The following is a 72,089-nucleotide window of genomic DNA, read 5'->3' as shown; positions in this document are numbered from 1 at the left end:
CAGATTGGAGGAGTCCTTAACTGAAGAGAAAACACAAAGACACTGAGCAGGGAGAAGACCATCAAGGTAGAGGAAAGTCCTAATGAATTTTAGGAAAAAGCACAGTCAATCACTAAGAGAGATGGGTTAGAATATGAGATCAAGAAGAACAGTAATTTTGTTTCATGTGTTTCCTTTTTTTACTGCTGAAATGGCAAGAGGAAAATGAACAAGTGATTTATTTTAAAAATAAATGGGGAAAACTGTGGAAATTGATAGGCTGAGTCAGAGATCTCTGGGAATAAAAAAGGGTGAAGAAGTGAAAGAAAGGGGACAACATGCAAGAAATTACTTTTCTAGTGGCAAAATTGTTTGCCTGTATGCCCAACTACTTGTTGACATTCCAGGAGTGTTCTGCATCTCTGGATGCATTGTGGGGGAGCTGAAAGAAACCTTTCCTGTGCACAGAAGGTATTTTGCATTAATAGACTAACTACTCTGTGTAATGAATAGAAAGCTTTTGGAAGAAAAAATGGGAGAAGAAAGAAGAATTGGGCTAAAATTAATAAAAAGCCATATTGAAAATTCAGATGTTTGCAGGACCATACTGCATATACACTTGTAAACAAATGTAACAGATCAACATGGTTCATCTACCCAAAATGACCTGTGAGGGGCTGAGTATATAGGACCTCATGCAACATAAAAATTGTTTGCAAATAGACCAAATGAACAGAATTATGACGTTTTAGTGGAACAAAACAAACACTGCAATATCACATATTAGCATTATCTTAATATACACCCTATTCTGTACAGTAAACTAAAACTACTACTGTTCATTCTATACAGCTAAGCAATGTTCTTCATGTCAATACACAGTATAAAACTTATCCCAAACTAAATAACATTTCTAAGGGGAAATTTTGCTCACAAACCTGGGAGACTGAACATAAACAAAAAATGAACAGCAGAAATCTTGCATTACTTTCAGGCTGTTAATTCTACTGTAGCATCTTTATCTCAGAATCATAGAATGGTTGAGGCTGGAAGGGACCTCTGGAGGTCATCTGGTCCAATCCCCCTGCACCAGCAGGGCCACCTAAAGCAGGTTGCCCAGGACCATGTCCAGATGGCTTTTGAAGATCTTCAAGCATGGAGACGCCACAACCTCCCTGGATAACCTGTGCCACTACTCCCTCACCCTCACAGTGAAAAAAGTGTTTCCTGATGTTCATAGGGAATCTCCTGTGTTTCAGTTTGTGCCCATCGCCTCTGGTCCTGTCACTGGACACCACTGGAAAGAGACTGGCTTTATCTTCTTTACACTGGTCCCATTCTTGTCTTATTCTTTGTTTCCAGATTTGAATAATAGTTTTCAAAAATTTATATTTGCTGTTCTTTCTATCTTTGTATCTTGTTCACTTTGATTTTCGAGCTTTTTTTTGCCCTGAAACTGTTTTTTTGAAGAGCCATATTTTGCTAGATGCTTCTTGCATCATGGTCAGTATACTCTACATGGTTATGATATTCCTAACCTAATATTTTCAAGAGTTTTTTTAAAAAGCTCTATCGAGATTGTACAATCTTCTAAACGTTCTGTGGATGCAATTTTGCTGTTGCTTAATTGTGACCACCTATTAGTAATGAATGCTGAGCACACTGTATTTTAATAAAACCCATTCTTATCAAGCAAATCAAAGTTCTCTCCAAGTGAATTCTGTAGTTTTCTTTCTGTTGCATGAAGATCGAAGTGAATCACTGTGAGTAGGGAGAAGGAGGAGGAGGAGAAGGGAGAGAAGTTGAAAGTAATCAGACTAATTCTGATTAGACTTGCAGTTGAAATAATAGAAAATTACCATGCCAACATTTTTGTTGTTTTTAGAAATAAACATTGCAGTACTGGAGTCTGTCATTAACATTACTGTGTATTGCTTCAAAGCAGTGTATTTAACTGTGGTCTTAAATAGGAAAATGTGCAAAATATGGAGCAACAGAGCCTAACATGAATAGATGTGTTATATCCACAGAGATGCATGCTAGCATTTGGTATAGGCACCGTTTCTCTGATCTCCAGCATGACCCTTCCAGAACTGTTGGAGTTATTGGTCTCAGTTTATTAAAACAAGGAAATGGATGTGGCGACCTGAAAGGCCTTTTCATTTTTGTTTAAAACTGTACCTATTTGGACAGCTTCCTGCTCACGTCTCCCTCCAACTGGAAAGAGGGCTCATGCTCTTCTCCATTATCTGTCATTTAGTACTTTAGTCTTTCCTAGTAAATCACTCCTTCTAGCTATTTTCCCTTCAAATTCTTTCCGTTTGTCTCTCAAATAATTATGTATCCAGAATTCTCAATATAAGATGCTTATTTTAAGGATTACATACCGAGATTCATAAATCCAAAGTGTAGATAGTGAGAACAGAAAGGGTGTACCTTCCAAAAATGGGCAAGTACTCTTCCTTCCTATTTTACAGCAGTAGATGATAAATAACTGTTTAGATCAAAGGCAAACAAATAAGCTATTGGAGAACTTCAGCACCTCTGAAATACTCTGAAATGCAGGAGTCCTAGTAAAAAGTCTTAAATAAGCCTGTGAGCAACAGGACAGATGTTGGCAAAGTTACATTACCTAGACAGGCTGAAAACTGAGAAACACACTGTTCAAATTCTGATTTATCTGAAGAAAACCAGCGTGTTTTAAACTAGAGACACCAATGTAAGAATAATAACTATTGAACAATTCATTAGTAATTGATGCTGCAGAGAGAAAACATTTCTGGTCCTTACATCAACTAAATTCTGTGCCAAGCCATAACATTTGAAAAGTCATCCACTACTAATTTCACAGACAGTGGATTGACAGACTTTTTTTGATTTATTGATTACACACACATTTAAAAATAGGCATTTAACCTTAATAAGTTTAACTACATTTTCCACTGCTAGATGCCAGTAGGTCTTTTCCTTTTAAAGAGTTTCTTCTCCTGCTGGCAAATACATAAAAACTGTGATGAGATCACCTCAACTTTTTCTTCCATTTGCTTTAAAATGGTTTATTTAATCTTTTCCTCGGATGCATGTGTCGGTACTTGTTTGTAGCTCCCTGTTATTCAAAAAGTAAGAGAGACAAACACCTGTATTTTTGAAGGACTGTGAAAAGCTTTGCTAGATAAAGGAGCAAAAAGGCAGAGAAGGAATCTGTGTCTTTCAAGAGGTTCAGAATGAAGAATTGATAGCTAGAGGTTAAAAATAATAAATCAAGAGATAACTCCAACCTCAAATAAGTAAAACCAATGTATTACAGCAGCTGCCAGATCTTGTCACCTCCATGTGAGCTATATGCTAGAAAGAAAAAAGCCAAAGCACAGCAGTTTGGACAAACACTGGCCACAAAAAATTATTCTATTTTCAAGAATATGGGTAAGAAAAAGGTTCATAAGCTAGTCTGAAAGTAAAATCAGACACATGCATTTGTTGTAGACATTAGAAAAACTCCAGATGGGTAACATTTGCACCAGTCCTCAGAAAGGCAATGCAGAAAGAATAAAATACTCAATTACTTGAAAAGTGAAGAGGTCCTCATTATCCGTGATCTTATTGTGCCTGGCAGCAAAAGTTTAATGAGGCCTAACCAGGCATTTCCTTCTCTCAATTTTTTTTCTCAGGGAGTAAAAGTTCAAGAGTTGATTTGCTACACAAGGGATCAACAAGGAGATGAGTTGCCTTTGCTCAGTGAAACCTACAGTCCATCTGGTGTTGATCCCAAGGAAGAAAACAGGTGTTAGTTGTGACACATTTTAGCACAGTTACACAAGTTTTGTGCAAAACACCCACTGCACAGACACTTTTGTTGTCTTCACACCCACTCGGAGCCAGAAGTCAGGAGATCTCCACTGGTTAGGTCTGTTAGCTGTAGTGGAAAACTGAGGAGGCTGTAAAGAGTATGTTCCTGGCTTATTCTTTGTTTTCAGTATTCATCTGGTATCAGATGGGCAAAAAAAATCAACGATGTTAGTGATGGTTCAAAACAGGACAGGCATGGCCCAACTGTTGATGCAAATCAAACCAGTAAGTTTTGAGTTCTTCTATCAGGTGCCTGTGCTGAACTATTAATTGCTTACATGTTCCCCACATGCACCAGTAAAGCTAAAATTTGCATTGTCAAAATGCAGCTCTGCTGCATGCCAAGTGGAAATAAGTCAGAGACTGAACTTCAAACTTGGGTGTGGGGATGTGAGGTTTTTTTATCCCTGGATTTGCCATTGGTTTCCTTTGTGATGCCCGCAACTTCTTCCTCAAACTTTTCAGAAAACTCCACCTAACACATAAAATTAATCAGCTCACAAGGGGATTTCAATGAACATTAAAAATGCATGTCCATAGGCCTATTGGTGTTCTCAAGCTGGGATCCGAGACATGCCCTTCCACTGACCCTGAATGCTATGACAATGGTGTGCCTTGCTGCTTTACAGCTGAGCAGGGAAACATAGAGCCTCCAACGAAAAGCTGTGTCCAGGTTGTCAATGTTATATTTTTTTCCCGACAGAGGCACTCCGTTTTCTGGGTGGAAAATGGAAGAACAACTCCCTGCCTCCCTCCACAAATAATCAATAACCCAGGGTTAGTGCACCCGTGCAGCCTGGTGGAAATTCAAACCTATATCCTGAATAGATTAACAAGTTTATTGATGTGTCTCTTCTGCTGGAACTGTTTTGTTATGTGGAAATATGTAAACATCATTTGGCTAGACAGAAGGTGTCTTTGGATTTGTGAGGTGGAGGTTGAAGATGGTGCCATGATGAATGTTTGTGCATAATGGTGTGTGTCCAAGGAGTGTCTGAGTGGCTCACTGCTGAAGAGCCATCAGATGAACAGACTAGGTGTCACAGGGATGTGAACCTGAGTTTTTCACTCCTAAACAAATTTACTGTCCTTCATTCTGGTCAGTGTGGGACATCTTTATATGCCTAAGAATTTAATCAGGTGGGATATTAACCAACAGCTCATGCAGTATGGCACTTGATTTACCATGTCAGACTACTGTTAGCAGTGTGTTAGTATCTGTCAGATTTCTAAATACAAATCAAACCCCATGAACAGGCACATAAATACATATTGTACATGCAATATCCAATTGCTCTGTCAGTGAAGGGCAATAGAAGCACTGAGGACTTGTATGTGTCCAGCCGGACTACAGAGAGGTACATTGGTCATACCATTCGTAAACCTTTTCTTTGGCAGGCCTCCAAGGGACACCTCTGAAGAAACAGATAATTGATAACGCCCAAACCCCTTCAACATTCTCAATTTTTTTCTCGTCTTTACATAACCAAAGAACAGACCCACATTATCTGGATCTTTAGGTAAAATAACCAAGACAGTAGGAAGATGAGTTGGCATGCTCAAAGTACATGTAATATTGGTCCTGGAACTGAATGAAAATTCTATATAAGCTGAAATTCATCCAGTACTTTGCTCAAAATAAAAATCAGGTTTGGAATTGGCAAAAAAATTCAAACTGGATTTCTTTCAAACTTGGATGGTGTCAACAATGCATAAAATCAAACTTCACCTCAGGAACAGTATAAGTAAAAGAGGGAATATGAAATAGAGAAAAGACGAAACATATGGGAGTTAAATTTAGGGTACAAGAAGTATCCCCTCATGTGCCTTTCCATTACTGCCATAACAAATTAGGATATGAGGAAATGCACGTACTGAGTAACAATCACAACAATCTTTACTTCCCAGCAGTTCAGCTTCAGCCTTCTCAAACTTTTCAGTGGAGGATAAAATAATTAGATCTTTGCTGCCTGGTTATTACAACCAATTAGTATTTACATCTACCCAGCCTGCAGGGCATCTCTGCAGAGTGCATCCAGAAATGAGGACCAGAGGACCGAAAGGGTATCTCATATACCACTGTTTCAGTTCCTCCATATCTCTGAAGAGCCCTAACTTAGCATCTAGATGGCCAAATGGCAACCTTATCATCCATGGGGCTGTCACTGAGCCTCTGGGTGCCAGATCACACCCACAGCAGGGGGGACTCCTGAGAGCTGCCAACCCTCACCATCCCCATGTGTCTCTGGGAAACTGCTGACACTTACTCAGTTCCAGTCAGCTGCTGTGGAACCCAGGATATATGGCTGTGGAGGGTCTCTGGCAGTATATTTAGAAAAAAGAAAAAAGGAAAAAAAAAAAAAAAAAAAAAAAAAAAAAAGAACAACGACAACAGGGAAAAGATTGTGGTAGCTTCTTTGGAAAGGAAAAGGTTGTTTTTTTCTTGTGGGGGGAAGTAGGAAACCTGTGAATCACAAATCCTCCACTGAAGTCATAGGCTTTTAAAAATGCTCGATACCCTGCCTGTTTTAATCTCTCACTGGAACTGAAAAGTAGAAATATTTTGTTGTGGAAGGTGTAGTTGTGTTAGGATGGAAATTTCAGCTTTTTTTACTTAAATTTACTGTTAAATCCTCATCTAAGGAAATCCATCCTGTAAGAGGCAGAAAATATCGGCTCTAATCCAGCAGGTCACTTGAGCATACTTATTTTTGCTAAGTCAGTGGTGCCACTGGCTTTGATGTGATCCCAGAACTTAATGTTAAGTATATGTTCCAGGGTTTCATGGCGTTGGGACCCAAATTTTCAGCATCTTACTGTTTTTATCTTACCATGCTAGGTGAAGCCCCTTCTGAATACTTCCTTTTTTAAAAGAAAGAGGAAACAAATTTCAACTATATTACTTATGTGAGTTTCCTTATATATGCTGGCCGTGTGCCAAATCTTCTCAAGAATTTTATTATTAAAACCTTTATAACAATAATTAGAATATTTTCCAGTATAGAAAAATTTAGGTAGGGGAAATCAAAGTAAGCTGAGCTCTCATAAAATCTAAAATAATTATCATCTAATTGTGGCCTGTTCCATTTTTAAATTACCGTATTGTAATAAGATATGTTGAGAATACTATCAACTTCAGAAAATATTACAAAGTGAACCTCCCAGGAAGCAAAAAACCCCCAAAGAATCCTGAACACAAAATATCAGAAAGTAGTATTATGAGTACTGAGAGGAAGGATAATAAATCTTGAGATTCAGTAATACAAATATTTTTCCCTTAAGTAATAGAGATGAATATATGATTGGCAAATCTTGTAATATGCTAGTAAACACTGTATGACTTACTATTTGATCAAATTTGCATTCAATATTTAAAAAAGCATTTCTATTTCTGCTTCATGGTAGAGAGTTTGCTTCATTTGTGAAAGTATTATTAGTTTTACAGTACAAAAAAAAATAATTGTTTTATCAGTTGCATGGCTGACCATCTGCCTACTTTTAGTTCAAGGATTAAATGTTTTTCATCAACAGTTTTTGAAGTGTTGAAATGCACTGATTTTTTTTTCTATGCTTTAATTCTTTTCTTTGCTTGGTATGTTTTCTAGCATATATGGAAGGGTTAAATGAAAAGTAAATTTAATACTTTCTTCAGTAACAGTACAAACAAAGTTTGACAATTTTTCATTTTCTAGGTGGTACCAGCAAAACCTTGGGAACTTCTGCTTCATTCTCTTGCTTCATAACAAGAGCAACCTGGCGTGTTGAATCCCTCCACTTGCTCTTTCCCTGGCATTCAGTTTATTGGAAGTTAATCAACTTCTCAGTTGATTAACTAAAAATCCTTATTTGCTCTTCAGTTTCTCCCCTTTTTCTTGGCAGTTGTGGCTTCTCTGTATCATTTAGCCACAACAGATAGGTTGTCTTCTCCTTTGATATCACTGCATCACCACCTGTCATAATGGCTGCCTTTTCAACACATCAGCCCTGTCCTGTATGAAAAGGAAGAGAGATGTGGAGATGGTAATTCTGTAATATTACTCTAAAAGTATTTTTAAAAAAATTATAAAGCCTGACATGAGCTTTCCCCTTCTCATTCCCTGTGTCTGTGGCCTTCAACTTCTAGTGCACCCATGGTACAAACAACTCCCAAATTTCACATTTCTCAGTAAGCCTTTCCTTGGTTTTTTTTTCATACTGTCCCTAATACACAGAAGAATCTTCGGGGGGTGGGGGGCATATTTATTTTATACTTCCTCCTTAAATATTCCTTTGCCAAAATATACAATAAGAATATTGAAAAAGCCCTGATGCCCTGAAGACTGCCTCTTTTGTTGACCAGCATCAGCTCACCATGTCCTCCCTTGCCTGGACCTAGCTGTTGTGTCTTGTATTGGTCCTTCTCAAGTGGGTGTCATGAACTCCCATTACATGAAATGAATGGAGGCTGTGAACCCTCAACTACTGATGGAAATGGGAGCTGACTACAAGAAGAAATTTGGAAGCCACTTGTTTTAAATTGTAAACTTTATGGACAGGTTATCTTCTATGTACATTATCATACAGAGTAGTATCTGTTGCTATTTTCCACCTTCATTTAACTTCAGAGCCATTTTTTAAATGAGTGATTGTGATCACTAATGATGATAACTTTATAGCTGCTGTGAAGAAGCAGGCATAAGCCTAAGGCATCTAGGCCAGAATTGACAAAACATTTTGGGGTCAAGTACCACATGAATTCTAAAAATCACTGTGGATTCATGTTTGTGCCAAGTCTGGGACCTGTGCATCTGGGACCTGGGACCACCACCAGGAATATCCTTAGCAGAAGCAGAACTGCCTGGACAGTTCGATGTCCCATGACCGGGAGCACGTACACAGCACCACATAGTCCTGGTTGCACAAGGAAGGCTAGGACATCCCTTTGATAAATTATGTCCATCAAAGAGATTGGGAGGCTATATAATATGCCTTATCTAACCAACCACTAGCAGAGGAGGTGCAATCGAAGGAAATGGCTCATGGCTTGGATATATCATTACATCCTGATGAGGAAGCTGGGAGCAAACCAGAATGACTCTTGATCTGCTGTGAGGTAGAGAGCAGCCCACGGTCAGTGACTGGTCACCTCAGTTTCCTGAAGCTGTGATGATGGCTGCTCTCCAAGCTTGCACTAAGCATAGCTTGAACACGCAGAGGAAATAGGAGTCCATAGGGAACAACTCTGGTCTACTTAGATCTTATAAATAATCCTGCAGAAATTTCATATACCTTTTCTCATATGTACAAGCAAATGTGGCAGATATCTATCTATCTGGACAGTATTGATATCAGAAAATCCCTGAAATGTCTATTGAACTTTTCACCTATTGCTGGGAGTTATTTTTATCAAATGCTCTTAAATTTTACAGCAAAGGGAGAGCAGAGCTAGTCATTCTGCACTGATGTAAACAAATACAGATCTTACTGGATAAAAATAACACATTTTGAAGTCACTTTGATATCTTTAATTGCTATGTATTTATCAATTTATGTGGCCAAGATTCTGTTCTGTTTGTGGCATAATTCACACAAATTATGTTATAATGTGTTATGAGACCAGACTTTTCCTGTTTACAAAGCTGTGGCCATTACTTCCAATTTTCACATTACATCTAAGCTGGCTGTTCTAAATGAAATTTCCAAATTGCTAAAAATATCCCTTGTGAAATGAACTTAGTAAGCTGACCTTCTGGGAAAGTAACTCTGCTCTAAGTCATTTTGATTTTACTCCATTCAGCTCCTCCCCTGACTTTTTGTTATGTTCTTATTCAAATGTCAAATGTCTTGTCTACCTATGGTGTCAATTTCAGCAATAAAAATTGGTTGAATCAAACACTTAAAACTGCCAGAACTACATGCAAATCTGATACGACAAAATTTTCGAATTAAGTAACTGCTACCTTGATATTTTTATTAACATAGAAAGATCATACATGCTTTATTTGCAGTAGGATCCTGTAAGTAAGACGATTTTGACTGCATTACACCAATAAACTAATTAGACTAGGTTTGAAACTGAATAATCCAGATTTGATACTGAAAATCATTGATACCAAAACCAAATACAAATTCCAGACAGATTCAAACCTTCCTCTATTTGCTCTTACTGAAAATTATAGCCAGGCATGGCACACTATATAAAGAAGTAGTATTATAAACATCATTTTTTGGTATTCATCTTCAAAATAACATAGGCACACAGTTTAGATGGGCGGCTGCTATGACTTCATGTGCAAACACAACAAAAACATCACAACCACTTCTATGTGAAAATTCACAGGGTCTAAAGGTACATTTTGATAGGTTGTGAGACCTCAGCTACACCAACAGGTTACGGTTAAGGACTCCAGCTTTCCTGCATTCTAACTTACTTTATCCTATTTTTGCAACAAGTGCCTTTAAATGCTTCATCAGGGTCATGTGATTTTGCTTTCCTGTAAGCTTCCTTTACTCACACATCCTCCAGGCTAATTACATTTTATCTCTGACAAAAGATGCTGCACGCCGCTTCCTTCCTACCTGGGGTTTCAGTCCAAGACCTTCCAAGGGAATAACACAGTAAGACCAAGGGGAAAGAGGGTCTTGCTGCCAAGGGTCACAGGTCATTGCTTAGCAGGAAACAGACACTCTACATATGACATTTCTGCAGGATTTATTTGGCAGGTGGGGACGCTGAGAGCCCACACTGCAACAGTGCAAATGTAGGGACAAATTTCCTTAAAAAAAAGTGTGCCACACCATTCACAGGCACTTGTTGTGCCCTAAGTCTACTATTGTATCTATCCTCTCCTGAAAGACACAAGTAAGGAGATGTGCTTTAAAATCCAGTAGCTGCCAAATGTGGTCTGGATACCGCACTGCAACCTCCCTCCGCTTCTCTTCCTTCAGGTATTTTGTTTAAACTGCTCTTTGCAGAAGGAGCAGTTTCATTTTTTATGCAGGTTGGTTACAGGGCATGTATTAATGGAAGTCAATACCTGGATAAGTAGGACTGGCACAACTCAGAACAACGCAAATGTCCTGGTCTCATTTATTTCTGAGAACCCTTGTTTGCTGTGTATCTTACACATGGATACCTGCTGACAGTGAGATAACTGACAGGCCAAGATATGTCATCCATCTGAAAGCAGGCTTCTGCTATCTAAATACCTCTTTTACCTGTTTATGGCATGGGAAAGGAGTATGGTGACCCAGTCTCCCGAGGTGGTGAAGCTATTGCTTGCTTTATGATTAGCAGAAGGGACAGAATTGCACTGAACTCATCACAGAGGAATTCCCAATTTCCCTTTTTTTGCTTCATTCACTTTCTTCTGCATTGGGAACTGGCATCTTTTTGAAGAGACTCCACCAAAGAAACCACTACACCTTTTTGATAATTAGAACAAGTGGAGACTTGACTTCTTTCAACTCAACTGGTCCCTGCTACTAGCACCCATCAATGGGGAGTCCAGATCTACTCCTGCCGAAAAGTTATTCCCTTTGCTGCTCTCCAAGCAGTTGTTACTGAAGGGTTAAGGTGGCTGTAGGAGATGAAAATCTTCAGAAATGGGAGCTTCATGGAATACATAGAAGGACATTAAAAGAGAAAAGGGAAAGTTAAGAAAATATTAAAACTTTAAGTCATGAGATGCCACATACAGAAGTGGTTTGCTCAGCCCTCATGTTGTCCCCTTGTGTACACACATTGTGAGATAAGACATAGTACAGAATTCAGAGAAGTACTATACCTACTTTGTAGCTTCCCCGAGTTATCAAGATTTTAGGTCTGCTTTCATCTCTTACAGCAAGTTTTTGAAGCCCACAAGTGCTTTGGCTGCTCAAACATCTCCTTTTAAGGCCAAGAGGAGGGATGGGGAAGAGCTACTGTTAGAAATAACCAAAAGCAGGCGGAACACTCAGATAGATGCTGGACACACAGCCCACATCATTGGTAGAATGTCCCACTGAGGCAAAAAAACCCAGAAATAAAAACTGTCCTGTAAAGTAGTACAATATGATGGCTGCCAAGCAGCTTCTGCCACTTAAGAGTGGTAAGCCATAAAGTGGGGATTGTTTAGTAATGGACAGCTGCACTTCATCCTTAGATAATAGAAATTGGGATAAAACCATTAACTTGAAAATAACTAAACCCATTTGCAGTGGCTTAAATTCTGGCTTGTTACTATTTTCTCTTTTGTCTAAACAAAGTAATATTAGCTGAAGGAAACTAGTTGATTTTTAGCAAAATTACCATAAAAGAACAATGCAAAACTGTTTAATGTCTTTATAAAACCACTTTGAAAAGTCCATTTCTCATAGAGGTTATGTTTAAGATTTTTCAGAGCTTTGCTTTGTAATTTCATGAAAGTAGTGTCATAATGCAGCATCAGCATTGCTCTCAGTGAAAAGATCAGGTGTCTTTTTTAATATGCTATTTAGATATTTGACTTCATTTTTCAGAAAACAAGCCCCTGTCCTAAAAATTAAAATTGTTATTTCATAGGTTTTGTTTTGTTCCAATCTAACAGGAAAGATGAAAATTAAAAAAAAAAAAAAAAAAAAAAAAAGCAAGATTGGCTTTTAATGGAAACTAGAAGACTAAAGTGTTATTTCCATGTTACAAAGTGTTATTATCCTGTCTGGAAAATTTAAGATTCTAGTGTGGAAAATGCCACAGTTGATAATTAGAATCAATCCTGTATTCTAAAATACCTCAATGCTGGTGCAAGTTGCCAGAAAATCATCACTGGGCAGATACTTCTCTTCTGGCACACTTCAAGTTCTCAGAAGTCATGTTTAAAAATTGGCACAGGAAACTGGACAGAAATACGAGCTACACCATAGTGCCCAGCCAACAAGACTATATTATTTTGGAAGGACCTTTTTTAGTGATGAGAAAGGCACTGAGTCATTATGCTAAATAAGCAATCACTAATGAATTTCCAGAACTAGGATTAGCTTATGGTTCAGGAGATTTTTTTAAATACTTAAATTCTTACAGATCTCTTGCAGATGCTGTGCTGTGCTCTGAAGTTCTCCCCTTGAGTGTAAGGGTGGCTGCTGTAAAGATACTTTGTGACCCTTGTGGAGCAATGAAAGAATCCAGATGTTCAGAGTATGCACCCACAAATGAGACATTCAGCATAGAAGTCACCAAGTCAGACATAACAGTGCTCATTTTTGTGCACACAACCACTGTACACATTTTGTATTAATTCATAGATGGGGTGAAAGAAGAATGAGCATAATTTTCCATGCTCTCCCCTATATCACATAACATTAAATTTGTCTCTGTTATCCCTGCTCAGAGCCTGATAACTGGCACTTCAGTGACATATACCTTGTACATGTTAAAATACATGCCAGAAAAGCAGTCTGTGCTTGAAGATAACAAGGAATGGAGCATTTTTCACTTCACTTGAAATGTTGCTCCAGTGATTAAACATTCTCACTGTTTAAAAGATGAGCTCAGTGTTAAAAATCTAACTACAGTTTAGATGGGTTTACCTCCCAGCCACTGGTTTCTCTTATGGCATTCTGCTGGCTGTGTTGGTGGTTGGTGCAGTGCTGGAATGGGTTTGCTTAGAGATTTTGTGGAATTGCCATCACATCTAAAAAGAGCCATGGCTGATCTGACCTGGTGTTGAAGACAACCTTGCTTTGAACTGGAGGCAGGACTAGATGATCTCCAGAGGTCCCTTCCAACCAACATGTTTGTGATTAAGAAGTATTTGGTATCCAGTAGGTCATTAAAAGAACAAATACAGAGCAAATAAATTTCAGTCTCTTTCTCCTCTAACTAAAATTCTCAGTCTTACTTTGATACCTCTTCATAAAGATCTTCCCAGGAGCTCAAACTGAGACATAGCAAGGTATTTCTCAGACACTGTGGACCAATCTATCTACTTAAATTCAAAACACAGAGCTTTTTCCCTCCCCCACCCCGAAACTATAGTACTCATTGACACATTTCCTAACACCGCTAGATTCTTTTTATGGGGCACCTTTACTTAACACCATTTGTATCAACCTTTCTCATGCAAAAAATGACATTTCCCTGCTTCAAACAGTATTTATCCCATTGCAAATATTCATTAGGAGATATGACTGCAAAAATACATTAGCCTGTCAGATTAGTCATGCCAACTCTTCCTTTGTCTTCTTTCCCAGTTTTGTCTTTTTCTTCAAACATTTCTCTTTATCTGAGCTATATGCCGTTTCGCGTTTAGTTTATAAGCTTCTGTAGGTAGCACCTATCTTGCTGGTCACTGGTGCTATAAGAGACAAAGGGTTATGTGTGGTTAGCAGTTCTGGTACTGCTAGACACATAATAATGAAAGGCTGAAGAATGAAAAGGCTGAATTTATGACATGGATATAGTCCTGATTGACAAGTGTTCAAGGCATTGTTGTTCTGGAGGGAGCAACTTTGACTTTCAGATAGGGAAAAGTCTTTTTCATCAGATCCTGACAAAGAAATCAAGAAGAAAATAAATATTTCTCAAGTGACCATTATACGTAATAAACTCATTGTATGTAGGACATTTCAGAACTAGTCAACAAATATTTTTATTCTGTATTCAACAAAGAAATATGCAGCTGTTGAGATTTCTAGGCATGTCTGTGAGAAGCATTGCAATCACTTGAAAATAATTGTTTGACTAAAGAGCAAATGACAGAATGAAAGCTTTTTCAACAAGAGCTTGGGGGACTGTGGGAAGGGGAAAGAAGATGACGTGCAGGTGAAACTGCCCTTGCGACCTCCTAGGAGCAGCACACACAGTCAGACCAAAGCCCAGGTGGCCAAAAGCAGGAGCCTGCCATGGGGCATCACCAGTGGTCCCCCCAGGCCTTGGGGTGAGAGGGAGCTTGGAAACATTTCAGCTCAAGTCCTAGCTCCACCAAAAAGGATAGGAATACTGTCACTGCTTTAGTTGCAGCACTCTAATTCTGCTACACAATGTAGACCTCTTCAATTTACATTAAAAAGATCTGAATATCTGATATTCTATTTGGAAAAGTGTTCCCAGTTTTAAAACTGGTTGGGAAACTGAGCAAGATACTGAGAAACAGAACAAGAAGGTGAGGCTCAGGGGAAGGAATTGCTCTGAAGACTCATTTGGGTCAGTGGTCATTCTGAAGCGGAAGGAATTTTTCATTCCAAAAGACTCAAACTAAAATCTTTAGAAAACTGCAACCTTTAGAAATCCCATGTTTGCATGTCGAAGTTACATCAAACTCAGTTTCTAGGCAAGCTGTGCTGCTTTTCATCCAGATTTATGGGAGAAAAGCAATGGAGTAGCATTATTCATGGAGTTCCTTAGCAGAATCTACACTTCCTTTAGAAAACCCCGTAGACCAAATTCAGTCCTGATGACTTATGTATTTACTAAGGTAACTTTCTCTCTACTAACTTTATTAGTAACTTTCTGCTCTTTTGCTGTCCTTCTCTCAGTACAGCAGAAAAAGCATTTGAACTCTTCAGAGTCTTGTTTCCTTGGAAAACTAAAATAATGTAATAAGAACAAGCTACCTATCTTACCTCTTTCTTTAATCATTTCAGAACCCTGTAGCCAATTTTAACCAAATTTAAAATTTACTGAGACTTTGTAGTAGGAGTCTCAGTGAAAGAACCTACAGATATCATGAGAACTAAATAACAAATATGAGAGATACACTACTAGGAATGTATCCAGGATGAGCTCATCTGCCACTAGATATCAAAGATATTCACAGGCCAAAGCTATTGGAAGCCAGAAAGTCACAACACAACTTGTTTAGCTGAACCTGTCTGGTACTTCTCTTCTCTGGGGAGGAAGGAGAATGGAGAAGTGCTCAATGTGGCATTCAGGGAATGGAGGAGATAAGGATCACTCTAATAGCTGTACTATCAAGCCTGAATAATTTTTAAATATGAGGTAAAGACTAAAATATTTTCATTTTTCATGGTTCTGACCAAAGAGAAGACAAACTGTATATTGTCAGTTGTTCATGTTTATATTTGCATGACCATTACTTTAATGGACCCTAGAACTGATAGCATGGTTCAAAAGAATAAAAAACAAATCATTGTCTGCTATGGTGGTTCTCTTGTGCAGGTAGGAGTCAATTTTGCATTTTACATTGAAGCTAATTGTAGCCCACATACTGTTTAATCAACAGTCACGGCAAGCTTGAGGAAAAAAAAAAGCAATGCAATCATTGTGCTTCATAGTATGAATAGCATTTGATGACACATTGCAGAAACAGGCAGAAATAACATGAAAAAGGATGTTTCACAGAACAGATTGCATCATGAGCTCCAGCTACCAAGCTTATGAGTCTGCAGTTCAACCCCTATCCATGTGCCTATGTTCCCTACACAGATCATGTGGTTTTGCCCTTTCTATTTCTCTGTTTGGAAGATATCAAGACAGCTGGAGGCAAGAAGTAGGTGGAAGTCTCTTGGCACCTGCTGCTCTCAGCAGCAAGAGTATGTGCTAGGGGCAGACTCATGGTGGGGAGCGAGTGGTGAAATTCTTCTGGGAGACATGCTGCTCACCTGGTCGCAGGCACCATCCTTTTTGGGGAGGAAAAGCTCAGCACCTCCCGTGTCTGCTCTCCTGCATCCAAGCAGTAGACTCAATTTGTTTTTCTTTCTAAAAGTTGAATGTATTTTAGTATTTTTTCCTATCCTTTCTTAAAGTGTGTGTGGGGGTGCAGTGCATGGCTTTTTGTTCCCACTCTTTTTATGTGCTTTAAATAGCATAACACATAATGTTGATATTTTTTGAAGTTTTTTTTTTCCCCATTCACTGTCACAACTTTTGTATGAAATACACAGATGGTGGCTGAGTAGAAGTCAGTCTGGAAAGTACCCTCAGCAGACATGTAGGTCATTCTCAGATTTCAATATTCAGCTGAAGAAATGATTGGCCATAGATGGAGGTAAACTCATAAGACAAATTACAAACTCAGTTTGTGGCAGAGGATATTCGATAATTTAAGTTATTCTGCATCCCAGTACCCTAGTAGATTTAACTACTAGAGCTATGTATTTTCCTCTTACATATTTGGAAATGGCAGTCATTTTGGCAGCTATTAACACCTAAAAATTAATACTAAGCATGGTAGAACATAAAACCTTCATTTTACAGTTAAATAAGTGGTAATTTTTTACTGCTTACATACACAGCAATGATCAAGAAAATCAGCTCCTCAGAAAAGGACCTGGTGGTCCTGGTTGACATGAAGATGAACATGAGCCCGCAGTGTACCCTTTGGGCAAAGACAGCCAACAGCATCCTGGGCTGCATTAGGAAGGGCATTGCAAATTGTGGGAGGTGATCATTCCCCTGTACTCAGCATTGGTGAGACACACCTGGAGTGCTGTGTCCAGGTCTGAGCTCACCAGTACAAAAGAGACATGGACTTACTGGAGTGAGTCCAGTGGAGGACCATAAAAAAGATTAAGGCCTTGGACCTTGGTGCATCTGCCATACAGGGACGCTGACAGACAGGGACTTACAGGGACAGAAAGATCTGGGACCGTTTAGCTTGGAGAAGAGAAAGTTCAGGAAGGATCTCATCAGTGTGTATAAATGCCTGGTAGGATGGGAGGGAGGGAGTAAAGAGGGAGTGAGACTCTTCACAGGAGTACCAATGTCAGGACAGGAGGCAATGGGCACAAAGTCAACCAGATGAACATACATGTAGACAAAGGAAGGTGGCCAAACACTGGAACACATTGCCCATGGGGGTTTAGTCTCCATCCTTGGCATGTGGCTCAAAATCTGACTGCATGTGGCCCAGAGCCACATGATTTAGTTGATCCTGCTTTGAGCAGTGGGGTGGGACTACACAATCACCAGAGGTCCCTTCCAATCTCAACTGTTCCGTGATGTGATTCATATGTTTCCCTGTATTCCCCATATGGGAACAGAGCTTCTTTAACAAGCTCACCTGTTCGGGTGTTGGGACTTAAATTGGATAATATAATTTAAATAGATGTTTCATCTGTATGAATACAACTTAGTATTGATTATAAAAGGAGAGAACTATTTGGATTCCAACAACTGGTATAACTTCTTTTGGAAAAGTTACTACAGGATGAACTACACTAGTAGAGTATTGTGGCCAAAACGTGCCTTGCATCTGTGCTGTTCCATTGACCTGATAAGTTAATTAAAGCACAGACTCAGGGCAACATAAGCCTATAAAGCAATGTCTTGACTTCCCAAGATAGCTTAGAAGACATGATTCAAAAATCAGTATAGCCTGATACTGACAAAGATCTGGACTCCTCACCGAATTAACAGATCTAAATAGGGCCCTCAGTGAGACAATGCAACCTAGATTGTATTTTCTATCAGTCAAATGTATCACAGAGTTCTTTTATGGGCATTTTGTGGAAGCAGGTGTGTCATAACTCCCTGAGCAATTAAGAGCAAGGGCTCAAGCCCAGTAGGCCAATTTCTGTTTATTATCTCCAGAACATTATTGTCAGTCACCTTTCCTTTACATGTCAATAGCTCTCAAGAGGGGAGGACTCCTTTGTACTGCTGAAAGTGTGTCTTTCCTCTGCTTTTATGACTTCTCCAAATAAACATCAAATGTATCCTGTAGTACTTTTTTGAATATATTTAAAGAGTTGAGACAATGAACCCTGTTTTATAGATTCAGAGATTTTTGCATTCAGAAACTGAAAGCATAAATCAGAAGAGCCAGATTATGAGGCACATACAGTTTAATATCACAACATTAGACAAAAGCGGTTAGGGACGTCTGCTTGGACAAGTGGTTTGGTATGGAATATTTTGTGCTTGCACTGTGATGCAAATCCTGATTCTTCTCTCTTCTTCCTCCATTTTGTCTAGTAAACTAACCTAACAACATAACTTAAACTCACATGTGATCATGTCTATTGTCACAAACTAATCACTGGAAAGAGCATCAAAGCATGAGATTGGAGATTGCTGGCAGGATGGTGTGACCCCTCTTGATCAGTTGGTTTTGTGGCCATGGATTTTCTTCTAAAAACGGGGAAATACTGCAAGTGTTGTTGCTACATTTGTTCTGTTTCCCATAGTGGAGGGGTAGCTTTGTTTAATACAGAATCCAGTTTCATTCACAGACTCTCAGTAGGAAGTACTGAAATAAAGCACAGGAGATGAACTGTAGCATACATATGCCTCCTCACAGATTTGAAATGACAGCCTGGTATGCTTCCTAAAGCAAAATGGAGCTACTTAACATTCTTGTAAGTCATCTCACAATTACCGTGATCCACAAAAGGACACACCCCAGGTTAGCATTCAGGAAACTCTTGTAACAAGCAGCTGAAGATTCTCAAGAACTTCATTAGAAGAAGACATAAATTAAAAATATGGTAAGAAATAAGTACCAAGAGACACACTGAGCTAGAAATTCTTCCAAACGATGATAGACGAAATCCAACAGAACAAAATAAAGAAGGAACCTCTGATACTGACTCTGTCTCCCTTCCTCGGTGGTAAAAGGAATTGCAGTACACAGAGCTTCTTACTCTTCGGAGTAAGCTCCAAAGAAAAATAAAAAATGAAATTTTGAGACCTTTTTCTATCAAAATATTTTGGTTATTATTAACCCACTGAATAAAAGTGAACTAAGTTTTGATTTTCTTTTCCAGGCCCCTGATTAGCCTGTCTCCCGTGATTAGCTATGGCTACTTACTCCTGCGTTGCACCAGAGCAGATCAAAGAGGTTAAAGCAGCCTAGCATATCACATGGGATATAATCCATCCAGAAAACTCTGTCCTCAAGGAATCTGTGCACCTGTGGGTTTCCAGCCAGGAAGCAGAAAGCTCAAGGAAGTAAGTGCTGAATTAATGCCCCCTTCGTAGCAGCTGGCACATATTCCCAGATCAGGTTTGCATAATCCTAGAGCTTTAGGGTCTCAGTATTTAAAATTAGGCTTCTCTGAAAAATTAAACTAAGTTGACTCAGGTCATCTGAATGGTATCCTCCAACAGCCCACAAATGTGGGTTCCCAACAGCAGAGGCATGAGCAAAGGCTGCTTCACCAAGATTCAGAAGTTCACAAGAGCCTGAGCAAGTACCACAGAGAGTCTAACTCTGCACAGCTAATTCAGACACACAGCATGGCATGGCTTTGTTAATACCATACAGAGCCTCGGCGATCTGGCCCCAAGGAGCCTATACCTCTGTTGTGTTTATTGGTAGCTCCAATATTATTGTGCAGAATGCTTTGTGCATAATCACTTTCATTTCTGTCAAAAGACACACACCAACAACATTGAGAAAGAGACGTGAATGCAGCTAAACTCAATTCTGAGGAAACAGGTTAAAGAGAGTAAAGCCATCTCTGGTATTACTTGAAAATTATATTTTAGGTTTCAAGTAATTGGACCTTTCATTCACAATTTAAGTACGTCTAATATATTGCTTAAAAGAGTTAATAAAAAAGGTTAAGTTATGATCCTCTTATGACATCTTTTGAGAATGTGAATAAAATCCTTGGTCAGTACCTTACCAGATTTAAGGTGACAATGAATAAGGGAGTTTGCAAATATCTAACCCCATTGTCATTCATTTGCTGGGATGGGTTTTGTTACATTTCCTAACACCTGACTAACACTGTTTTGGGAAACTTTGTGGGACACCAGTTAAATACTAAAAAAGAAGAATTTAGAGGAAAAAATAAACAGAAAACTGCAGTAGACTATGATAATACAAAGAATCTAACCCCTTGTCCATTAGACACTGCCAAGACAACAAAATGCTCAGCAAAATGATATTTCATACTGAGAAATGTATGCACTTAAGGATCCATTGATCTGTCATTAAAAAATGATTGCACTTACCCATTTTAACTGTGATCTATTTACATGGCACTTAAGACATTCATACTCTACTTGGCACACTGTTGATCTTATACAAGCAGCAAGTAGTCTAATCAATTGCATTGGTTCCAGTATAGACATGATCTGCTCAATAACTGATAGCTGAGATGTAATTAAGGTTGTGTTAGAATTTTCTAGAGAGATCAAAATTAAAGAGTTAGTTTTCTAATATAGTATTTATGTATCTAATATAAATTAATGAGAGTTAATAGGCATTAATCACCTCCCATCTGCAGGTCTTACACACATTAATGAAATAAGTTAATTCTAGGATAAAGAACGATAACATAACGAACATTTTTATACAGAAGACTAAAATAAGACAAGATAGTCTCTGGACCGGGGAGGGGAAGGTACTACTCAAAAGACTTTCCACGAGAGATGCAGCATAACAAAGACTGAAACCAAGGGACGCTTTACACACTTCTGCCCCAGATAAATTAAGCGCATGCTAGATGGTTTGAGAACCTATCTGAAGTGATGAAAGACTTTCCACCAAAAAAGCTATGAATTGCACTGGAAAAATAAAGAGAAGGCAGAATAGCACCACCTTGCATTTCACTTTTCCTTCACATAAAATCCGGACAATATCAGCATTCTGGATACATGTTCTATTTCCCTATTTGCCTTTAGACATCTACCTGAAGATGCTGTTTCTACCCCTCTAAGGGAGTAATTTTTTTTGTGATTTGGATTGATTTATGTGCTAATGACACTTAAGCCACCTATCAGACATAGATTGTACATTGCCTCACTTGCCTGACCCTTGGTTGTACTAGGAAAAGAATAAGAATGGATTTTAGTCACTTCAGCTCAGACAGAAGAAAGCCAAGACAGTAAGATATGTCAAGGTAACAAAAGCCTCCAAGCAGTTGAAACGCCTGTACAATTTATGTAATTATTTATTTTGCCAAAGGAATTAAGAGTTTTGGGCTACATCTGGACATGATTGCTCTAAGCCAACATTATTATCTCTCTTTGCACCAACTTTTTTCCTTGGAGACCAGACCAGAGTCATCCATCGTTTACAAGCCAGGCCACTGAAAATGTTTCTAATTTGGAGCATGCTGAGAGCCCACTTACTTGGCTGGTTAGGCAGCTTCTACTGAAGACAAACAAACTACCAGGGATGCATGCAATCATGATACACCTGTATGCTACCAACTCCTAGGCCTTTCTGCTTCTGTGTACATCTCCCACATATGGGTTCTGATCAATTACAATAAATAATTTGGTGACTACCAGATTGCCAGTACAGCTGCCAACATTTCTGCTTATGTATTTCCGCTGGATCTTCTCAGATGCATCCTTTGAAGAGCAGAGCAGTGTGTTGGGCAGAGAAAAAAATTCACACTAACTTTCACTTCCCTCCATCGATTTTGTTAGGATCCAAGATTTAAGATACAACTATCCATGTGTTTTTTGGTGAATAAAGGCTATAGAATGAACTGGAATCAGAGCCAAAGGGTTATGGTTGTTCAGTCAGCACTAATTATAAAGCAGCTACAACATGTGATTGCTGTTTGCAATAACCTGCCATGCAAGAAAAACATATTCTTGAGCTGCATGTGAATGTAGCAGTGCGAGTAGGACATTGCAAGTCATTAAGTTCTTTGCTCAGAGGCTAAAAGGGAGCCTGGAAGTTATTTTTATTTTCAGATTAATCTAAAACAGGGAGTGTCTTTCTGAAACAAACTCTTCCTCCCAAAGGTCAAGCAAGGTAAGCTGAGAGACATAATTACATGTGTTAAGTGATGCTATGTAAACGACCAAAAAACCCTTCCACAGCTCTATACCCACAGGTTTTTCATTTTTCTTGGAAGCAAGTGATGACTTCAAGGTAGACTAGGTATAGAGAAAGTTCTATGATGAACAGAAAAACAGCTGAGACTACTCTCTGGTACAGTACACTGTCTATGTGCCATGTAGTCTAGCGCAACAGTGATTGCATCCTTTTCCACAGTTCTGGGGGGATCACACAGCATGGCAATCTGGGAGCCATGTGCTGGGTTCCATCCAGGCTAGGGTTCAGAAACATGGAGATTTTAACTGAATTATTTCCTCAGCTTTTTCAATGGAACCAGTCTGAGAGATGTGAACATGCACAGGCAGGTTTATTTATTTTTTACTGCAACAGATTAGTACCGCAGTAAAGAAAGCAGATCATCGGGTGCATATTCTGCTCTTTCAATGATGTAAGTAGTTCAACTGGAAGAATCATACATAACTGGTGTGAGGGCCAGTTACATTAATATTGGTCTCTTTAGCAGCACCACTTTGTTCTGCATACAAGCTGTACAATAGCTGGCAAAAATCCAGCACATTTATAAGCAAGTTCCCATATACAAAGTTGAGTTTAGCTTACTAGAAAGTGACAGTGCCATGGATTCTGAATTTCTGTGTTAACAACTTCTTTTTCTTAAATGAAATATGCAGGTGAATAACATTCCATATTTGTTATGGTACTTATTTACTATTTTCTTTTAATGTTCAATAGAAGAGCTATTTGTCTTCCAATATTTTTCTTACATAGAATGGGATTAAACCAGGGATTTTAGCATTTGGGTTTAACTGTCACTTTAAGTATCCTGGAAGTAATGTAAAGGCATTTAGTCATACAAGCTCACAGTATTGCTGCCCAGCTAGCAGCTTATTGACATAAACTGGAACACTTCAGGCATTTGAGTAATCGTTTCAGGCTGCCTGCAGAATTGAGACTTTGTAAAGTTCTTAGTATTTGCAGCTGAGAAGAAAAATCTTAAGAGACAAAGCCTAGTTTGAGTTTTCCAGCCCCAGCAGCAGCATTTTGGTGTAGATGCATACAACTTGCACCAGCGCAATTCACTCTGTCTTTTCTCTACAGAAATTCTGCACCAAGAGCTGTTTTCTGCTCTCTGCCAGCTATGAAATAAATTGGTGCTCTATTTATAGGTAAACTTCCTGTGACCCATGGAAAGACATTCTTTCATTTCCCCTTATGTTTTGCCTGTTCAAAATCCCAAGAAATCTATTTCGCTTTTCAGCTGTTAATGTCTTTTTTTAACCCATTATATAGATATGCATTAGCCAGAGATTCTTTTAAAGTGATGACTTAAGATTGTACCAGTTAGTTCAGAACATCTGCTCTCCTGAAAATATCCTATACATTTTTCAACAACTTAATAACTTTTCTTCTTTTTTTGTGAGCGTATCCTTTTGATTCATAGAAGAGCATAGTATGTTTAGCTTGTGAAGAGATACTGAAAACTGAAAAGGAATAAAAGTAAGAAGAAAGTAATATTTCTAAGGAAACTGTTTTGGGTTTTCAGATTATTTTTGTAAATTAATCATGCCATTCTGTTTTCCCAGGTAATACAACCAACTTGCCTGGATTAAATTTTGTCTCCATCTTTCATTATCTCTCTATTCCTAGTCTTTTTGTTGTCCCTCAATGAAAAGCAGCAGACTTTCAATTTCAGACACCTCCTGCATATCTTTTCCTCTGTGTAGAAATTGGTAGTATAAAGGCCCTGGCCAAACGTTCTCAGCATCCTAGCAATAATTATAATATGCAACATGACCTTTATGACAGTCAAAGTTACCAAAGAACAAAGACCATATTTTGTCTTTGCCCAGTCTGTCTTGGTGGTGTTATTTGCACACAGCTATCTACACCCGAGCTACCATTGCAGTGAACAGGGAGAGGTGAATGATCCACACTTTAAGGTTGCTCAACCTACTTCAGATGCCTCTTTCTAAGAATGGCATGAGCCACAAGTCAGAAATGTTAGTATTTCTCATTTCAATAAAAAGTAAACTTAAAGAAACTAGTTCAAAAGTAATGCTTAAAGTTAGGGAAACTAGTCCTAGCATGGTGACTGTCAGAAATTTGCACAATTGTATGCATTTTCCAAAACTACCAAAGCATTTTGGTAGCTGATCTGAAATGCTTTGAAGCATGATTTTAAGGAACACTAAGCATTCCTAATTGCTATCAGTGGTAGGTCAGATTATGAATCTGCTCAGTGTTTGGCTGAGACATTGACAGAAAAGCTTTTGAGACATTTTTTTGGCAAACCTCTCAGAAATTGTGAATTTCCAACTTGCCTTTGGAATCCCAAGAAACTAGTAATAGTGTATGTCTTATGTTCATAACAAATACAAATCCAGGATTCAATGTTCTGAACTGTTTTGCTAGGAGTTTGCTTTCTGAACATTTAAGTCAAGACAAACCTTTTATGGGGCAAACTCATCTGGACTTTGGGACTAGAGGGACAATGTGTTAGCACAGATATGTATATATAAATCCCAGAACATTAGAACAGTGGCAATATGCCCAGGAGGTTTAGGAATAACCTGAAATTCTGAAGAAAAACAAACAAACAAACAAACAAAAAAACCCCAAACAAACCTAGTGAGCTTCTTTTGCTGAAATTACCCATAATACCTGGCAGACATAGACACCTATAACCAGTCTTCTAGGAGGAAAAGCAAAAATTCACCGTCCCTCTTACACAAATATCATGTGAATTCTAGAAAAGCAGTACCCACAGAAGTCAGTAGCAGCAGTCAGTACCTTCAAGTACCATTGGAGAGAACCTAGAACCAAAAATTGCCAAGAATTCCTTAACACCCAGATACTTCTATTAAAAATCGCTATGACATTTCCAAATTCAGAAAAATGTTCTCTACTTCTGCTGATTTCCCAGCCATAGAAAATAATAACATTCTGGAAAAGGTTATATAAGGTCAATTTGTTTTGTTTTGTTTTGTTTTGTTTTCACCATGCTGTTTACTTCAAAAGATAGTAAAATGCCTGTAACACTTTTCCTTTTTATCCCTTACAATAATTTACTTGATAGATAAGACCAATAAATACTTATTGGAAGCTTATTGTACTCAAAATAAGTTTGCATACTGTGAAGGTCAAACAAGCCTTAAAATAGGAGGATTTGCATAAGCCAAACAGCACATGGTTCATTCCACTTACATAAGCAGACAACCTTCCCTCTCTCCCATCCCCCCAAATATCCAGACTCTTCAGATCTTCAGGTACAAACATGGGCCCATATTGGTGCTGGCATATGACCTACTTTTAAGATATTTTTATTGACCTCTGCCTCCATGCAGAATGCCACCTCTGCTAATTGTGGTCTACAGAGGTTTGGACTCTGGTGGCAGTTTCAACTGCTCCCATTGCAGTCTCTCCTCTTCTTTTCCACTGCCATTGTTTTTCACAGAACACCCCATATACTGAATATTTCAGATACTTTTATTTCCCCTGTGCAAGGCTATTATACTGTTTCAGTGAGTGTGGTCTTGCCCTTACTTGTCTCCACATGTCTTTCTTGCTATAAAGGGTAGTTAAACTGCATCCTCTGGTGTTTATTAAGCCCAAATTTGATGCCAAAATTTAATTTGATTATTTTTCTACTTGTTATAGGTTTTATTGACATATTTACCTGACCTTTCTCTCCTGCCTCACCTAAAATTCATTTTTTTAGGACTCCAAAAACTGAAGAGCTGGTCAGTGAGTCCTTCAGTAACATTATAAGGATCTTTTCTTTTTTTGTTACACACATGAGTTTTGTTGCACTACTTCTTTCTGGGGCATTGTTGATACAAGAACTTGACAGATGTTTTGTTTCCTTGGAAATAAAACTGAAACACTGATACGTCTCATAGGAGAGGAACTCCAATATGTCTGTTTGGTGTACATTGAAACACTACTCTGATACTACTTTGCAAAAAAAATGCTTCTTTGGTTCTACTCAGTTCAACCCTTCCCAGAGTCAAGAGCTCAGGACACCCCTCTGGTTTTCTACAGAATTATTTTACAGCTTTTCTCAGAAAACTTTCAACTTTGGTAAATGTTTTATGGAAAAGATACTCTCATTAAGCTAGTGTTATGTATTTTGGACATCTTTTCCCACAATTAGACTTTGTTGGAATGCTTCCTGCACTTTGCCTTGGTTTTGTGTGCTCTGTCTGTGTGAGATTACTTGGGGTTTTCCTTAACTTAAAAAATCTTATCTTTTGTTGATGGGAGTGACCTCACTATTTTTAGAGCATAATGCAAGACCCATCTTCTCACATGAGCCTTTCCTCAGTAACAAAGAATGACATCATGTCCCAGGGATACTTTTAAGAAAATAATCAGACCCTTAGTAACTAGATATCAAAGATTAAATCAAGACAGGGAAATCGAGGCCTTTTACAAGATACATCTGCACAAGCAACTCTTGCTTATAACAGTAACTTTGATTTGCCTAGCCAAGGAACTGACAGCAATAAAGATCCAGCAGCTTAGGTTTCAGCAATCAAGTATACACCAGACACGCTTATAGAGCTACTGGGACTTTTCTAGATTACACACATCAGGGACATGTCTGTGACTGTAACTGTACCCCTTGATTAAAGTGAATCTGAAAGACTGTTCTCACCCACAGCGGCTTGCAAAGGCCAGCACCCAGTGGGGTGAGGGTCACACAGCCAGCACTGCTGCTCCTCTCATCCATCCAGAGGTTGCTAAACACACACCACACTTCTGCTGAGAGGCCTCCGAGAACATAACGCTGTGGTCCTAACTTCCAAGACCAATCATTTTTCACCAGAGTGATTCAGCTACCTAAAACAGAAACGTGAACCATCTTTATGGAAGCCATAAGACTCCCTCAGGCATTTCAGTCACTGCAAGGCTGATGCTTGGTTTTATCTCTAACCATGCCAACGTCATCATGAAAGTAGCATTCTCTTACAATCCCAACTAAAGGGACCATGTATGTACCATGAAATCCAGTGTGACTTTGGCTTTTTAACAGTGAAGCATGCCGAAGGTACTCAGATACTACAGTCAGTGACAGGAGTACAAAAACGCTGAAGTTAGATAAATACAATAATTAGTCATGGGCTCTCTTGTGTGGGAGAACTGATTGATGTGAGTTAACATTTAAGATTCTTCAGGCAGAAATATGTTGGTAGGAGGATTTATTCACAGAGAAGGAGACACTGCAACTGTTTTGCTACATGAAGTGGAGTCTCCTTACTGTGCAGAGGGTTGAAAAGCAAAGGGAAACACATACCTGTCCAACTGATTTGGAGGAAGCAGACACCTCTTCATCATGGGCACTCTCTGGGAAACTTAACTGACCTCAGTTATCAGGGTAAGAATTAAATCTGGGGCAGAGAGAGAAACCAGAGGGGGAAATATTCACCTGGTTGGGGACAATGGGTATTTGTGAAGTGCCGTATACATTTACTATGACAAGAAAGCTTTATTGACAGACTTTCCTTATTAAGAGAAGAGCCATTTTCACCACACATCTGTTTCCCACGTGAGGCACGTGACTTACCTCCTTAACTTCAAATATTCAAGAATACACATAGCAAAAGCCTTTCCTCAGTAAGCAAAGGAGCTCATAAGCTATCATTTCTGGACAATGGTTAGTATGCAATGGATTCTCCCACTCATGAGCTACAAATACACTGCATACCATCAAAAGCTTTTAATAATTTTGTCATCTAGTTCTTTCAAAAATGCTTTTAGATTTCTGCAATATGTTCAGCTGTGAAAGTGGCATGTATCCAATGTTAACAATAGACTCTAAGCTATGAATCACCAGAGGAAGAAAAAAAAAAAATTGCAAGAATAGTGTTTAGTCATATTTGTTGGAATATATCAGAACAAGCAAATGCAACCCTATCGCTCAATATTCTAGAGACTAAATGTCTCAATGCAAAACTCCTGAATTCAGCGAGAATTTTGCCAAAGGAAACCCTGCTTTAAAATTCAAAGTACCTTGATACTGCAGCATTTCTGCAAACAAAAATATATTTATGAAATCCTACTGCAGCACTCAGTGAAAAGTTTTTTTCCTCAGTACTGAAAGCCTTATGATTTGGGGGTTGCAGGGCACAGGGAAGGAGGTGATATGGTCTAGCATTTTGCATGTGATACTATGGACTCTGGGTCAGCGTCAATACAAGTCTTTAAAGTCTGCAAGTTAAGTGTCACACTGCTTGAATAGTAGGTGTCAAAGCCCTTATAAAAATCTTTTCATTAACAAAGTGCTTATTACTGGGCTGCCTAGGGATAGCCAGCAGGAAAATCTGATTACACAAACAAATCTCAGGTCAGCTTATTCCAGGGAGTCTGTAAGGTAGTGCCTCTGCCAAATCAGGAGCTGCAGCCCAGAACCTTCTTCCTTCCCCCCAAAGCACTGAGTGAGGTCCATTCTTGTCACTGAAGAGACCTCAGTACTTGTATCCTCTTTTACAGTGTATTCGAAGAGCATTCATAAGTAAGCAGGAAAGCCAGGTTCAACTACTTTTCCTTGCTTGAGCAGTTTCAAACTTGCATGTCTATAAGGAAACACCCCAACTATTGTTGGCTGTTCTGCATTGGAAGTCTCCCTGCTTCATCCTGTTTAAGCTGTTCTGCTGCACAGAAAAAGGATTCAAGATTTGTTTGACCAGAAAGAGAAAACAAGTGGCAGCCTGATTTGACAGCCAGGTAATCATCACATTTACCAGAGAGGAAGAGTCCTTACTCCCAAGAATGTTTTAGGCATTTTATCTACTGACCTTTGGACAAGCTACAACAACATGCAAAGCAACCCATATCCTGGTACCTAGGGCAGCATGAAAGATGTGGGTTTGAACTCCCTCCAGCAGAGGGTAGAACTGAACATAGAAGCATCGCAACGGCCTCAAAATTTCACCCAATGTTTGCAATTTCCCACCTCCTTCAAATTCCACAGCCAGAACACTATGCTATTAATGTCACTGCACAAGCAAACATTTCCAGCTAGTTAGATCTCTCATGTTTATTTCTGCAACAGGTCTCACTTCTTGAGTAATATCACAACCTCACCAGTCGTAAGGAGCTATCACAGTCAGTTGTGGAAAGGGACAGCAGGAGCTGAGCATAAATCACCAATGTGTCACTGCACAAACTACTAAGAATTATAGATCCCTTTAAATTAATTTTCTTATTTTTAAATAAACATAATCTAACTACATTTTTAATAGTTGTGTTGAGACCTCCTCTTCCCCTACAGAACATGGACCACCCCACACTCTAGTCTTAGTACTTTCTCCTCCATTTCTCATGGAACAGCTGCTGTTGGAGATGACAGACTTGAGAAGGCAGCAGGAGTGAAAGCACCAACATCACCAATACTGCTAACTGAAGTCCTAAATCTGTGTTCAACAGTGTATAAAGTGAATATTGCTCTTTGAGAATTCAGGGTGGATATTTGCAAGAACAGGCAAGACCTAAGTCTGCAAACTGTATCATTTCTTATCCAAAATCCAGAGAAGTCAAACCAACCGTCCCTATTTGTCCATCTCCAGGCTATGACAAGTATTAAAACAAGTTTATAAATTACTAGAAATCACTTCAGAGAAACAAAATTACTACTAAATTTCATTACTATTTTCAAGATCTAGCTCATGAATAGAGCTTGAAAGAGAAGTACAGCATATTCAAATTGTTCCATTTAAAAATAGCATTATTTTATTAAACAAACCAGCTAACAAAGACAAAGAGGATGAATTAACTGAGGTAAATTTAAGTTGGAGGAAGCTTTTTTCATTTATTGAAAGCCCAGGAAAAAATAATATATACTATTTTACCTTAAAGCAAAACAATTTTGGTAGCAAGTTATTTGATGCAGGTTCTCAGCCCTACTTCCCCTCTTCCCTTCCCTTACAGGCACTCACTCCAGTCAAGTTTATTGCAAAGTAGAGAGGCAATATTTTCTGTTACAACTTTGGCAGGACATCAGCTGTTAGCAGCAGCCATGCAGGAACCTTCCTGAACAAATTTGCTGTGAAACAGAAGCACCTTTTTACCTTGAAACAGACTGACAAAAGAAATTGCACCACAGATGGGAAATTCTCCTGCTGTTAGTATGCATAGCTGCAAGTGTTTGGTTTTAATAACCAAACAGCAAGATGGCTACAACATAAATTGTCTAATCAACTTCCTGACTTCTAACTGTTGAGTGCTTTAGCCCGTATGTAACAGTGTTCCAAAGTTTATCAATCAAGTGATAAAGTAGCACCAGCCCTTAAATTAATTAATAGCTGATAATATTCTTTCACAGATAACCAACTGTTAACTCCTTGCACCCATTAGCTTTTGGTTAGGTTTATTGGCTCATATACAAAAAGTCTTGTTGTTCTAAGTCACACTGGATCTGCGTCTGCCAATTCCTCTTTAAACAAATGAGCCTTTCCTGGGAACAGCAAGGCATTTATGTCAGCGAGTGTTTGAAGTATGAGCTTTTCTACACCTAGAAATGCAGCTGTGAATAACTGTAAGAGCTAGTCTGAGCAAGCAAGTTCCATTACATGAGCACTTCAGCAGTTCAATTTCAAACGAGCTTCATTGAAAATTGTTCCCCCACCCCATTCTTTTTGAAGGTCAAACCTTGGACTGGGAGTACTGTTCCAGAGCATTAGCAGAGACTACCTGCTGCACAAATACTGAAGAGCCCAGTCCCACTAAATCTGGATGGCAGCCCAGATTCCTCAGAAACCCTGACAGGCAGCCAGCCCAGAGAGGGAACACAAAACTGTCTGCTTCACTACCTGGCATGTTGAAACTCCAGTGGTTCTCATCCAGGAGATTCAGCAGATCCAACTAAGAGCTGCAAACATAAGTGCTGGAGCTGCTGACTGCAGCGTTGGTAATACACTGGGGATGCTCCAGATCCATTGGCTCCTGGCAGTCTGGATCCCCCATAACCTGCTTGATGGGCTCAGGGATGGTTTCCCTGGAAGAAACCCAGAAAGGATTCTTGCAGACTTCAGAGAAACACCATCTCAGCTGACATTTCCAATTTCATAGACTCAGCAAGTGTGGATAGGGTCAAATTTTTTTCTGACCAGATTTAAATTATTACTACAACAATGTGACATCAAAATTTTTGCATCATTTCTGCTGTTTAGCACTATTGATCTTGTCTCCGTCACAGGAAACAGAATTGGCAGTACCTGTACAAATAAATTGGACTAGCTCACAACATATACTTTTATTTTGTTGAGCCACAGTCCATATTCCAGAAAAGACCCAGCTCAAAATTATTTTAAAGGCCAGTAAGTCAGTGTATTGGGCTTGCATGGCAATATTTTGGTAGCAGAGGAGCTACAGGTGAGAAGTTTCCCCCATGTCCGACAGAGCCAATACCAGCCAGCTCCAAGACAGACCTGTTGCTGGCCATGGCCGAGACAATCAGCGATAGTGGTAGTGCCTCTGTGATAACATATTTAAGAAGGGGAAAAAGTTACTGCACAACAGAAACTGCAGCCGGAGAGAGGAGTGAGAACATGTGAGAGAAACAACCCTGCAGACCCCCAGGTCAGTGAAGAAGGAGGGGGAGGAGATGCTCCAGGCGCCAGAGCAGAGATTCCCCTGCAGCCCGTGGGGAAGACCATGGTGAGGCAGGCTGTCCCCCTGCAGCCCAGGGAGGTCCACAGTGGAGCAGATATCCACCTGCAGCCTGTGGAGGACCCCACGCCAGAGCAGGTGGGTGCCTGAAGGAGGTTATGATCCCGTGGGAAGCCCGTGCAGGAGCAGGCTCCTTGCAGGACCTGCAGTCCCATGGAGAGAGGAGCCCACGTTGGAGCAGGTTTTCTGGCAGGACTTTTGACCCCACGGTGGACCCACACTGGAGCAGTGTGCTCCTGAAGGACTGCATACTGTGGAAAGGACCCACGCTGGAGCAGTTTGTGAAGAGCCCATGGGATGGACTCACTTTGGAGAAGTTCATGGAGGACTGTCTCCTGTGGGAGGGACCCCACGCTGGAGAAGGGGAAGAGTGTGAGGAATCCTGCTCCTGAGGAGGAAGGAGAGGCAGAGACAATGTATTATGAAGTGATTGCAACCGCCATCCCCCCGTCTCCCTGAACTGCTGGCAGAGAGGAGGTAGAGAAAATCAGGAGTGAAGTTGAGGCCAGGAAGAAGGGAGGAGTGGGTGGAAGGTGTTTTAAGATTTAGTTTTATTTCTCATTACCCTACTCTGATTTGATTGGTAATAAACTAAATTGATTGCCCCAAGTAGAGTCTGTTTTGCCTGTGATGGTAATTGGTGAGTGTTATCTGCTGTTATCTTGACTCACGAGCCTTTCATTATATTTTCTCCTTCTGTCCTGTTGAGGTTAGGGAGTGATAGAGTGGCTTAGTGGGCACCTGGTGTCCGGCCAAGGTCAACCCACCGCAGTCAGTTCCTTCTTATGCTTTTCTTTTTGAGTATTTGTAAGAGGTTTCAATCTCACTACCCTAGTCACTGAAGTCCTGTTTTCATGCAGGAAAAAAAGCAGTGACTGCTTTGCCTAGTCACTTCAGCGAGCTTAGAGGAGTGTAGCTTGTTGACTTCATATGATAGCAAGCCAGAGGAGCACCCCCTTCCACAGCAGCTCTCTCACTTTCCAGGTTCTTTTTTGTTCCACAGTAAAACAAGTGCTGTCCCCTTTGGTTATATGAAAATGGAGAGGTACAGATTTTGATCAGTTTTTCAGTTCATGTGCGAGAGGCAAGATTCAGTGGGAAAGGTGGCATTTTTCACTGGAGTCAAGCGGTGCAAATAAGGGGAAAAGAGCCACCAGGCTCTTTGACCCAGAGCCACTATGTCAGTGCCATACAGCGGTCAAGTGCACACAAAGAACCTGGAGTTGTTACAGCATTTGTTTGGTATGAGGGCTCTTGGTCTCAGAGCAGATTGCTTATCTAGCACAGCAAGGAAAGGAAATCTTACATTCAAGGCTGGTTGTGTTCTCACAGGATAAAGACTCTCTTACTGAAAAAAATAAAGCTGAAATCTCACACCTAACTAGTAGGTCTCCTTAATATGTTTTAGCGTCAACAAAACAGCATATTTTAATGAAGTAGTTTAGTCAAAGTGTTCTCTCTAGTTCAATTTTTCATGCTTGCTGACACATCAAGAATACAAGTACAGTCAGTACCTGTGCTGTAAGGCTAGTTCTTGCAGTATAAAAGCCTTCCCACTGGAGCCAGAGCTGTGTTCATGATTAGTTTATTTGACACAAGCTACAGTGACACAGGAAAGCAACATCTTAAAGCCACAACCTTACAACAGACTCTATTTTAAAGTGGTTGACTTTCAGCAGGTTTTACACATAAAGTGCTCCTGTAAAACCAGTTAGCTTCCTTATTCTTCAGGAAAACACAAAGGAAGCTGGCTATAACCTGCAGTTTTCACCACTGGCTTTCCCATTGCATATGCAAAACCACACTTGTGGTGCAAATTTTTCTATGTTCCTTGAATATATGCCTTCCACTTAAAAAACTCATAAGCAAAATCCAAGTTGCTAGGGTTATGGAGCATAAAGTAATTTGCTGGAAGTAGTATAGTATTAATCACAGCATTTCCCCCATTGAAAAAGATGTAACCAAAGCTTTTTTTCTTATAATCCCCCCCCCCCCCCCCCCCAATAACATGCCCAGTATCTACTTCCCCAAAAAGAGGAAAAGAACATACAGCATAACTGCTGAGAAAGACAGGAAAGGAAAAAACATATTTTTTTTTATAATGACAAGCAGAAACTCTGAAGGGCAAAACCACACAATAAGTAACAAAAACCTCATCCATGCTTCTTGGTTTCAGCACCTCTGTTACACCTTAAAGTGAGGAATACACCTCTCAGCTATAGATATCCCCCACTACAGTCACTCAGATGCACTGCTGGCAGCGGGACTGGGGACAGGTCCCAGTAGGGGCACATGAGCCCCCCCTGCCAACATGCTCCCTTTTGCTGGCAGTAGCAGTTCCCTCTGTACCTGAGCTGACAAACTACAGAAAGGACCAGTCAGTCACCTGTCAGATTAATTTACTATCTGTTTAACTGTGGCAGTCTCTGGAGGCATGCACCCTACCTTCATTAACATTAAATAGCTAGCAGCAGGAGGAGAGTCCAGGCGATGTGTGTGTGACCCAAACTATAATATAGATGGGCTGCCCTGGATTGACCACATGTGCGGGGAGGGAAAAGCTAAAGAAGAAAGGCAAGGTTCTCCCTCAGAGATAATCCTAAATGAGTGCTAAATGAAGGTGTTGTGAGTACTTCTGCTACTGAAAATGGTGCTGCCCTTGGGATAAGACACAAAGAGAATATACTGATGAGTAAGTGGTATTTAAAAAAGCCCAGGAGACTTTCTGAGAGGAACATATTCAGCCAGCATCCTTGTCAAACTCTATTTTGGAAATATACATCATGTGTACAGAAACATATAGAGCTTCATCTGGAAGAAGCTGGTATTTTTTCCTCCTTTCCATTTCCAGCAGAGGTAATAGCCATGTGGTTGATTTGTTACAGCTCACTGCTTATTGCTGTTTGTGACAAGTAAGACAGCCGTGACTAAAGACTTTAAAGCACCCACTTTCTCTACCACCTTCCTCCGCTTAGTACTCTGCTCTCCTGCTGATTTTTACCCAGCCTTACCCTCCCTTTACTGGCAAGTTATTTACCTCTTTTTCAGCTGGTTGGGTCCTGCCAATCCCAATTTGACCTTATGTTCAGTGATCCACCTATGGCCTGTCACATTTCATACCCTCATTTTTTTCTGCCTTTCATTGCATATGCACATTATAAGCAGATGTTTTTAGCTCTGTTTGTTGTCTGACCAAAAAAGTAAAAAACAGAAAAAATCCAACCCACTCTGCAAGTTCATATGAGCATGTCAGAAAACCTGAGTTTCTAAGCTTAGACTCAGTAATATTTATAAACTTGTGCTCAGGGCTGTACTAAGGCAGACATACAGCTTCTCCCCCTCCCTAGTATGAGCAGAGCAGGGTAAGCTTGCATCAATAGCTGTTGCACTTGTATTTGCTCATAAAGTAGTTTGCACATGTGAAACCTGAACTGCTCACAAAGATCTCCCCTGAAGCAGAGACCCCATCTGTACTATGGAATAGCTGACCTTCTTGCCTTAGACACATCTCAGAATAAACTCTGCCTTTCCACTACCCCCACCCGTAGCATAAAATTATTGACTTCTTCTGCATTTGTGATCAGTGCAGTCCCAGATCCTTTTGTGTGGTACTCTGCTTACCTGAGTATTTGTCTTCTGCAGCCATTTATTGGCTTCTTCTTTCTGTTGATAGTATTTTGTTATTGTCTCACAAAATTTCATGCTGTAAGGTTTTGAAACAGCTTTCCCTTTTTGCCAAGACCATTTTGAATCCTGATCCTACCCTCCAGAGTGCTTACAAACTCACCTTTTTTTTTGCCATCTCGGATTTTATGGCTATATTCTGTCTTGCTTTACTCATTTGGTTATGGAGTGGAGTGGCCTTCAATCACTGTGAACTGCTATTCAAAACAATGAAAAGGGAATTAAATAAATATTTCTCACAGTCTAGATGCTTCTTTCATTAGTTGAAAGCCCTGTAAATTGTATATGATTGCAAACATACATTTTTACTTGTGTTTAATTTGCTTTATTGTGTTCTTAAAATAATATTAGGAAGGAAAAATATGGTTTGCTTTATATGTGGTGTGAGGTTAAAGAGCTGAGCAAGTCTGTCAGGAAAAGCTGTTTTGCATTTGCTGAATATACCTGCTAATTATAATACAGATAATTCATAGCTTGTGCATTGTGCTTTTATATGGCTCATTCTTTCATGTTTCTCCCTTGAGTTCCCCTCAATGATTTAATAATCCAGATAGCCAAGTGTCCTCACATGTTTTGCCTTCTCTAAAAATCATCTCCCCAGCATCTTCCAAGATTAATTCTCTAATAGATATATATAATATATATCATAATATAATAGATATATAGATATATAAAAACCAACAGAAAAGTCCTAGTCCTGTGACCATAATTGCATGGTATATGTGACAAATAAGCAGTACTACCTGGGGAAAGCTGACTTACATGATACAGAGAGACACAACCTCACTATTGCTGGAGAAAGCCAGCTAATCTCCTCAGGGCTGCTTACAGCTTCTTTTGCACAGTATTTCCATCTGTGTTCACTTATTGCCTACACCACATACAGGTGAAGATTGCTGTAGTTAATTCTGAAGTGGTGGAAATAACCTCATGAGTTTATAACTAATTTCGCCTAACACTACAGTAGAACTTTAATCTTCAAGGAACAAGGACATTGGCCAATTAGAGACTATATGGTTGAAGAGCCTACCTAACCAAAGCCCTTTCTGTAGCCCATGGAAACTACCTTTTACTTATTTTTCTGTCTGTAAATGGCATAGGGCTGACACAATCCTAAGACATATATTTCTGCTAGGTACCTAATGTTAAGCAGGCTGAATCTGAGTCTATATCTTCAACAGTTCTGTGGCGGTCAAGTAAATATAATGGTGAATTTGCCCTTGCTGCTATGATTAACTATTTATGATCAGTGTGTTTATTATTAAATAGCTAAGAGGATGTAAGTCCTAATTTTTTATAGAAGCATTCAGGAAGAAGGCACTAAAACTATACATGATTCCTCATTACTCAGAAGTATTCTAGATGAGTTTATGTGGCTTGTCTAATCACCACTATGACCACTTCCCATGCAGCGGAGAGCTGGAAAACATGATGATAACAGACCAATTTTGAATCCCCTAGTAGTCCCATGCAAATTCTCAACTGAGTTTCATTAAACTTGGGATAATAAAATGACATTGACAGATTTTTTTTCAGCTCCTGGGCATTTGAAACACAGATGATAAAATTTCAGTGAGATATCTAATGTCAAGACACTGATCTGTGGCAAGACCAACTTTTAGTGTTGTCCTTGGAAGATGTAACACCTATGACAGAAGGGGAAAAAAAAAGTCAGAAAAAAAAAGTAGGGAAAGAAACAAACAGGAGGTCAGTGTCTTATGTGTGGAAAGGAGGTAGCTTTATTATTCTGAGGACTTTTCCTCTTCTTCATTCTCAAGCTTACTTCAACCAAAAATCAGACCAGTTCTGTGATTGTAGCTATAATTTATACATGTACACACAGCTTCACTGTATTCTCTCCCTAACTAGGGTGTACTGGATTTTATTCTGTTTTCTCCTCTGCTACAAAGATGCACAGGAAACTCCTGGGTACACTGACACTTGAGTGAAAGAGTTCAAGTCCAACTACTGTTGCTTAAAAATCCACATTAGTATTTGCCAAGAGTTGTGAATAGGACTGCATTCATGCTTAAATGCACGCACGCATAGTGGGGGGGTTTTCCTACTTGAGGTTGGGCAGGATGTTATCTTTCTTCAAAGAAGAGGAAAAAGAGAATAGTCGTTGAAAACTGGGAAAACCTAGAAAAATGTTTGACAATAGAACTTCTTAGCGAAGACGAAGGTTTTACACAATGGACCTTCTTAGTAAATGGGAAGGTTTTAGAGACTTCTGGCCATGTTAAATTCCTCCCCCACTTCCTTGGGCAGAAGTCCAAAATCAACAGGGAGGTACATTGGTTGTAAGTTATTATCAAAGTAGACTGAAATCTGTGATATTTCTGAACTCTGTGAGTACTTCTTTAGCTTGTAAACTGGAGTTTGGAGTTACAAGCATCACCAGCAGTTGATGCTTAGCCTTTGATCAGTTTGCAGGTAATTTGTACCAAATCCCTGTTCATGTTGACTCCCATGAATGCTGTAAGATATTTGAAATGTCTATGTTTACAGAGTCTACTGAAAGTTCTGCAAGCTTAATGCTTGAGACTTCTTTGTTTATTGTATTTTGTGTTCTTTCACAGGTCTGAATTAACATTAATTCCTTCATTTAAAACATGCTGACTGTGTTTGAGTTCACAGAGGAGGAATTGAGGTGCTGCTTCCTTCTGCCTTTTTGTTAGGCTTAGGAGCATGCAAAATTATTGTGACTATGGAAATGTTTTGTTTGAAGAGTAGAAAAAGATGGCCAAATACAATGCATTCAGGTTTCATGACACTTCCTGTGAGCTGAACGCTACCTGTGTATGCTGGACTGCAGACCAGGTATTCATGTGAAATCTCATTAACCTAACACCTGCTTGTGTGACATTACTAAAGCGCTACAGCTAGCTGTAATCTCATGAAACACTGCAAATCCATCTAATACTTTTATACATTAGTAACCATAAAGAAATAGATCTTCATAAAAAAAGCTATTTTTGTACCCCTGCTTCCTCTTAACTGCAGCCTGAAATTAGCAAAATTCAAGCACTTGCCAAATAAAGTGCTTGTTGTGGCAAATTCATTAACTAAAGCATTTTATTGCTCTGTTAGAAAAGTTCCCAGATGTTTGAACACCATCCTGAACTCCCAAAACAAACAAAAAAAATCTGATGGTTTCTAGTAAGTTGGAATAATGCATTTTGACAAATTTACCTTTTTAAATGTTTTACATTTTATTTTATAAAAAGCAAAGTAGTAGCTTCAAAACACCATCAAAATAGAAACTTTCCTGAAATTTGAAATTATGTTTGTTGACACTGTAGTCTGTGAAACAAAACTGTCACACTTTGAAAAAGGTTTACATTAAATAAATAGGGTTTTATTTTTAAATAAGAAAGCTGTTGAAAAGATATTTCTCAGTTGTAATTTAGGGTCATAGAAAAGGTGTGGCAGCTGAGGTAACAGTTACAGGGTTTCCCTGACTCCACTGTCATAGGGGACTTGGTGGGATGAGGACAAGCATAAAGTGCCTCCTGTTTCTTGAAACAGCGTACAGCCTGAGCTGTGTGCTAAGGGTATAATGGCTATACAAAATAATGAATGTTTATAATGGATATACAAGGACATAATATGCACAGAAAACTCCTGTTCCCTTTATAAATACATCATCGCCAATTCCCTGGGGATATATTTGACAAAAGTCATTTTTAAGTTTAGCTCTGGACAGGTACACTCCATACAAACAAACCCCACCCCCCCAAAACACATCATCTAACTATTACCAAGTTTTCTTTCTCATTCTTTTTTCAAGTGTAGGTAGAGGTGTGGATTTCTCAGAGGCTCCATCCAAACTGCTGTCATCTGCTGTCAATGAAATACCATGCGCTGGAACCCAACAGTTTCTTGACAACCCCCTACCACACCTTGTGAAATTGGGATCTCAGTAATGTGGGAAGAAATGTAAATAACATAATGCAAACTACAGCTTCTACATTCAGTGAGCATTTAATGTTTTGAGCCTGAATGGGGATCTTGCCTGCTGAGAGCAGCTAAGTGATGCCTGCCAGATCTACATCTGTGGTTCCGTGGCAATGGGAAGTCTCTGTTACTTAAGCAGAGTTAAATCTGGGGGAAGGAAGCATTTCACCTGCTGTGCATTCATTGGTCCAGATTCACAAGTTTTGGTTTCCAAGTGGACACACTCTTCACTATGATTTAAAATAGAGAACAAAATCTTATTTAAAATTAACTTCGGCCCAAGAGCACAGGCCACTCTGCACACTGTTTAGAAATGTGGTGTGCTCTGGCTTTGAGTCTTTAGGTTTTTGGACATCTAATAAAGCAAAGACTCAACTGAAACTTTTCTAGTGGCAGCCACAACATCTGCCTCTTCCCATTGAATTGTGTGGAGTGCAGGATGAAGTATAGTCTCTGTGATGCCTTTCCCTCTCCACTGGTATTACAGTTTCCCTTCACTATCCAGTATCTTATTTTCTGAAAACTAGCAGTCTGGAATCTTGGAGATCTCCTACCTCTCTCCCTAAGGAATGGCATCAAAAGGTTTTTAAAGGAGGGAAACAGACTCTTTCCCTTGCACTCAGTTGCATGTCTCATTTTCATCAAGCTAAAAGGAAAGAAAAGCAATTTAGCATATTTGTCTATTATATGGTGTGGAATAATTTATCTATTATCTACCAGCAAGTAGTTGCATTAGTAATATTCATTTAGTGATAATGAGATTCCTTGTAGTTTGTTTTTTGGCTCTACTTTCTAAGAATTACGCCTAGTGAGCAGCAACTTGATTCCATTACATGTGTTTAATTTTAATACGTTTACAAGGATTAACAGCTGAGCAATTGATGACAAAAGAGTATTGTAACAGACAGGGTTAACTCATGCAGAAAAATACTAAACAAATACTTCTTTTGATGCATAGTGCTGTATTTCAGAAAATGTATCCTTCATCCAGCAAAATTTGACCAGTTCAGAGACATTTCTGGGCCTGAAAGTGATCCCTATGATTTTCTAGGATTTCTTGATTTGAACTCACATCTAATTGTATAATGCCATAAAGTACATGAACAATTGCCAAGGTCACTTCAGATAGACTTATTGCTTTTTTTATTCAAGGAGATAGCCCTTAAATAGTGAGAAATATGATATCCAGGAATTCCAGCTTGCCGTCATGTAATCTCCTTCACAGAGTACAACAAAGAACAATTGTGTGAAGCACAATGACCTCAGATGCTTGAAAACTCTAAAGCTATTTATGAATGTGGAGTGGAGAGACTAAGCATGCATTCAGGATAAGGAAACCTTGAGCAGAAAGAGCCCGTTTTAGTTGTGAATTATTTTTGTATGAGAAAGCTTTAGCAGAAAACAAAAAGTACATGTACTGTGATAGTCAAGTCAATGACAGGCACACTAATTTTTGCATTAGTTCTGAGAGAGCATCATACCTCTTCAGAGATTAGCGAGAGCAGATGTGACATGCAAGTGTATATGTCCTCGAGCAAATTCATGTGTGTTACTATGAGGAGTCCTTGTACACCTGTATCAGTGGAGATCTAAACTAATGAAGACATTTCTCCTAGCATTACTCTAATAAAAACAGGTTACTTTGATTTGTGAACTGGCAGCTCTGTTTATCCAAGAAAAAATACCAACATACTAGTTCTTGTTAGTAAGTAACCTGCCTATGTGTGTGGCTTGCTGTCAAGCAAGAGATTGCATACCAAATTATCCATGGCAAATAAACCATGATGAGCCCATTCCCCAGATAATAGGTGTTAATATGTCTGTGATTGTACAAATACATGCATGTCTGGTCAGCAATCTTTTCTACAGACTGACAATATTAAAGGAGAATTTGTGGGCTGGACCAAAAGACCTGTCTGTGCTACACACATATGCCACTCAACTGTTGTCAAATAATAAAAAAAAAGTAATTAAAAAAAAAAAAAGGCAAAGAAAAAGCACAACTTGGAGTTGTAACTCTACTTCTGTGATTTACAGCATCTGCAGTCAAATGTGTTATCATTGCTGTTAAATGCTGTAAAAAGCAACCTCTCACATACCCTCCACCCTGAAAATGACTTCACCTCTAGGAGTTTTAAATCACAAAAAAGCATTATTTTATTCAGATTATCAGGAAACAGGAATCACCAGGAAGTTTTGCACTGGAAAGAGATAGATGCACTGAATGCCAGAAAATATTATGGGAATGTTGTACTCAGAAGCAAATGTCGGAGAGATTAGGAAGTGAAATAATAGATGCTTGGGAATGTCAGTCCAGAGAGGAACAATATGGATGTGTCCCTTTTCTCTTCATTAACAAAGAGTTTTCAAGGAGAGTATACTGGGAAAGTAAGGTAGATTCTGTATGTAAGAATTGTGTATAATTAAAACTAGGCAAATACTAAATTCTGAAGTTACATCTCCATGTAGGATTTTGTTGATTATATAAACCAGGGCCATTGTGATTTATGAAGTCAAGGAGACAGAGTGCAAAAGCTCTTGAAACTTGCTTTATATTACATAATAACTTCAAAATCCTTTTTAGAAGTACTTTAGAATACATTTCAAGCTTTTGGATGGGGTGATGTTGATTTTTTTGCTTCAAAGAACATGAAATTAACTTCCTTGCTGCTTTCCTTACTTTTTTGAACAAAAGGTTTTAAATAGGTGTAAAATATTATTTTAGGTTTCAAATAAAGAACTGTGATTTTTGCATAATTCCTAAGTCACTGACAAGCATGCAGTAATGATCTGTTGATACTGCTATTGCACATGGAATCCTTTCTAAAGCACCATAGCTAAGTTAAGAAAGAGAAGGGATATTTCAGGATGTAGAAAAGGAAAACACAGGCACAGAATGACAACAAACTCCACTAGAGACTCTAGAATAGCATCTGGTAATCATAATTGCTACATTTCCAGTAATGCCTAGTTAAGAGTCAGTCTTAACTTCATTTAGGAGCTGTGGCTATAAAGTCTTACAGTCCCACTATGTGCATCTTTATTATGACACTACAGTGATCTGGTAATTGGATATGATGCTAGATAACAGCTTTCAAATACAGATTTCTGTTCTCAACAGATGACAGTTCTTTTAAAGTTGTATCCTATTTTCAGTCTATTTCTGGATTCTGTTTTAATCATACACTATCCCAAAATAAGGACTGTCTGTCAGTATATGGTGACTCCACCTGAGCCTTACAAGACAGATACATTTTCTCTTTTAGTTGTGACTTTACTGAGGTATCAAGGACACATGCTGTACAAAGATGTAAAAAATGGGAACATGAAGTCATATCCCTCATATCTGAGAAATGAGAAATTACCTCTAAGGTAATACTAAGTATCACGGATACAAGACGAACAGGTAAAACAAATGTTACTGGCACCTTTATCCTTACTTATCTGTGTCAATTGCTGAAACAAACAAAATTCAGTTATGTGAAATATAATCAAGTGCTGCTCTTGAGCATTTACTAGTTCAATGTCTGTCTACTGCTGAGCTGCCAAAGACACAGACACATGAAGATACTGAAGTATCTTGTATTTTAGATGAGCTTAGTTGAAGCTGTTTACTTTCCAGAGTTTAATACAGAAATTAGAGAGCAAGTCCTCACCTTCTCATTTGGAAATAAGGCTTTATAACATTATCATTGAAACTGTGAAAAAATATAAACCACCATTTTCCATTTATGATATTTTAGTCTATACAACTGGTAAAATTTTTAAATACCTGACAAGTTATTTTTTAAAACAAGATTAGTGTTCTATAAATTTTCACACTTCACTGCAAAACTGCCTCTGTTTTGCACCCTCAGAAGTCTGTGTTTTATGAATTAAGAAAAAAATAGGCATATAATCAGGTTAGGACATGAGGAGGTGGGAAAGAAGGCTAAAGAACAAATAAAAATCTCCTTGCACACCACTTCTATGTTTTGAAGTAATATGGTCTTCACAACCATAGGATTTCATTACACTGCACTTTTTAATGTTTCTACTCATTGGTATAGGAAATCACTATTTTCCCCATTTTACTTTCTGTGGGTGGATACATAAAGATCTGCAAATGTAACTAAGTACCTCAATTTTGTTGGAAATGAGTAATCTTAAACACCTTTGAGAACTTAGCAATTCATGGTACAGCACAGATGTGTACCCACATCTCTTAGGTGGCAGGCTAGTACCATGCCAAGGGGACTATGCTGCTTTATTCCATAAAATACCAACAATTATGTAAAATAGCTCAGAACTCTTTATCCAGCCTGAGAGCAAGAGGCATGGCCCAGTTTATGATAATACAATTAAGTTCTCTTTCCTTAAAAGAGCAGCTGTGTCCACACTGCTCAGTGGGAACCACCTCTGGTCCTTGGTAACCCTTGAACTGTGCCTGGGTGTCTGTGAGGATACTAGCTGGTGTGGGACAAAACTATGCTATGGTGCATGCTAACAGCTAAACAATCATTACAGGACACTACTTGGGCCTATGCCCTGGCTGTACTTAATATGCTTGTGTAGATATAGCCAATTACAGCAGTTACAAGCCTTCTAAGACATCAGTATTTGAGAAAAGAAGACTGGGAACTTGACCACATGGGGGTAAATTTATCCGCTTTGGTCTCTTTGTATAGCACCACACCCAGACTATTTTCTGTTAAACTCTGTACAATGGCAATCATGTCTCTGCATACAATGAACATGAATAGCAAAGCACCTCTTCTCTCCTCCCTCCTGCCCTTAAACACACGTACACATGCTGTAACTCAGTTCTCAGGAAAAACAAAACAATTCTGTGAAACAAGCCAATTCAAAGTAATACAATGAATCTGCCAAAATAACCTGTAAGAATGAGGAGGAAATGATTTCACTTTTTGCTTTATCCAGGGGGTGCTCTTGCATAACCTGTTCACTGTGCACAACAGCTCAGTTCAAGCCTTATGCAATGCATATTTGAAAGCAATGCTAAAAGCACAGTTTAAGGTAGAGGTTGTTCAAAATCCCATGTCTTCCACGAATCAAGAAAAACTTTTCTCTCTTTGTGCTGAAGTGTTTTAAAGGGCCTATGAAAGGCATACAGGAGGGTGGTCTACAGACAGTTGTGAGCCTGAAGCTGATAACCATGTATTCAGAACTAAGAGCTCATAATGAGCTAAAAAGTTTCTGGCTATGAACATGTACTACAGCTTCATGGCTTAGATCCTATGAACCCTTGCTTGACTTTTCTGAATACTGCCTACGTTTTCTGATGCATTTGATTCAAACTTTGCTTACATGAATTGACTATGCTGACCAGCTGGATCCAGTACCTCTATTAAAAATTGAATTTATTAGGTGAGACTAATCACAGGGTTGGCATTCTCTTCAGATGTCTCCATTATGCTGCAGGAAATGCAGTATCCATTTGGCATCCGCACTGAGAAATGAGGATTATCATCCTTGCTGAGAATATGGTTTTAAGAATTTTGAAATAACCACAAAAATCATGAATGCAAAGACACATGCATGTAGGAAGTTGTGAAAATGCACATTTTAAACAAGCTACTTCAGCTTTCAGAGGCATGTTTGACCACTCGCAGGCAGGAGCATGCTGGCCCAGCTGGATTGCCAGGAGGTACAGTGCAGCAGGCTGACACAGAGCTCTCAGTACTGCTATACTAGAGCAGTCTCTGCCACCCTTATGTGCAGCCACTAAACCATAACCCCATTTTCTTTCTTGACCTCCCTAATCCTTCCAATCTCCTGCAGGAAAGTCAGTTCAGGAAAACCTGAAGGGATTGGGCCTTTCCTCTGAGATTTTGGGAATGAAGGAACTAAGGAGCAGGGATGCTAATGTTACCCACCTCATAGACCTGCAAAGAGATGGGAATAAAACGAGCTATCCCCTTAAGTGTCCTCTTGTCATTCCAGGGAGAGTTCTAGGAAAGCAAACAGCCTTTAATAATTTTGAAAACCACACTTTTTTTCTAAGTCTTGATTGGAAGCCATTTACTAATCTCTTCAATTCAGTTTCACAAAATGAGATTTATTCCTTTATATGTTACAAGGTCCTGCTGGCCTTAACAGAAAATTTTTGTTTCTTTTAATTACTTAAAAATATATTAGGCAACGGGCAGCAACAAATTGCTTTAGCTTTTTCTGTAAGTTCCTTCACTGATTTCTGAGATGATAAACTGTTTGTAATATACCTATAAATACACTCATTAAAGTGAAGATTACTCATGACAACATCCAAATCTGAGTGCAGTATCCAGTTATCTCTCAGAATATCATAATGATTCTCCTTTGGGGACAATACTCTGACACTTTACCATAAATTCAAAGGAATACATAAAAAGCATAAATCAAGCCATGTTTTTTCTGCTTGCATTGCTTGTTTGTATTCATTGCAAGCCAGCAGGTGAATTAAATATCTTAGAGAAGTTTAGAGCTGTCTTAGAGCTTCTCCTGGATCAGGAAAAAAGAAAAAACAATATGAACCATTGTCCAAGGTGAAAAGGAACGATACCTTTTAGGGGTTCTGAAATAGTGCGGTACATTTATATGGAATTATTAACTTCCATTTTTCTGAACTCTGCTTTTTCTTGTCAGGACCAGGAAATGAGCTGGTAGAATGTAGTCAGATAGCTTACTTTCTGTATCGTTAGCACAATGGAATGAAAGGAGAAAATAAAAGTAAAATCTGAAAAATAACATTCCTGAGTGACCTCCAGGTTCATGCTTCTGGCCCAGAGTGGCTATCAGTCCAATGTATTCCATTAATGGGTGAAAGCCAAATCAAGCTAGATAGTTTTAGATAAGCACTGATCCAAAATGACCTCTCAGGACACTCTTGAAATTCACCATTGGGGTTCTGAAACAAAGATTCATCTTTATGTCAGGTTCACTATGATTTACTAATTAGTAATGTTTTCAAAGTGAATGAGGTTTTGATTTGGTGTGGTATGGCACTGGGACATGACATGTGAGAACCCAAATGTTTTCAGCTCCTATTTTCTTTAAAAGCAACAATGTGATTCTCAGTTCTGTCTGCAAATGCCCAAAGATCTCTGTTTAATGTAGACAGGATCGAAAGCTTAAAATTACGATGTTCCTGTATTGTTGATTAAAACCCTACAGTGCCTACAGAATACTGATAGCTGCACACTTCTGTGATGCTTTTTGTAAATATTACAGCTAGGCAGAATTTTGCAACTATTGCTTTGGAATTTTGTGTTCAATTCAAAAGGACTGTTATTGCTCTCACTTCTATTATGAATGTTGTATAGATAGCTTTTTGCGTTATGTTGACTACTCATCCAGTTACTGAAAAGAGGAAAATGGCAGGTTGTTTAAGTAATAGATGCAATCAGAGTTGCATATGATCTGCAGAATAAGAATTATTCTCTAAAGAAACTTGAGAATGATTTAAATAAGTTTGAGAAATAGATTCAATCTTAAAAAAAAACACAACAGATTTAGATTAAAGTAAAATGTAAATAGAAAACACAACTGCTGTGCCACGAAGTACAGCAAGTTAATGACAAATAGAGGATTCTAATAATATCTGTCCTTACTAATCGCATTAATTGCTTTTAAATTAATTTTATGAAAAAATGCCACAGTAAACATATGACTAATGAGAAGGCAATTTGGGCTGCTTTTACGGAAGGGATGGGGAGAAGTTATGTTTAGTTTCTAGTGTTAGCTACTTCAGTAAAAAGAGATTTTGCATTAGAAATCTGACTTTCAGAAAGCCCAAGAAATGTAATACAATCTGTGTTGGATGTTTTTTTGCATAACTTTTCCTTGTTTTCCTTATATGTACAATTTGAACTTTTAACCATTACACAGATTAATTTATGACTTAAGCTAGTATATGGAACTGCAAGTGGTCTTATCATATTAATGCCTTTGTATTAAGTTTCGCTATCTTAAACAGATTTCATTACCTCCACATTGTCCATGAGGTATGTTTGTAATCAATGCAAACTGTGAAGATTTGTGTCTAAGCAAACAGACTCTCCTGAAAGAGTACATAAAGTGTGTGTGGCTTCCTTGACTGTAGTTAATTGCTGTTCGTTCCTTTTGGCAGTGGTTTCTTTATTGTTAGCTTTTTGGAAAGCTTTTATCAATAATGTTTTCTCTATTTGCCTTGGAGTAGGAATACATCTAGGAATAAGTCCTCCCATGCTCTTTTTGAGCCAGTTTTGGTTGACCTAATGGTGCAAAGATTCAAAGAATTATCTCTACCATCAGGACTGAGTTAAAAAGCAGTGTTAGGCTCCAAGTCCCTTTTTTCCTGCACAGCTTTTTTTTTGTTTTATTTTTGTCTTTTATCTGATACTGTTGTCTCACAAGATGCAACTACTACTTTGCTATGAATGAGAATTTATGAAGGGCTTAGAGTTCTGTTTAGGACAATATTAGCAAATTTTTTTTATTAATGGATTTGCTGTTCAGAATTCAAATTCTTGCATCTTAAAGCAATTTCCAGTATATTTTCACTTGCTTATTGACCAAATTTCCAGAAAAGTGCACTCCCTGATCTCCAGCAGTACACCATGTATCAAGGGGGACCCCAGATGTCCTGCATGCTCTGGCCCTGCCCCAGAGCAGGATGGGCCCTGAGTACAGGGCTGCAGCCCGCTGGGCCAGCTGCATCAGCCAGCAACTTCTTCCTCCTATCCCATGGTTTTAAATGTCCCCAGAAAATTTTCCAGAGAGAATTTAAAAATTCTTCATTTTCTCTTCAAATCACCAAAATTCCCTACAAACTGGACCTGCCTGTGCAGTTTGGGGTTAAAAGGGTCTGTTGCTTCTGACTTCATCAAGACACAACCCATTTCAGAGTGGTAATGCAGGGAGAAGGATCAGCCTGGGCACAGGGCTGCTACCCTGCTGACCATGTTGTCACCATGGTGGTAAGGAGTCCCTTTCATTCACACTCAGTCAACCTTGCCTGTATTTTTGCTCAGTGGTTCAGCAATAGCAAGTAGGAAGGCTTCTAGTCTGGTAGCTAAGGTACTCCCAGGCCTGAGAAATGGAGATTTGACCTCCTTAAAGGAAATTAAACCAGATCTACCATTTCCCAGGCAACTTTCTACAGTAATCACTGGACTGCTGGAAACATTATTTTACTTGGAAAAGCAGTACTTCTAGTGTGTAACATTCTCAAAGCACCCCTGCGCAGCTGGGTCACTTCAAAAATTAGGTAAGGAATACTTATGAAGATATTCGTACTGTCTAATTTTGGCCTTTGGATTTAAGTTTTTTAAACTGACCTTCACTGGCACCAATTTCTCTCCATTGACTACAAGAGGAACTTCAGCGTGCAGCTTTGATCCCCTGAATTATAACGTTCTTACGTACTTAAAATAGAGAGTAGAACTAACTCTTCTGGACTCTGAGTCTTAGTTAAGGAACTGGTACATTGTTCAGATTAGGGTCATTAAGAATTTGCACAGAAACAGAACAGTGAGTGCCTGGAAAATGTCTCAGGTCAGTGGAGATCAGTGCCTTCAGGGCTTGTTTTGAGGGGATCTAAGTGTGGAGCAAAAAAGCCAGAAGAGACTGGAATGAAAGTCTGACGATAGCTAGGAAATGATAGAAAGTCTTCCTACTTGATAAAGTTTTCCCAACATAAACAGAATGCCATTCATATCATTTGCTATCCTCTCACAAGTGCCAAAAATTTCCGCAAAAGACAAACAAAAAAATGGACCAACAATACATAACAATCCTACTGCCTGTCTTTATGCTATGTAGAAGCTGAAATGGGGTGGCAGCTATACGCTGACTCCACATAGGACTTTGCATCTGACAGACTGTTTCAGGTAGAAGAAAGTCAGACACTACAAAATAGGCAGCTGTGTAAAAGGTTTGAGGCATGCTTCTATCTTTATATACGTGCCTGCTTCAAAGCATCTAAACACCCTTCAACTAAAAGAGCACTGCTGTTGTCCTACCTGCTCTGAAGGTTTCATCCTATGCTGATTGTGTTTTATGTAGATTGTGGCAGGAGGCATTAGACATTGTGCTTAGTCAAAGTGATAAAAACAAGGAGTTTTAGGATGGATCTGGAAAGCACGTACATGGCAAAGCATGGGAAGTTGTATGTCCTTGCAAAATGTCAGGATTAACCACTAGTAATTTTAAAGCAGTATAACAATAATAATAATGATGATGATGATAATAATACATAGAGAACCCCTTCTCCCTATGTGTAGACTTGAAACTGAAATGAGCAGGAAGCCTGTCAGAGTAAAGCAAGTAACCCAGATCAAACTACTTGAAGCTATCAGGCCATCAGCACCTAAAGTATTCCAGACATTCACTGAAGGAAACAGGAAGTTCTGGTCCAAGACAGTAACCCTGAAAACAAAGATGTGTGCAAAATGCACTTACTGTATTACTGTAATATTAGTGCATGCCTCTGTAATTTAACTGCACAGTTTTAAAGACTGCCTTACCACCCACCACAAGGTAAAATATCTGTATTGAACATAACCTGGCAGTAAGTGCTGTTGTTACTGTTGCCATGGTTTCCTTCCCACTACATAGCATCATGCCATTTACACTGTTAATTAAATACATTTATCCAAGTAAGTTCTGATTACAAGGATAAGACAAAGGCTGATGCATTTAACTGGTTCAGGGTGATTACTTACATTCTCCATGCCAAAGTGTTAGTGCTTTCAGTGTCAGTCTGGTAAAACCTGCAAAATTTAATGAAAGATTCTCTCAAGAGGAAAAAAATAATTTTAATAATCCTCTTTTTTTTTCATCAGTTTAAGGGCCATCAGCAGCATTTACAGTTCCTTTCCTTCTTTATAATTATTTAAAAGAGGACCTTTTTTTCTGTTTACATCATTACTAGGTTATCTGAATTATTCTCATGTTTTGATTAATGTGCAAAGTCCTCAGTAAAAACTAGTGTTTACTAAAATTCCTAAATTATGGAGCCTATTCTGAGGACACAAAGAAAATGAGAGAAGGAAACCCTGAAACACCTAAGAGAATAAAGCAGATTACAGGCTGTATAACTATAAAAAGATCAGTGGCTGTAATAATGCTTCAAATGGAGGGATTCAAACACTGTTTAAAAAGATTTGTCATTGCCTGTTTATTCATCTATCTTAGCCCTGGCTGACAGGTTTCAAACACAAAATTTCTGGAAAAAAAAGCATCTGGAAAAATTACAGATGGTGAGATTAAGTGGAGTTGGGAAAAAGTTATTTACCCAGTTCTTCAGCAGCAGTAGTGCTGCATTGCCAAGGTCTGGAATACAGTTTAAGTTTAAAGATGCCTACTGATATTACCTTATTTAAGCATCAGTTTTGAGAACAAAGACAGTTCTCGAAAGCCAAAGATTGTATCATTCTTCTAGTATAGCAATAGCCCTGGAGTTCTCTCACACAGAACTAGCAACTGGAGCCAGACTCACAATATTTTCAACTAAATGTATCTTCATGTAAACATACCATTTCACTAGAGTGAAATTTCTTTTGAAGAGACATACCAGTTGCAAGAAATGTTTTCAAAGGAAGGGTTAAGAGGTCATGGTTCCTTTAGACATTTCCAACCAGAAGTGAGAGAGAACCAGACTGAAACCTTGACATGGGCTAGCCAAGGACAGATATTTTGAGGAAATTCTGATAGTAAATACATATTTGAAGGATTTCATTTTTTGTTCCACAACTGTAATTTCAGAAAAAGCTATGAAACAATTGGGTTCTACCAGTCTGTTGTAATAAAACTTATTAATGTTTGGATTACATATTATCCAGGGGCCAAAACAGACTAGAGCCTTACATTTCCGTGCTCACAAGAGTGTACAGCAGAAAGATGTGGGCCAGGCAATGGGCAGGAAGGTCAGACAGCAGCCCTGTGGCCTAGCTTATGGTCCTGATTGCCCTCCTCACTAAACTGTCCTGCCTCCCATAGCCCTGGCAATGACGTGAGGGAAAGACAAGGTGGAAGAATGAGGTATCTGTGTTTGCCAAATAGAAAACGTATTAGTATGGAGATATGTTTGAATTTCAATATTGTCCACAACAAACAACTGAGGACAAAGCCAAACTTTGACCTGATGATAACTGCTGAATGCCATCTGGAAGGTAGAATCTGAATGCACTGCCACTTACCTTTTTACCTCCAATATTCTACACTAAGCTCCACGGTAATTAAAGCAGAAGATTCACAGCACAATGAAACCCATGAGCTGATTCATTTGTAAAGACTATAGGCAGCTATAATTTTTTTTTCTTTTTTTTTTTTCCCTTTCAGTGACCGTAGGAGGTTGTGCTGTCCAGCTAAGGGACCAAACCTATGCATCTCTCAGGCCTGATTTATGGCTGAAACTGGGTGCTCCTAGAAAACGTTGGCAGAATCATTCTAGGGATATATGTGATCAAATTAAGACAGCATAATATGAACTGCACTTCTTAGCTTAGAGTTCATTATCTTTAAGCAAATAACTTAATTTCAGGTCAAGTGTCCTTCAATAAGATGTCATACAATGTAAAATAATCTTCTTATAGGCTTACATAATGATGATAAGAAGACAAGAAGCAATCATATTCCAGAGTTATTCTTCCATGAGGAGAAAGGATAACAGGGAACAAAGAGGAGAAGTGGCTAATAAAATAAATGTAACAGTGAAATTATACATGTACTATGTGAAAACAAAATATGTATAGGAATTAATGAAGACCAAAAGCAAAGAGATCTGACAAGCACTGTGATGTACAGATTATTTCAGTAAGTTCCATAAGATTAAATTGCTTGACTGGAGTGAAACATCTATGGCAGAATGAAGACTAGACCATAAACAGTTACACCCAATACACCTTAAAAAAGTTTGTAAGCCTAGCTATCATGGGAGAGAAAGCCATTGAAATGAGACAGATGTAAATGGAGAAGCCAGAGCATCTCTCAAGAGTACAGCATACACAGTGATCCAGAGATGACACAGTTTGCTGAAACACGTTCCTATAAGGGTGCTGTGAAAACTTATAAAGTGTCAATAGCAGCATTAATCTGCTTGAGAGCTGGCACCTTCTCCTCTGTGTTTTTTTTTGTGACAACTGAGACTGAGGGAACTACTTTTGTTCACAGCATTTAGGTATGACAGGACATGACATGCTCCTTCTACCACCAGTCCAGCAGATCCCAAGAAGGTTGTTCATCATTGTACATTGCAAAACATAGCTACCATCTTAGGTGAGTGAGAGAAATTGTGGTGTATGAAAAGAGATCTGTTACTATATATTTTATTGTGACAGTGCTTAGAAGTATTAATCAGTAATCTAGGCCTAACTACAATGAGAGCTATGCTTATATTATTAACAGATTATTTGTAATCTTAGACCTGAATTCTGCAATCACTTTTGCATGTGCACAGCTCTCCTGTAAAAGAAAACTTCAGAAGGGTCACACAGTATTCACATTAAAAGTTAAGTGGATATTGAAGAATTAATAGGACTAGGACATTGGCATAGTCTTTTTGTGTAATGGCAAATGACAGTAGCTCTGGCAAGGTTCTGTAAAATACTTGGAGGACATTTTCTAAACAAAGAAAACATAGTCATTGAAAGCCTAAGTCACACCAAAATTTTGTCAACACCTCTAATTTTACAAATACCTCAAAAGCTAATATCTCTCACTAATACTCCTCACTTTTTTAACACATATAACTGGGAAAATGGAGTCACAGAAGCCTTGACTGGTGAAAAGTTCTGTGACCATATGTTCACACAGAAATAGCATGTGAGAGATATGGCCACAGTGGCTTATTATTTTTTCAGTTAAGGCATAAGTATGTGTTTTAAAAGGCAATCTCATATCACTCCTATTTAGAAGTCCACTTGTGGGATAACTCTCCACTGTCTTTTTACCATACAGCCACTGCTTTGGCCTTCAGGTGCATGGCATATGTCTCACTGAGGGGATTCCTAGTTGTTAAGACTCCTTACCGATCCTGCAATATCAGATATGCTGCTACTCCAGTTTCATCCCACAAAATAAGTCTCTGAATTATAGGTTCCAAACAAAATGCTTCAACAACGTCCTTTTCGTCTTCTTGTTGCACCTGAATTCCTTACCCAACCAAAGTGTCCCATACTTTACTCTAGGGCCATCCTGTTGCTTTCTACAAACTTTACTTCTCACAACCCTTCTATTTCTTGCCCATAATAATCACCTCAAAACAGAGCAAATAAAAAAAACTAAAACAATAAAAATAATATGATTAGGATGTATATAAATTAAGTTTGTCAGAACTAACTAGTTTCCCTTTATCCTAGAGGAGGAGCAGAAAACTTACTTCTTGCAAAGGTCATTGCTCTAAGTTTTTGATTAACATAGAAAGAAAAAATAGCCTAGAAAACAAAATAACAAGGGACTGTTAAACATTTATTATTAGCATAAGAAAGACTATTTCACTGAAAGAGAGGAGTTCCAGCCAGTCGCCTTCTGTTTATAAAATATATGTAGTTAATATATATAAAACAATAACTTGTTTTGAAAAGAAAAACAAACAAACAAACAAAAACACTTTAAAAGGTAAAAAGAAAACCATAAGAAAATAAAACCACATTTAAATGTTCTAGCAAGAATCTCTTACTTGGTAAATTAACAACAACAACAACAAAATCTCCTCCAGCAAACAGTCATGCAGCAGTCACAAAATTCATTGCTACTTACAAAGTGCTACCAGGCCATTTCTGTTCCGCACTGGTCTGTAACGAGGCAAACTACATTAAAAATCCAGAGGTGCTGAGCTACTGCAGTAGTAAGGCCACAACCATGGAACAAGGATGGAGAACTAGAGCATCTCTGCTGCTGCCTATGAGTGAACAAGCCACTCTGAAGGTCTTACAAGGTAGTTCCCTTTTTACCAGACTCTGTTTGGACAAAATGCAGATATGGACTTGGGAGGGAGTGGAATAAAGTGAGGAGCATTACTGAGGAGAATGGCACTATAAAACAACGGAAACAATGAGGAAAAAATGCTAATAGAAAATTTTATTACACCATAAATGAAAGTCAGAGAAACCTTATCTGAGAAGACAAAGATTAAATAGAAGTTAAAAAGACTGTTTTACCCTACACAATGATATTTAAGTGTACAGTAGTATAAAATGTCCCAATGAAAGCTGAAATTTCAGATGGCCTTGGCATTCCTAATGCACAATAGATTAAAGAAAATGAGTACAAATTCCAGAATAACACTGGACCTTCAAAGTACTTCAACATGCTCCGGATGGATTTATTTTTTTAATTCTACCAAAATGGAAGCTCAGCTTTCTGAAAAATCTGGAGTCAGAAATGTGCACTAAGCACCTGAAAATATTGCTATGATATTGCCTTTGTTTAAAAACAAAACAAAACAACCCACCTTGATTCTTCAGGTTAAAGTTTTTTTCAAATATGAAATAGAGAAAAAGAGATGGGTTTGAAAAGATCTGGTTTTTTTCTCAGGTACAAAATAGAGGAAGAGATCACAATAAAAGCTAGCTGTTTCACTGGAGCCATGCCACAGGGCTTTCCTATAAACAATAACTCAGAAAGTTTGGTAAATTATGGAATAATTTTGATATTAGATCAACTAAAAGAAAAGCTTGCACTTGAGTGGTTTAACTGTCTTCAAATTACAGGGTTCATCCAAACTGAGTCTGTGAGATAGGTTTTGTTTAAACTCCAAATCCTAAACATATATTTGTCAGAAGGAATAAACCAAAAAGGTTTAGCAGCTCTCAGACAACATAGTAATAAAGAACAGATGTCCAGAGAAATTCAAGCAAGAGGAATACTCTTATAAATTATCAGTGAATATAATTCTTGAAATATTTAGGCAGTTCCAGTATTGCTAATAGCCCACTGCAATCTTTATGTTCCACTTTGGCCTTACAATGGTGTACTTGGTACATCCACTCACTCTACTGCTACTTCTTCTCAATGTACTACGACTACGAATATTTCTTAGATTATTTTTGAGCTACTCCACCAAGGATGTAGTAAACTGAGATATGCAGGAGTACAAAAGGCAACATTTATTGGGGAAGAACAACAGCTCTGCTTCTCTTACAAATAAAGCTGAATATCAAGCTGAGAAGTGACACTGAGCATGTTGACCCATTTTGGAATTGCTGTGCAGCTTCTGCGATCTCCAAAAAAAGCTCAGCCTCAGCAGTATCCTGTCACTTCATCACATGCAAGCATAACATCACAATTATAAAATCCAGAGCATTTTAGCAATAGGGGCTTGAGATTTGGGAAGTATCTGGATGAAGCTGAATGTTTGTAACGGTATCCTAGCATAACCTCTAATTAAGGGTGCTGGAGGGACCTTCCCTGACTGTAAACACTAAGTCTGTAACTGCATGCATGTCATCACTTTGAAAGGCTTTCAAGCAATGGGATTTTGTGGAGACTTAATCCCCTAAACCCTTTTTGCCTCATGTGTAGAAACTTGATTGCTCTTCATAAACAAAGCCTTCAAAAAGATGCACATTTTTATGTGTACAGCAAATTTGAATCATTTGACTTTTCTTATAGCTCCTGGGCAGCACTGAGCACAGGCCTTTGGGACAATATACAATCATAGGGATGAAAGTTTCCCTTCATTTCCTGTTTTAAGATTCCCTCAGGGGAACATATATCTTACAACTGAAAGAAAATCAAGTAATGTCAGAACCTTGATTTCAGCACTTCACTAGAAGAGTATATGCATAGCAGCTTCATCCAACATCAAAGATGGGTTACAAGAGCCATCACTTACCATCACATTCCTGATGAATATGAAGAACTACATTGAAATAAAGGGAGGTGCAGTTTGTGTTCCTGTGGTGATACAGTCTCCTCTGCTTTGCCTGCCAAAACTCTCACCTCTGTTTGCCAGCCAGGTGATTGGAGGCCTAAGTATTTGCCTGTGGGTGAAAAGTTTCTCTCTGCATGGGGTCATTGCACCCACCATCACATGACCTCAACCACAGAAACTTCTTCAGCTGATACAGTAGCCACATATTTTTAAGGACTTCTCTCAGTTACAGCTCTGGACACAGTGCAGAAGTGAATATGTGTAAATGTGTTTTATAAATGTCTTTAAGATGCCCTTTGGCTCAATTTCCCTATCTTAGAAATCTTCCCTGAAGAGCACTCTGTGATGGCTGATCTCAAAAATCTCATGGATGGCCTCACCTCCCCACTGCCTCTTTTTCCCATGCCCCCCAAATGTAGAATGAGAGACAAGGTATTTCTCTGGCAGCATAGGTGTCCCTGACAATGCTTTAAGCAGTACTGATCCTGCTGTTGCTATTTCATTTACATGATGTAAAACTGCTCTAACTCAATGGAGGATTTGCCATTTATCTTTATGCTGCTACAAAGCAAAGTGAAGAAAAATATATTCTTCACAATGAGAAGGGTTAAGCACTGGGACTAGTTGTGCAGAGGCACTATGGATCTGCATCCTTACAGATTTTACAGGATAAGGCCCTGGGCAACTCAAGTTGACTTTGGCAGTTAGCCCTGCTCTAAGCAGTGGGCTACAGTAAGTGCCATGCGGATACCCCCTCCAAACTACATTGTGCTGTGATTCTGATTTTTAAAGCAGCATTTACCAACTGAAGTGCATAAATCCATTTGCTGCTGTGCAAGGAGAGTGAGGTATTTATTTTTAACGTGAGGTAACTCCTCACATGATACTCACTGTGACCTCAGTACTTCCCTGGTGCTTCAGTACTATCCCAAATAACAATCATCAGAGTGAGGCAATGTTTCAATGGGTCCAACATATCTCTGAAACTGAAAGGAACCCAACTGTACAAGGACAACTACAGCAAGTAAAGTTGCCATCAAAACTCACTTCTGTAGAATTTTGCAAAGATCATTTAATCCTAAGGAACTTCAAGAAAACAGCTGGCAACCACAGGAAAACCTGAACTCTTACTATCTGAAGGAGTGTGAAGTTCTCTGTGGAAAGTGAAACTTTAAAATTTTGGAATGCTGTTACATTTATGAAGATGTGAAAATAGCATAGTACATTTCCCTATAACAGCCTAGATCCATTTTTGTACATAGTGAGAACAAAATTTTTGTGGCACTAAGTGTGACTGTCTGAGAAGAGGCTGTGTTTTTTTTCCACAAGCAGCAGTTTTCAGTGCCGCTATGTTTAACAGAAGCCAGAACCCATAGGAAACAGTGTGAAAACAATCCTTCCTGAATAGCCGAATGTTATTATTTTTTATTCCTTGAATTCTGGTAGCTATCAAAATATTTTCATTTACAGAAAGACAGTTCTTGGCCTGCAAAATTTACAGCCTGAGAAAAATCATGCACAAAGTGCAGGAGAAATGACTAAAGACTACAGTCACTTTCTTGTACTTGAACAGCTGACTTTCACCATTAAAGTATTAGTAAGTGAACGAAGTAATTGACAACACCTATTTAGAGTCACGGTAGCAATATCTGTATTCTTCCAGACAACGGTACTGGAATAATGGTTTACTGCATAAACTCATTTAGTCTAAATTTGCATTATGTTCATCCTTTTTGGATGTAACCCCACCCTTGGGTTATACTAGGTGGTCCTAGGTATCCTTTCAGGTTTACTACCTCAGCTAAGTTTTCTAGTATAACATCTTGCAGCAGCGTCACATTGGTGACTCTGACATCCCTCTCGGCTAAGCGTGGTATTTCTACCAGACAATCTGGGAAAACAAGGCAGCCAACTTCGTTAGATTTTTAGTTCCAGTGCTCACTAGGACAACCCTTAATTTTAGGGGTTATGTAATGTACTGATACATTGACAAAATTTTGATGTTGACCTAATAGCTGCAGGTAAAATATGGGCTGTGACTAACTTCTATTGCATATGGAATTCCACTTGCTTTCCCTAGAGTCCAAAAGATTTAGATCAAAATCAGTTTCTCACCTGGGACAGGAGCTTCTTTTTCAGCAAACTAACTAGATCTCTAGAAGCCAATTTCATAACCTCATGAAAATGTTTAGCCAAATGACAATGAGTTCTTGGATTCTTAAAACATGACATTTTAAAAAGCATTTGGACAGAGTGAGTATTGTGCTACTCAAGAATTTCCAGCAATGAAAGGGTGTTTAAGTTTTGGTTTGCCTTTTTTTCACATAATTGCTTATAGTGAGCTTCTTACCTGCAACTATATTGCCATTTTCTTTTTGAGGAAGGCTTCTCAGTGTCACATCAGTGACACAGGATTAGATACACTTCCTAGTGCATTTGATGTAAAGAGCTAATGAAGGATTTTTGTACAGCCACTTGGTAAAACAGCACATAGCTCTGTGAAAATGAAGGCAGTAATACAACTGCTGATCTGCTTTGCCCTAGTGAGAGGGAAGATCTATCAAAGTATGGGGAAGCAAGAGGGAGAAGGAAGGAAGTTTATTAACAACCTTTCCCCCATTAGCTCCTGTCTCCTCTTGTCAGCCATGACACTGGCCTGTATATGCTTATCAAGTATGATAACAGACCGAATGATTCCAGCAGGGGAGCAGGAAACAGGACAAAGTAAGGTCTAAGACTTGTTTCTATGGCTGTGGCACACTGCCTGTGGGACCCCACCGTCCGTGGCTGTGTGATTATGCAGCTACTTTGTAACTCTCTGGTGGGGACAGTGTAGTGATGCTGGGTGTGCCTAGGACCATTGTGGAAAAGAGGACCATTTCCCCATCCCAGGTGCCATAAGGGCTCTGTCCAACTCTACCTGAGCTTCTTAACCTCAGCTGAAAGCAGGTGTGTATGAGTGCGGACCTAGTCTCGTCAAAACAACCAGGAAAGTTCCCACTTGATTGTAACAGGCTCCATTTATAGTAAAATTGGAATTGTACCTAGGCTTCTCTGCAATATGGAGGAGCAGCCTGTGGACATCACCAAATGCACCTGCCAAGGTTCTTCATAAGAGATGGTGTCTCTGATGTTGGACCTTTTATTCTACAAGTGTCATTCTGTAATAAAATCTCATTTTCTAACTCCACATGTTGAACTGCTCTCAAATCCATTTTTCACTTACATTGGATTTACTTTCCTCTTCACTCACTTTTATCTTGCTGGAGCATTCAAAAGTGAATGTGACACTCAAGCTTTTTAAATAGTCATCAGGCAACTTTTCTAATGAATCAGATATGAACATACAGTGATAAAACTGCCTTTGGTGAAGTTCTGAATGACCCAAATGCATGTTTCAGCAATGTTTGCTTTCAGCTGAGTGAAAACAGTAGTTACTTTCTCTAATGCAGTGATTTCCAGCTGTGAATCTGACACACAGAAAAACCCTGAGGTTTTAGACTGATTAATGCTGCTTCCACAAGAACTACCCAGGTAAAGAGGTTTCGTGAGGGTGTGTTATGTATACTGAAAGTGTTTGTATTGTAATTGGACTCTGTTTGTGCAGTGCTGATACATCATTTCCTTTGAAAACAATGCATTTAAAAAGATATGATTCAAATAATAGTAGCAAAACATGTTCTTCAGCAACTGGTAGCTGCAAAGGATTAAATATTTGCTACACTGAAGACAGAGAAAACTTTGACAGTGACATCACTGAGATCAGAATTTCACTGAGAGAGTTTTTTACATCCTAATTCAACTGCAAGCATTACTTACATGACACAATCATGAGGGTCATACCTTAACTAGCCTGATTGCACTTTAACTGGACTGTATGTTGCAGCATACTACTCCAGCACACAGATTACACTTACACCAGAGGGCTCTAGCTGAGGTAGGTGGGAAGGTGGAAGCAGCCTACCCAAAGCAGCTTGAAACAAATTTATCCTGCTGAGAATATTATGTGGACCTACCGTGGTCATGCCTGTACACCACTGTAATTTGCAGGGTGGACACAAGAAAGGAGCATCTCCTGGGGGCTGGCGGAGTCTCACAGTGTCTATGATTCAACCTTACAATTTCTCCTGCAGCAAAACTGTTTTAAAAGGTTTCTGTCCTTCCCCTTTCACCTCATCCAACTTCCTCTGTGAAAGAACATGGATTAAATTAAGCCCTCCAAAAATTCATTTTTTCTTCTGAATTTCATTTTTTAAAATTAGTAATTCAATTGATTGAATTGGTTCCATGATTAGCCTTGTCATTCTGATGAAAGGAGTCAATAGCAGCTTGATAGTGGAAACAAGTAATTTGGGAAAGGGAGGGGTTGGAATAATGATATATCTGGAGGAAATGTCCATGGTGTGATCTCTCAGATGCATGTATTCTTCATATGGAACAGTTTGAAGAATGGGGTCATTAAAGCAGCCTCTGGATCTGCTTGTGAATCATGTCTCAGTGTAGAACACAGAAAATTTGTTCTTCTCACTGGAAATGTGTGAGTTTTGAACTAGTTTTAAAGTGAATGATTTGCTTGGGGGAACTGTATGATTGAACTACATTTGAAATATCCCCTCTGTTTTCTTTATTGCCTCTTTATTGTCATGCTAGGGAAATATAAGTAAGTAATGAAGTAAGATCATTTGCAGAAAGAATTAATATTAGAAGTGGGACTGTTTACAGGGAGAGTTAATACTAGAAGATGTTAAAATATTTTTTAAAAGCTACGGGAATAACACCACACCTTCAGTTAGGAAGCATTTTTTCTAATAACTTCATAATTGTGCCTTGATTTCACTGAAAGACTGGGGAAATAGTAAATGAATGCTTTTGTTTTAGCTTTTTGTGTCATTCCTCTGACTAGTTCAGCCCCTGAGCTGTCAGTTTTTCACATATCCATTCTGAGTAGGGTTGCATTTTTCGCATGTTCCAGGCAGAATTGGTTTTAGAAATCTTTATGGCTGTAATGCTAATCGATGATGTTGTTAACTGAGCTACTGAAGATCTCTTTGCAGTACCCAATTAACAATACCAAGAGACAGAAGAACTGTATGATACTGCTGTTGCAAGTGATCCAAAGAAGATAATGTTTCTTCTCATTAGTATTTGCTATTACTAAGGCAAATAACAAGCAGTCAGAATGATGTGTGTCTTCACTGTTTAAAATTCTCAGAAAGAAAATAGATTCTAAAAAGGAAATCCACTCCTTTCCCAAAAGTAAAAAAGCATAGACTGGATTTATAGAACCGACTTGTGTTTTGAACACCCAGGATGGAATTTGTCTTGTTTGGTCAAGTTCCAATTGCTTTCTGGTTCTGTCTTCCTCTGACAGCTCTTCCTTTACTGACAGTTCACATGCCATAATGTTTTGAGATAGGAAAACAAACAAACAAACAAAAAAAACACTGACAAGAGGAAAATCGTACTTTGTAAGATCTGTGACTCCACTGATACCAAAGAAAAATTCTCTCTTTATGCCTTTTTAAAAATATTTTTCTGTTTTAAATAAGAAATTACACTGAACAAAAGACATTGGTGCCACTATTAATAACACAATGTTATCCCACGAGAATTCAGGCAAGCAGGTAGTCATTAATGGAAACACCCTGTGGTTGGCCTGCTGACAGGTCCCTCCAAAAAACTCCAGCCAGAAGCTGGTTCTCAATGTATTGGTCTTTTGTAATCCTAGCCCATGTTAAAGATGTAAGGGCAGCATTGGAACACTGATGTGACTCATGTTGTTAGTATAGCTCATCCCTGCATAACCAACATCAGAGACTAAACCTTAATGACAGATTTCTAGGGCAGCACAAAGCACTACACACCTAACTTCTTTCAACTTAGACACTTCCATTTTTATAGGTATGATCTGTAGTTTAGGATTACCCAGCACTTGTTGTCAGAATATTTTTAAAATTGTAGCTTTATTAAATTTTGTACACTTGATCTGAAATTTTCACTCCTGAAGGTATGAATCAGTCCAGCAGCATAAGGAGCATTTCACCCAAAACAGTATACACTCTGAGAACAAAGACAGAGAAAAGATGTTGTCTTCTCCATGTTACAAAACTCTGGAAATTTTGGAAATTGCTACTGGTTTCTATTTAAAATATGGCAAATTTGTAGCATTTATACTAAGAATATGTCTTGTGCTGTTATGGTGAAAATGTCCTAGATATTATTCCTGCATATGGCCCAGCCCAGAACTGTCTGAGACAATCTCCCAGATTTTAATTGTGGGATACTAGGGACGATAGACAATACTGATCCAGGAACTGGAATCAGAAATGAGGACACTATATTGCTAGTGCTTCTTCTGACCTCATTGCTGGGTGCAGGCAATGAGAAGGTAGAAGGCCCCAGACTTGTATGAAGAAAAAAGAGGCAGATGTGGGACAAGGATATGGATTGCACAGGGAGAGGCAAGTGCCTGTTGTTGTGAAGGTGTAAGAGAGATCCATGGAAGACCTAAGGAGAGACTGAGGCTGGATAGGGTGCACAGAAAAGGAAACTGGGCCTAGATCTGAAGCATAGGTGAAACACGGGTCTAATAAGCCAATGAACTAAAAGGTTTACAAGGGAGGCAGACAAGTCAAATAAAACTGAGACTGCCCAAGCCAAGTGATATGGGCTTGCTCCACGCTGCTGAAGAGGCGGCTGGGACAGATTGGATGTGAAAAATGTTATGAGGACAGGTGTTCTAAAGACTGAACTGTAACACATGTTCTTCTAATATAGCTCATTGTGCATTTGTAAGGGTATGTCTTAACTGGTACATTAACATACAGAGTTCAAATCTGTGTTCAAATTTCAAAGTACAGAAAACATGGAAAGAAAGAATGTATGGAATTTCCAGCACTGCTGAAATGTAAATACTGAATTCGGGTAAGAAATCCTTCATCTCCCTGAGACTACGACTTGCATTCATTTATTAAGTGTAATTAAATAAACCCTAGATGCTGGAAAGAAGAAAAAAACCCCAACAACCAACCATAACTCGGCCCTTTGTCATCAGAGTAAAATGACAGTTATGTTTCCATAGCAATAGAAACCCGTGAATGAGCTACTCAGACTGCATGCCAATGAACACATCCAACTCTTTGACATGACTTTAGGTTGCTGTAGCAACCATTTTTATATTAGTGTATCAGGTTGTCAAAAATAATTACAAATGGTATCCAAGGCATTGTAGTTCTTGTGATTTCATTAATATAATCATATTTTTACATATTTGCTGATTGAGAGCTTGTAAGTGTAGAGAAGGCAAACTTGTGAACAAGATCCTAACCCCAGCATCACAGACATTAATCCAGAGTAACACCCCAGGCTGCAGGAGGTGCAGTCTGGAATGATGTGGGTGCTGCTGGCAGGACAGTCATGGTCCTTTGTGCTCTGTCTAAAGCATTGTCAGCTGGAAGAGCTGGTGCTATGCATCTCAATGAATTTACACAATTATGTGTAAATAGATTATAATGTACAGGGAAACCTCAGGGAACTTATGTTCAGTTATTATTTTATTTCAGAATGTAGACCTTTAGGAAGTACAGTGATCAAAAGGAACACTAAATAAGATCCTTTTTTTGCATGAGCAAAAAGTTGTCACAGAGCATGCATTTGACTCAAGACAAGTATCTTAATCTCATTTTCTTGGGGAGAGGAGACTGAAGGATCAAATTGTTTTCCTTTTTTTTTTTTTTTTTTGGCACATATGATCTATCTTGTTAACCATGCTCTTGTATAAATAAGACTATTTCATAGCAGTGTCAACCCTCCAGTAAGCCCTTCTAATCTCATTGGTGCAGTTGGACTGTTGCTTCATGTTGTGTTTTGTGCAACTTCAACTGATAGAGGCAGGCTGAGGTTCCACTTTAGAGCTTGGCAGATTACTTCACAACCTAAATCACTTCTGCAAAACCCCACCAGCTTCCCCTCAGTGAGACTATCCTGGACCAATTTAAGAGACAAAGGTGTTATTCGTTCACTATAATTGGCACTAGTTTTCTCCCGAATCTGAGGGATTCAGTAGGTCAATCAGGTTTACAATGTTTCCTTTGTTCATTTTTTTTTCGGCTTCATGGAAGTTTCTTTAGCCTCCTAACAGAATCACAGAATCAGAGAACAGTGGAGGCTGGAAGGGACTTCTGGAGGTTGTCTTGTCCAACCCCCACTACTCAAGCGGGATCACCTAGAGCATTTTGCCCAGGACCATGTCCAGGTGGCTTTCAAATATCTCCAAGGACAGAGATTCCACAACCTCTCTGGGCAACTGTTCCAGTGCTTGGTCACCCTCACAGTAAAGAAGTGTTTCTACGTCCTCTGAGGAACAATCTTTCAGGTTTCCCAGTGAAGGCATAAGTTTGTGTGCATATATATACATAATAGAATACACTTCTGAAGATGGAACTCATTTACACAGCAACTTTTTAGCCATAAAGCAGATGCTGATTCCCAGTAACTGAATGCCCAAGATATCTTTGACTCCCTAAAGCCATGGTTAGAACCATGACAGAACTGGCTAGTCATTAGGACACCACCCACAACGTCTTGACCAGCCTGTGTCCTCAGCAGTATGAGTGTGCAAGTACTCAAGAGGCAGTAGTCAATCAGAGCCCAGAGAGCTGTGCAGCTGGGTGTTCCAGATCCTCCAGCCCTTCTTATCATTCTGCCTAGTATTAAGAAGTCACTGGAGGTGTCCCATCTCTGTGGGTTTTTTCGGACTTTTTGGTTTCCAAGGTTGGAGAAGACACCTAACCAAAGACCCCAAAAGTGCATGTGTTAAACAAAGGGAGGTTAAGTTGTTCTTCCCAGAACAAAGCTCTGAACTCCTTGTTCTGGCATGATTACAGATGGTAAAATCTTACATGGATTCAAAAAGTGAGTGGACAAATTCACAGAGATTAAATTCTGAGAACTATTAAATAAAAAGATAATCCCATACTGCTAAACAAAACAGGGCCAGAGTACTGAGGCCAGTCAAGTCCAGTCACCTTTGTTGAAGCTGCATAGTACTCGGTCCCAGGTTTCTTTGGTGTTTTCTGTGCTCCCAAAACATTGTAATAAGTTTTGTGTTGGAGGGTGAGGGGTTAGGGTAGTTGTAAGTGTATTATGTGCAAATGCAGTTGCAGCCCTCCCAGTGGTGTTTTTTACTGCGTGAAACTGAGAGGGTTTAATGCATATGCTGCAGCGCAGTATGAGGGCAGCTCTGTGTGCCGGACTAATGGCAGAGGAAAAGCTGCAGAAAACTGGAGTCAGACCTGATGCAATCTTGACCATTCTGCCAGTGGGAACAGGCCTTGGCATAAAATACACCCTGAACAGTGCCTGAGCACAATCTCAAAGACAGAGTTAGCCTGAGCCAAAACCATGCCTCAGGGCATGCTCACACTTAAGCATTGTGGACACTTAACAGTCCAATGCTCAAGCTCCCTCCACAGCCCAACACAAAATGGCACTCATCATTCTGTAAAGGGTTGCCATTTGAGAAAATAATCTTGGGAAGCATCATTGTCTTCTGCTCCCATTCCTATAATCTTTCCAAAGGATTTACTATTGGCAGGATACTTAGATAGATGGACTGTGGTCTGGCTGAATACAGCCATTCTTATATTTGTTAAGTTGCCCCGCATGTAGGAATCCTGCTAGAAAGCCTTGTTCTGACACTGAATGAAAGAACTGACTCCAACTGCACAGCAGCAATTTCCTCCTTTCTAGGACCACACTCGTTGTACTGTTCTGAACAAATCTGGCAGCTGGCTGAAGTCTTTTGTTCCTGCCTACATCTTTTCTTTGGTTGAATTTCTAGGGCATCCCCACATGGCAGGAAAAGAAAAAGCCTTTGGAGAGTACAGCATCAGCATTAACTAAGTATAATTCATAAGTATTCATGGTCAGAGCCTACTTTGCATCTAAAAAGTGAGCATTCTACAGAGGGATATTGTATTTCTATACTTTCCTAAGATGTATGAAAAAATGTCATGTTCTTCCAGCCATGACCTTAACACACATGCTTTTTTACTAATGTTGTTTTAATGTTTGACCCTTGTGCTCTGTCTTCCCTGGAGGCCTGAATCATTACCAGTTGAATGCTGCAGCTAAGTGTTTTGAGCAGGTTTTGTGCTGCGCTGGTTAAGTCTGCTTATAGTAGCCAGTCTGTTTTCTGTAAACAGTGCTGAAGGTAATTTTGTCCTGTTACCAAATAGACATTCCTCTTTTCTCCTGAGCAGCCCTCTTGGGAAATGGCTGCAGAAGAGAATGGAGAGGGAGAGGGAGGTGCCATCCTCCAGATGACTGTATCTGACTCCACCAATATCTCTCCATAGCTGTGGTTCTCTAGATACTTTCAATTACATTCTTCCTCGGGTTATCTGGTTAAGATGCCAGATGCCTGGAAAATGCAGTTGTTTCACCATGACAACAATGATACAAACATTCAGTTAATGTTTGTAAAGCTCAGGTACACCTATTTAGGAAAGCACCACAGAGAGGTGTAGTGTTGTGCAGATTTCTGCCTAGGATGCAAGATATTACACAGTATGGGCTAATTTACTTTGTTGTCCAGGGGTCCATGCCCTACAGATACATTGTAAATGGCTAGAGCACTGTTAAGAAAGGTGCCTTCTCAGAAGGCCATTAAGAAAATGAAGGGACTGGATTATACAGGAGGGTTATTAATAACAAGTAGGTTTTTTCAGTGGATATACATGGTTTTACTGGAGTGCTTGGAATCATTAACACCTTATTACACATTAGGTCATCAAGACACGAAGGTCAGGCTACAGGGAGGCATTAGTTTTGGGAACAGTTCTTCTCAGTCCTTAAATCTGTTGAGAAACCATGAGGCAACACGGCCTTTTAGGTTAGGGGAAACCTCTGGCTTGTTTTCTTCCTGGCTCCTTGCTGTGTGTTGGAAGTATTGGGAGCAGATACACACTGTATACACACACAAACACATATGCCTAAGGCATAGCTTTTTTTTTTTTTCCTAAGAAAGCTCTATTCTAATTTAATGAATCCACATTCTAGATATAATTGTATTTAAGGAGAAGATTTCAGTCCTTCTTCCCTGCCTGTTGGAGAAATAGAGGGGGTAAACACAAGCCAGACCTGAAACCTTTGCCATGGCTAGTTTTGGTTCAGTATGGAGTTACATTGTCAGGAGCTCCCAGAAGCTGAGATTGTGATTCTTTGATGATTTCAGAGATGTGTATTAATGCACCGGGCCCGCTTTTATTTCTCACAACAAACACTTTAGCACAAGCAGCTCCAACTACCAGTTTCTTTCCTCTTCCTCTTTCTATGAGCAAGTGGCTCAGGCTCCACTGCCACTGGATAGGGGCACAAAGGAGTTGTGCTGGCAGAAAAATTGGAAGCTTTGTAGTAGCAATGCTTGCCTTCTGCACTGAACCCATGAAAGAGGCAGGATTCTTTAGAACAGCTGGTGTCACACAGACATATGTTGGCAACAGCTGTGATATCTTCAGAACACTAGCTGCAACCATAGAGGTAAAAAAAAGGTGTGTGTGCAAAATGTGACTCCTCACCATTCTCCTAAAAAAGCATCAGCATGTTGCATTCACCTTACTGTGTAAAGCAGCATTAGGGGATAACAATGATGTCAAAAAAGCCACTTGTCTACAATATTTGACTATTACAGCACCTGTGGGACCTGCTCCAGGAGGACCCTGCTTATATTCACAGGCAAAACTTTTAGTGTAACTCATTATGACCTGTTATATGAACCACCTTGCAGCGTGGGCTTACCTGCAGAAGAGCTGGTGCCCAGCACTGGATGTAACTTCCAGCTCTCCCACCTGGTGCTGCTGGGATGATGTGAGATGGGAAGGATGGTATGGTTTTCTTGCATGTGTCTTTGCACAAAGGGCTGGAATGTCACCTATTAAAAACACAAATGCAATCTGATTTCAAGAAACTGGCGCTAAGAGAATAGTTTACAAAGGTAATTAAAGACATATTTTTACTGCCTGTTTCTCTACTAGCTGGTTCACAACTTTTGCGTGAAGTGATTTACAACTATTTGTCAAGCTTTGTCCCAGCACTGAAAAGTAAGGTGCCTGACTAGTGTCATTATGAAAATTCATGACTTAGCACCTCCAAGATAGAGAACTGGATTTCAGTGTGCAAAACCAAAAGGAAACAAAAGGCTTCCTCACTGAGTCATTAAAATACAGATGTCAGTTTATGGAACACTCCCCTTGGTACTGTAGAACAAGAGATAGAGCCAAAGTTGTAAGTCAAGTTGCAGACATTTGCTGTTAGAATTGAGCAGTAGAAATATGGTAATGATTAACCCAGATGATTTTTTAAAGCATGCACATAGTTCTATTGAGATTACAGAGGTTTTCTTCAACAGAGAAGTACCAGGGGTGATCACTTGCTTTTCATGTCAGGAAATAAATACTGTAGCAGCCTTTAAATACTTTTCCTTGATCTATCCAGCCTTGATATAGTGGATAGGTGGAAGATTTGACATGAAATACTAAAAAATATCATCCTGATTTCTTACTTCAGCTTTCATAAACCATGGTAGTAGTAGTTCATACATCCTCCCTCACACAAAAATATGGAAAAGAGAAGACAGAGGTAAGTCAGGGATATTCCCTTAGGGAATATTAGCATTTTATGTTATGGTTGGTAAATTTAAGGTGTGGGATGTAGCATTTTCCCTTGATATTGTTTCTGGTATTGTGGTTTTGAGCTTTCAGAAGAAACACATTCTTCTGTCACTTGGGAATTTATACTGGATCCAATGAAACAAATGCATTTTGTAGTAATGAAAATAACACTGGAAGATCATAGGATCATAGAATAGTTTAGGTTGGAAAAGACCTTTAAGATCATCAAGTCCAAACGTCAACCATGCCCACTAAAACATGTTCTGAAGTGCCTTGTCTACGCACTTTTTGAATATGTCCAGGGATGGTGACTCAATCACTTCCCTGGGCAGCCTGTTCCAATACCTGAAAACCCTTTCAGTAAAGAAATTTTTCCTAATATCCAACCTAAACCTCCCCTGCCACAACTTGAGGCCATTTCCTCTCATCCTATCACTAGTTACTTGATAGAAGAGACCAGTACCCACCTCACTACAACCTCCTTTCAGGTAGTTGTAGAGACCAATAAGGTCTCCCCTCAGCCTCCTTTTCTCCAGACTAAACAGCCCCAGTTCCCTCAGCCGCTCCTCACAAGGCTTGTGTTCCAGGCCCCTCACCAGCTTGGCTGCCCTTCTCTGGACACGCTCCAGCACCTCAATGTCTTTCCTGTAGTGAGGGGCCCAAAACTGAGCACAGGACTCGAGGTGCGGCCTCACCAGTGCCGAGTACAGGGGAACGATCACCTCCCTGCTCCTGCTGGCCGCACTATTTCTGATGCAGGCCAGGATGCCGTTGGCCTTCTTGGCCACCTGGGCACACTGCTGGCTCACATTCAGCCGGCTGTCAAGCAGCACCCCCAGGCCTTTCTCTGCCGGGCAGCTTTCCAGCCACTCTTCCCCAAGCCTGTAGTGCTGCATGGGGTTCTTGTGACCCAAGTGCAGGACCCGGCACTTGGCCTTGTTGAACTTCATACAATTGGCTTCAGCCCATCGATTCAGCCTGTCCAGATCCCTCTGTAGACCCTTCCCACCCTTGAGCAGATCAACCCTCCCTCCCAACTTGGTGTCGTCAGCAAACTTACTGAGGGTGCACTCGATCCCCTTGTCCAGGTCATTGATAAAGATATTAAAGAGAATTGGCCCCAATACTGAGCCCTGGGGAACACCACTTGTTGCCAGCCGCCAGCTGGATTTAACTCCATTCACCACAACTCTCTGGGCTCATCCATCCAGCCAGTTTTTTACCCAGTGAAGAGTACACTTGTCTAAGCCATGAGCCGCCAGCTTCTCAATGAGGATTCAAGCAAGGATTCAGCATATCTTTATACATTTGTTATGCAAATGATGGTATCACCATCTTTCAGCATTAAAGAAACTTTGCTGTTAATATTGCCACAAAGTAAGCACACTTATGTTAACTTGCAAATTAATTGTGGGTCTAGGAGACCCATTCAAGGCCACAAAATATATTTATGTTAGGTAACAACAAATCTGAGTAGTACTCATTTTCAGTTTCCTGGCCAGCATATAACAGCCTTTACTTTCAAACTTTGTATCTGCAAGATATATCTTCCTTGATCCAATATAATCATTACTGAAAGAAAATTTTATTTCAGTTAAGAGACCTATGAAAGCAAACATTAACCAGTGTTGAGATGTGTGGCATACTTCTCACACTCTCCAGAAAAGGGAACTCTTGGTTCTAACAATAGTCTTGGAAAATGAATTACTGAGTTGGAAAGTAAATGTCTGAGTATCCCCAATGGTCCTGGTAATGTTGTACATTCCCCTTTATACACAGGCCTTGTTATCTTCAAAGCGTTCGATGAACCGGCCAAAGCAAATTTCCTAAGTGAAATATATTTTCTTCAGTTTGGGAGGCTGTTTCCAGCTTGTAGTGAATGAAAAGTTCATTTCTTGTGAATTCTCAGGTATTCCATGAACATTACTTGAGACTTTGAAGAAAAGAGATTTGACAAGTGTGTTAAGGAGCTCTAGGTTACGGTAAAAATTTGATTCCTCCCCCCATATTTTCTGCAAATTGATGAAGTTTTTAGTAATAGAAAAACAGAGAGGATTTCTTTCTTCATGGTGCTGAGTACTGTGGCCTATACCCAGAAAAACACTTAAGCTTGCAGTAATAAAATAATAATTAGTCTCGCTGACATTGGCTAAACTATTCAGATACTTAATGTTAAGTGTCTTAAATGAGTACCTTGCAGAATTCAGAACTACATGGCATTAGTTTAGTCTCAGAAACCAGTAGTTACACCAGACATAAATAAGTGGAGCTGAAATAAAATTTTTTTTCGTCATTCTGTTTCTTTTAGTGCATATTGGCACATGGTGTTCTATTGAAATAGGACTGTTGTGCAGCAAAGAATACAAAATTCAAAGGAACAGTGAGACAATGAGAAAGCAGCATGATTTAAAAATGAGAACAGGGTTGGTGTTTGGACTGGATTACAGACATTGTCTTACTGTCCTGCTGCAAGTACTCTGAGGATGCTGAGGGCCATGTAGGCAATTCTGCTCCCCCAAAGCCTGTGCAGGGGCATCTGGGCCATTCAGACTCTCACAAACTCTGTGGCCAGAAGAAAATATCATGACCTAGCTATTCCCCACCCTGCTTTCTTCCCTTAGCTCCCAAGGAAATGATACACAGACAAATAATATCTCCCAGAATCTGAAAAAATCCAGTCTACATTTAAGGACATTTTTCAGAGAAGACATGTGACATCTTTGGTTTAAAGACTTCAACTTACAATGAGTTCATTATCTCCCTCTATAAACGGTTCCATATGCCTAA

The sequence above is a fragment of the Accipiter gentilis genome, chromosome Z, assembly GCF_929443795.1.
Source record: "Accipiter gentilis chromosome Z, bAccGen1.1, whole genome shotgun sequence".
Classification (NCBI taxonomy): domain Eukaryota; kingdom Metazoa; phylum Chordata; class Aves; order Accipitriformes; family Accipitridae; genus Astur; species Astur gentilis.
This window is presented reverse-complemented; position numbering follows the sequence as displayed.